At 42.0% G+C, this 58,793-nt stretch overlaps 1 protein-coding gene across 1 annotated transcript; it reads left to right on the forward strand.

Annotated features, from left to right (window-relative positions):
• The first annotated feature begins 39,018 nt into the window (after positions 1–39,018).
• bcl6aa (BCL6A transcription repressor a) lies at positions 39,019–58,498 on the forward strand. Its single transcript, XM_020474112.2, has 9 exons — positions 39,019–39,123; positions 42,051–42,222; positions 50,773–50,994; positions 51,338–52,324; positions 52,704–52,888; positions 55,537–55,704; positions 55,909–56,039; positions 56,305–56,442; positions 57,148–58,498. Exons 1-9 carry the CDS (start codon positions 39,093–39,095, stop codon positions 57,289–57,291), a joined length of 2,178 nt encoding a protein of 725 aa, XP_020329701.2. The 5' UTR covers positions 39,019–39,092; the 3' UTR covers positions 57,292–58,498.
• The last annotated feature ends 295 nt before the right edge of the window (positions 58,499–58,793 follow it).

Below are 58,793 nucleotides of genomic sequence, written 5' to 3' on the forward strand. Positions count from 1 at the left end.
ACATATTACATACAACATGTTACATACAACATATTACATACAACATGCTACATACAGCATATTACATACAACATGGTACATACAACATATTACATACAACATATTACATACAACATGTTACATACAACATGTTACATACAACATGTTACATACAACATATTACATACAACATGCTACATACAACATATTACATACAGCATGTTACATACAACATATTACATACAACATATTACATACAACATGTTACATACAACATATTACATACAACATGTTACATACAACATGTTACATGCAACATGCCCACTGCTGGCGAGCAACCCAGAGTGCATATGTCTTGGAATGTGTCCTAAACAGCACCCTAGTCCCTATGGGCCCTGGTCAAAATAACCCATCTGTGGGCTTGTCCATAACAGCACCCTAGTCCCTATGGGCCCTGGTCAAAATAACCCATCTGTGGGCTTGTCCATAACAGCACCCTAGTCCCTATGGGCCCTGGTCAAAATAACCAATCTGTGGGCTTGTCCTAAACAGCACCCTAGTCCCTATGGGCCCTGGTCAAAATAACCAATCTGTGGGCTCGTCCTAAACAGCACCCTAGTCCCTATGGGCCCTGGTCAAAATAACCAATCTGTGGGCTCGTCCTAAACAGCACCCGTAGTCATATCTTTTAGCGTAGTCGTGAGTCAATATAGAAAATAATTCCTTTGACTTGAAGTGTGGATGATAACGGTCTCAACGGTGACAGAGTGACTCGGGGGACCTGAGGGAGTAGCTTGTACGTAGGCTGAGTAAAGGTTAAGTTCAACCACAAGAGTTCGCAGCAGGCAGGCTTGCATCTGCTTTATATTCTGTGCCCGATTGTGAGGCCGAGATATCATGTTTTGAACTCAAAGACAAAATACATATTTTATTGAATGAGTCACACGTATTGTCAGAAGGTTTTATTTTTGTATTTTTGTGTGTTCTTAGAAATCTGATATAGAGTCCAAAACGTATTAAATAATTTTCATAGAAAATGCAATTCGAATGTTTTTTTGGGGGGAGACTTATGCTACTAGTTGAATTTAGTATTTATAATATAATATATATTTTCATAATTATTTTGGAATCCCTCCCCCCCCTCAAAAAAAAATTCATTGGTAAATCCGACCCCCCTCTATAAATCCTATGCAAATTGATGTGTTATCTAAATAAATAAGACCTTGAGTCAGTAGAATTGGTCAGAGTTGGAAAACATCCATATAAAAACACAGAAATGATTATTAAAGAGGGTTTTGATTTATTTGGGGGATGTGGAGGTTTGGTTTCATCCTGCTCTGCAAAACCCCTGCTCCCATGTTGCTGTGGATTCTACCAACAACTGGCCTTAATGGATGGATGCTGCCGCTCGGCTACACAGACATTTGGTGGCAGCTGGTGCTGATAGAGCTTTCCACTTTTCAGATATTAAAATATGTTTCATGTGCCAGATTTTACTTATTAAAAAACATGTAAGCCTTAAAACGTTTTTATGTCTTAAAGGGGTAGCTCACCGAAATGACATGACTATACAACGACAGAGAGAAGCTGAGCTGAATTAGGCATTGTAGTTTAGAGACATGCAGACAAGGTAGGTTCCACAACGCTCATTGTTTTTCCAGCAAGTAAACTAATCAGGATCAACACTTGCAGATTATTGTATAAAAACATTATACAATTTGTAATTTTTGGTGAATAATCCTTTTTTTAAATAAGTTAGCAGTTTGGTCTGTCTGGACACCGTAGAGGCATGTCGAGTCCTGTTCTGCTCTGCTCCACACCACAAATAAATTATTGGTTAGTTATGTAATTTAAAACACAGCAATATATTATCTGTTGGTCTCATCTACTGTAATCTATACATTAACAATATATGATTATAATATATTATACAATATGCTATATATCTTGTCTAAAGGGGAGCTTTTTGTTTCACATAAATATACTGTATAAGGACAGCAGCACCTAACACCAACAGCACCAAACATCAACACCAAACATCCACAGCACCAAATAATAACAGCACTAAACATCAACAGCACCAAACATTAACACCAAACACCAACAGCACCAAACATCAACACCAAACATCAACACCAAACATCAACACCACCAAACATCAACAGCACCAAACATCAACACCAAACATCAACACCAAACATCAATACCAAACATCCACAGTACCAAATAATAACAGCACTAAACATCAACAGCACCAAACACCAACAACACCAAACACCAACAGCACCAAACACCAACAACACCAAACATCCACAGCACCAAATAATAACAGCACCAAACATCAACACCAAACATCAACACCACCAAACATCAACACCAAACATCAACACCAAACATCAACAGCACCAAACATCAACAGCACCAAACATCAACACCAAACATCAACACCAAACATCAATACCAAACATCCACAGTACCAAATAATAACAGCACTAAACATCAACAGCACCAAACATCAACACCAAACACCAACAGCACCAAACATCAACACCACCAAACATCAACACCAAACATCAATACCAAACATCCACAGTACCAAATAATAACAGCACTAAACATCAACACCACCAAACATCAACAGCACCAAACATCAACACCAAACACCAACAGCACCAAACATCAACACCACCAAACATCAACACTAAACATCAATACCAAACATCCACAGTACCAAATAATAACAGCACTAAACATCAACGGCACCAAACATTAACACCAAACACCAACACCACCAAACATCAACAGCACCAAACATCAACAGCACCAAACATCAACACCAAACACCAACAGCACCAAACATCAACACCACCAAACATCAACACCACCAAACATCAACACCAAACATCAACACCAAACATCAACACCAAACATCCACAACACCAAATAATAACAGCACCAAACATCCACAGCACCAAACATCAACACCAAACATCAACAGCACCAAACATCATCAACACCAAACATCAACACCAAACATCCACAACACCAAATAATAACAGCACCAAACACCCACAGCACCAAACATCAACAGCACCAAACATCATCAACACCAAACATCAACACCAAACATCAACAGCACCAAACATCAACACCAAACATCAATACCAAACATCCACAGTACCAAATAATAACAGCACCAAACATCAACACCAAACATCAACAGCACCAAACATCATCAACACCAAACATCAACACCAAACATCCACAGCACCAAATAATAACAGCACCAAACCTCCACAGCACCAAACATCAACAGCACCAAACATCAACACCAAACATCCACAGCACCAAACAACCACAGCACCAAACACCCACAGCACCAAACCTCCACTGCACCAAACACCCATAGCACCAAATAAGAACAGCACCAAATAAGAACAGCACCAAACACCCACAGCACCAAACACCCACAGCACCAAACACCGACAGCACCAAACACCCACAGCACCAAACACCCACAGCACCAAACACGCACAGCACCAAACACCCACAGCACCAAATAAGAACAGCTCAAACCTGCTTTGACAAGGTACCTTTATTTACTTTCCAGTCTGTTGCTCCAGAGCAGTCTTCCACAACGAGTGGAAAAGTACTAGTCATTTGTTTGTTGGAAATAGCAACCAATTCCCCATTTAGTGCTCTGCTATTGACAAGGGCCCAAGTAGTAGTGTTCTATAAAGGGAATAGGGTGCCCATTTGTGACACAACCCAGTCCTCACGGTCACCAACAACATGCTCTAGAAATAGTTTCTAGTCAAATCTGATTGTTGATTTTGTTCTCCTGTAATTTTTTATTTTACCTTTATTTAACCAGGCAAGTCAGTTAAGAACACATTCTTATTTTCAATGACGGCCTGGGAACAGTGGGTTAACTGCCTGTTCAGGGGCAGAACGACTGATTTGTACCTTGTCAGCTCGGGGGTTTGAACTCACAACCTTCCGGTTACTAGTCCAACGCTCTAACCACTAGGCTACCCTGCCGCCCCATCAACACCAATGTCTGATGACCTCACAGTGTTCCTTGGAACTGACTCACAGTTACTTTGCCAACACCAATGTCTGATGACCTCACAGTGTTCCTTGGAACTGACTCACAGTTACTTTGCCTGTATCCTAGATGGCACCCTATTCCCTATGGGCCCTGACCATTTTACTCCTGAGGTGCTGACCTGTTGCACCCTTCTACAACCACTGTGATTATTATTATTTGACCATGCTGGTAATTTATGAACATTTGAACATGTTGGCTATGTTCTGTTATAATCTCCACCCGACACAGCCAGAAGAGGACTGGCCACCCCTCAGAGCCTGGTTCCTCTCTAGGTTTCTTCCTAGGTTCTGGCCTTTCTAGGGAGTTTTTCCTAGCCACCGTGCTTCTGCCTCTGGGTTTCTGTATAGCACTTTGTGCTTTGTGCTGATGTAAAAAGGGCTTTATCAATACATTTGATTGATTGATTGACACTGCATTTCCCAATCCTGTTCCTGGGGCCCCAAAGGGGGTTAATATTTTACCTTTATTTAACTAGGCAAGTCAGTTAAGAACAAATACTGATTTTCAATGACGGCCTATCGGAGAACTGGTCTAGGAACAGTGGGTTAACTGGTCTAGGAACAGTGGGTTAACTGGTCTAGGAGTAGTGGGTTAACTGGTCTAGGAACAGTGGGTTAACTGGTCTAGGAACAGTGGGTTAACTGGTCTAGGAACAGTGAGTTAACTGGTCTAGGAATAGTGGGTTAACTGGTCTAGGAACAGTGGGTTAACTGGTCTAGGAACAGTGAGCTAACTGGTCTAGGAACAGTGAGCTAACTGGTCTAGGAACAGTGGGGTTAACTGGTCTAGGAACAGTGGGTTAACTGGTCTAGGAACAGTGGGTTAACTGATCTAGGAACAGTGAGTTAACTGGTCTAGGAACAGTGGGTTAACTGGTCTAGGAACAGTGAGTTAACTGGTCTAGGAACAGTGAGTTAACTGGTCTAGGAGTAGTGGGTTAACTGGTCTAGGAACAGTGGGTTAACTGGTCTAGGAACAGTGAGCTAACTGGTCTAGGAACAGTGAGCTAACTGGTCTAGGAACAGTGGGGTTAACTGGTCTAGGAACAGTGGGTTAACTGGTCTAGGAACAGTGAGCTAACTGGTCTAGGAACAGTGAGCTAACTGGTCTAGGAACAGTGGGTTAACTGGTCTAGGAACAGTGAGTTAACTGGTCTAGGAACAGTGAGTTAACTGGTCTAGGAACAGTGAGTTAACTGGTCTAGGAATAGTGGGTTAACTGGTCTAGGAACAGTGAGTTAACTGGTCTAGGAACAGTGAGTTAACTGGTCTAGGAGTAGTGGGTTAACTGGTCTAGGAACAGTGGGTTAACTGGTCTAGGAACAGTGAGCTAACTGGTATAGGAACAGTGAGCTAACTGGTCTAGGAACAGTGGGGTTAACTGGTCTAGGAACAGTGAGTTAACTGGTCTAGGAACAGTGAGTTAACTGGTCTAGGAACAGTGAGTTAACTGGTCTAGGAATAGTGGGTTAACTGGTCTAGGAACAGTGGGTTAACTGGTCTAGGAACAGTGAGCTAACTGGTCTAGGAACAGTGAGCTAACTGGTCTAGGAACAGTGGGGTTAACTGGTCTAGGAACAGTGGGTTAACTGGTCTAGGAACAGTGGGTTAACTGATCTAGGAACAGTGAGTTAACTGGTCTAGGAACAGTGGGTTAACTGGTCTAGGAACAGTGAGTTAACTGGTCTAGGAACAGTGAGTTAACTGGTCTAGGAGTAGTGGGTTAAATGGTCTAGGAACAGTGGGTTAACTGGTCTAGGAACAGTGAGCTAACTGGTCTAGGAACAGTGAGCTAACTGGTCTAGGAACAGTGGGGTTAACTGGTCTAGGAACAGTGGGTTAACTGGTCTAGGAACAGTGGGTTAACTGATCTAGGAACAGTGAGTTAACTGGTCTAGGAACAGTGGGTTAACTGGCCTAGGAACAGTGGGTTAACTGGTCTAGGAACAGTGGGTTAACTGGTCTAGGAACAGTGGGTTAACTGGCCTAGGAACAGTGGGTTAACTGCCTCATTCAGGGGCAGAACAGCAGATATTTACCTTGTCAACTCTGGGATTTGATCTTACAACCTTTACGTTTACTAGTCCAATGCTTTAACCACTAGGCTACCTGCTGCCCGTGCCAACCCGAAGGGGGTTGACATTTTAATCCTGTTCCTGTGGACCCAAAGGGGGTTGACATTTTAATCCTGTTCCTGTGGACCCAAAGGGGGTTGACATTTTAATCCTGTTCCTGTGGACCCAAAGGGGGTTAACATTTTTGTTTTTGCCCTGGCACTAATGCACATGATTCAACTAAAGGCTTGATGTTTAATTGAATCACGTGTATTTATGCCAGAGCTTGTGAGTGGAGATGAACGGTAGGACAACCAGCTCATCAGTGGAGATGAACGGTAGGACAACCAGCTCATCAGTGGAGATGAACGGTAGGACATCCGGCTCATCAGTGGAGATGAACGGTAGGACATCCAGCTCATCAGTGGAGATGAACGGTAGGACATCAGGCTCATCAGTGGAGATGAACGGTAGGACATCAGGCTCATCAGTGGAGATGAACGGTAGGACATCAGGCTCATCAGTGGAGATGAACGGTAGGACATCCAGCTCATCAGTGGAGATGAACGGTAGGACATCAGGCTCATCAGTGGAGATGAACGGTAGGACATCCAGCTCATCAGTGGAGATGAACGGTAGGACATCCAGCTCATCAGTGGAGATGAACGGTAGGACATCAGGCTCATCAGTGGAGATGAACGGTAGGACATCCAGCTCACCAGTGGAGATGAACGGTAGGACATCCAGCTCATCAGTGGAGATGAACGGTAGGACATCCAGCTCATCAGTGGAGATGAACGGTAGGACATCCAGCTCATCAGTGGAGATGAACGGTAGGACATCCAGCTCATCAGTGGAGATGAACGGTAGGACATCAGGCTCATCAGTGGAGATGAACGGTAGGACATCCAGCTCATCAGTGGAGATGAACGGTAGGACATCAGGCTCATCAGTGGAGATGAACGGTAGGACATCCAGCTCATCAGTGGAGATGAACGGTAGGACATCCAGCTCATCAATGGAGATGAACGGTAGGGCATCCAGCTCATCAGTGGAGATGAACGGTAGGGCATCCAAGCTCATCTCTCATGGAGCAGTTGCTTCCCAACTGCTCCCTAAAAACAATCCCGAGCTCACAGGAAAATAAAACTAGAAATTCGCTCCATTCATTCAAATCACCATTTAACCAAAACCCATCTATTTTTGTGACTACCTGGACCTACCATTTGGTTTTGAAGTATTGAAACCGAACCAAATGGAGTTGAATGAAAAGTATTTGAATAAACATGAAACAGTGAATATAACCACTCTAAATAGACTACATGTCATATTAAATAGCATGTAACCACTCTAAATAGGCTACATGTCATATTAAACAGCGTATAACCACTCTAAATAGGCTACATGTCATATTAAACAGCATGTAACCACTCTAAATAGGCTACATGTCATATTAAACAGCATATAACCACTCTAAATAGGCGCTCAGAATTTAAACAACATTTAATTGTATTCATTCATTACAGTCTAAACATTGCAATTTAAGCTTAAAGAATAATTAAATACAAAATTTAACTAAAAATGACTTATTAGTGCCTTTTGAATTAATTTGAGCAAAAAAACGAGTTTGGCCAGTCTGCGACTTGAGGCTCCTACCTGAAGAACCGGTCCCTGGTAAACTTTCATTAGGCTTACTGATACAGGAAGGGTCCCTAACATGCTGACCACACAGCCTGCATCGCGTGCCAGAGTGTCGCAAAGAAATAAATGCACACATACGTACATGTTATTCAATAGTTGTGTCCAAACTGCTCACGAGCGTCTGCATGGCATACTTTTCCTGCTCTTTTGCACACCAGTATTTCTACTTGCACATCCTCATCTGCACATCTATCACCCCAGTGTTTAATTGGTTATATTGTAATTTCTTCGCTACTAATGGTCTATTTATTGCCTTACTTCCTTACTCCATTTGCACACACTGTATATAGATTTTTCTATTGTGTTATTGACTGTATGTTTGTTTATGTGTAACTCTGTGTTGTTGTTTGTGTCGCACTGCTTTGCTTTATCTTGGTCAGGGTCGCAGTTGTAAATGAGAACTTATTCTCTACTGGCCTACCTGGTTAAATAAAGGTGTTCTCAACTAGCCTACCTGGTTAAATAAAGGTGTTCTCAACTAGCCTACCTGGTTAAATAAAGGTGTTCTCAACTGGCCTACCTGGTTAAATAAAGGTGAAATAAAAATGTTTTGTTTAAATAGCTGGGCGCTAAAATAGAACTTGGTTCTATTTGTGACCCTTGATGCGCTGCAAGTCCCGCCTCTCTGGTTTTAAGGAGCATATACCCACGTGGTTGATTGAAAGATGAATTGAGGAGTAGGTCCATACTCCAGTTAAAGTTGGTTGCCAACCGTCAATAAAGTCCACAGAAGAAGAAGACAGAATGGGTTGAGATTCGTAGAAACTAACTAGATTTCCCCCTTTTATCTGTGGATTCATTGTTAGGAGCACACAATTTTGTGTGACTTAAAATATAATATATATATAAAATATACATAATATAAAAAATATGACAAAGATCCAGAAAATAACAACGCAATGTTTATATCCCAGGACAAATTAGCTAGCAACAGCAAGCTAGCTAAATAGGACAAATTAGCTAGCAACAGCAAGCTAGCTAAATAGGACAAGTTAGCTAGCAACAGCAAGCTAGCTAAATAGGACAAGTTAGCTAGCAACAGCAAGCTGGCTAAATAGGACAAATTAGCTAGCAACAGCAAGCTAGCTAAATAGGACAAGTTAGCTAGAAACAGCAAGCTAGCTAAATAGGACAAATTAGCTAGCAACAGCAAGCTAGCTAAATAGGACAAATTAGCTAGCAACAGCAAGCTAGCTAAATAGGACAAGTTAGCTAGAAACAGCAAGCTAGCTAAATAGGACAAATTAGCTAGCAACAGCAAGCTAGCTAAATAGGACAAATTAGCTAGCAACAGCAAGCTAGCTAAATAGGACAAGTTAGCTAGCAACAGCAAGCTAGCTAAATAGGACAAGTTAGCTAGCAACAGCAAGCTAGCTAAATAGGACAAATTAGCTAGCAACAGCAAGCTAGCTAAATAGGACAAGTTAGCTAGCAACAGCAAGCTAGCTAAATAGGACAAATTAGCTAGCAACAGCAAGCTAGCTAAATAGGACAAATTAGCTAGCAACAGCAAGCTAGCTAAATAGGACAAGTTAGCTAGCAACAGCAAGCTAGCTAAATAGGACAAGTTAGCTAGCAACAGCAAGCTAGCTAAATAGGACAAGTTAGCTAGAAACAGCAAGCTAGCTAAATAGGACAAATTAGCTAGCAACAGCAAGCTAGCTAAATAGGACAAGTTAGCTAGCAACAGCAAGCTAGCTAAATAGGACAAGTTAGCTAGAAACAGCAAGCTAGCTAAATAGGACAAATTAGCTAGCAACAGCAAGCTAGCTAAATAGGACAAATTAGCTAGCAACAGCAAGCTAGCTAAATAGGACAAATTAGCTAGCAACAGCAAGCTAGCTAAATAGGACAAATTAGCTAGCAACAGCAAGCTAGCTAGCTAAATGTCCACAAACATTCCCTGTGTTTTGACATGTCTCCAAATGAATATAATTGGTTCAGAGTTATGCGACATGGCGCACACGTGTGCCCGGTCTAGTCAGTGTGTAAGAGAGACTTCCTGTAGGACTGAAAGGAGAAAAAGGAGGTGAGAGAGGAGAGAGAGGAGGAGAAAAGGGGGGTGAGAGAGGAGGAGAGAGAGGGGAGAGAGGAGGAAAGAGAGGGGAGAGAGGATGAGAAAAGGTGGGGTGAGAGAGTAGGAGAGAGAGGGGAGAGAGGAGGAGAAAGAGGGGAGAGAGGATGAGAAAAGGTGGGGTGAGAGAGGAGGAGAGAGAGGGGAGAGAGGAGGAAAGAGAGGGCAGAGAGGAGGAGAAAAGGTGGGGTGAGAGAGGAGGAGAGAGGAGGAGAGAAAGGGGAGTTGAGAGAGGAGGAGAGAGAGGAGAGAGAGGAGAGGTGAGAGAGTTAGGGGAAAGAGGAGAGCTGAGAGAGGAGGAGAAAGAGGAGGAGAGAGAGGAGAAAAGGAGGGTGAGAGAGGAGAAGAAAGAGGAGGAGAGAGAGAAAGGAGAGAGAGAGGGGAGAAGAGAGAGGGGAGGAGAGAGAGGGGAGGAGAGAGAGAAGGAGGAGAGAGAGAGAGGAGAGAGAGGAGGAGAGAGAGAGAGAGAGAGAGAGAGAGAGAGAGAGAGAGGAGGAGAGAGCAAGGAGAGAGAAGAAGAGAGAGAAGCACAGCATTTTGTTGACAGTCTTCTTCAGCCTCTTGCACAACTTTCCTGTCTTACTGCCTTCCGTGGAATATATCCCATAATTAGGGCAAACCAAAACCACACTCGTATTTCAAAACAAACTGGGAATGATGTCTCTGTGTGAGAAAATATTATCAGATGTGCATATTCCTGAATTCTACTGAGTACTCAAACTGCGGACAATTTCTGTGAACAACTTCACAGAGATTTTTTATTTATTTTTTAGAGCCAACTACTTTTCCTCTGCCTCAAATAGCCCTATACCTCCGGCAGCCTACAGAACATGTCAGAGCACTTTTAAACAGAGCCGTCCTCCACCATCAGATGGAGCAGTATGAAGGAAAAAGTAGAAGCTTGTGTTCAGACTTGGAAAATTCCACCATGCATTCCTCACAACTCTCCTGGATACTGTCAGGTCTGCTTTCCCAAATGGACCCCCCTATTCCCTATATAGTGCACTACTTTTGACCAAGGCTGGGCTCTAGTGCACTACAAGGCCGGGCTCAAGATCACTACATAGGGAGTAGGGTTGCCATTTGGGGATGAACCCACAGCAGCCCTGAATCTGCTCTGATTCCTCTTAGCTTCTGTCCATTCCTCCACAGGGTCTTAAGCAGCACAGTGATTTGCCTCTACCCTACCTCTCTATCTCTCTACCTCTCCTCTCTACCTCTCTACCTCTAACTCTATGCCTCTATAAATGATCTCTCCGTAATCTAGCATGGGTAGGATGGTCATCTGAATCAGGGTTAGTTTGGCAGCTGGGGTGAAAGAGGAGTGATTACGATAGAAGAAACCCAGTCTAGATTTAACTTTAGCCTGCAGCTTTGATATGTGCTGAGAGAAGGACAGTGTACCGTCTAGTCATTATCCCAAGTACTTGTATGAGGTGACTACATCAAGCTCTAAACCCTCAGAGGTAGTAATAACACCTGTGGGGAGAGGGACATTCTTCTTACCAAACCACATTACCTTTGTTTTGGAGGTGTTCAGAACAAGGTTAAGGGTAGAGAAAGCTTGTTGGACACTAAGAAAGCTTTGTTGTAGAGCATTTAGCACAAAATCCGGGGAGGGGCCAGCTGACTGTATCATCTACATATAAATGGATGAGAGCTTCCTACTGCCTGAGCTATGTTGATGATGTTAATTGAGAAGAGCATGGGGCCTAGGATCAAACCTTGGGGTACTCCCTTGATGACAGGCAGTGGCTGAGACAGCAGATTTTCTGACTTTATACACTACACTCTTTGAGAGAGGTAGTTAGCGATCCAGGCCAAAGACCCCTCAGAGACACCAATACTCCTTATTCGGCCCACAAGAATGGAATGGTCTACCGTATCAAAAGCTTTGGCCAAGTCAATAAAAATAGCAGCACAACATCGCTTAGAATCAAGGGCAATGCTGACCTCATTGAGAACCTTTGAAGTTGCAGTGACACATTCATAACCTGAGCGGATACCAGATTGCACACCAGAGAGAATACTATAGACATCAAGAAAGCCAGTCGGTTGATTACTGACAAGTTTTTCCAACACTTAGAAATGGACCTATAACAGTTAGGATCGGCTTGATCTCCCCCTCTAAATACAGGATGAACCGTGGCTGCCTTCCAAGCACTGGGAACCTCCCCAGAAAGGGGAGACAGGTTAAAAAGGTCAGAGATAGACGTTGCGATGATAGGGGCAGCAACCTTAAAGAAGAAAGGGTCTAAACCATCTGACCCAGATGGTTTTTTGGGGTCAAGTTTAAGGAGCTCCTTTAGCACCTCGGACTCAGTGACTGCCTGCAGGGAGAAACTTTGTAGCAGGGCAGTGGGGAAAAGAGGGAGGAGCCTAGGGGATAGTCGCATTAGAAGGGGTGGGAGATTAGGAAATGTTGAACGGACAAGGAGGCATGGCTGAGTCAAATAGGAATCCTGACTTAATGAAGTGGTGATTAAAGAGCTCAGCCATGTGCTCCTTGTCAGTAACAACCACATCATCATTAAGGGACATGTGCTCCTTGTCAGTAACAACCACATCATCATCATTAAGGGACATGGGCTCCTTGTCAGTAACAACCACATCATCAACATTAAGGGACATGGGCTCCTTGTCAGTAACAACCACATCATCAACATTAAGGGACATGTGCTTCTTGTCAGTAACAACCACGTCAACATTAAGGGACATGGGCTCCTTGTCAGTAACAACCACATCATCAACATTAAGGGACATGTGCTTCTTGTCAGTAACAACCACATCAACATTAAGGGACATGGGCTCCTTGTCAGTAACAACCACATCATCATCATTAAGGGACATGTGCCCCTTGTCAGTAACAACCACATCAACATCATTAAGGGACATGGGCTCCTTGTCAGTAACAACCACATCAACATTAAGGGACATGTGATCCTTGTCAGTAACAACCACATCATCATCATTAAGGGACATGGGCAGCTGTGAGGAGGAGGGTTTATTCTCCAGGTCTTTAACTGTTTTTCCAGAACGTCTTGGGGTTCGACCCACAGAGAGAGAACTGAGCCTTAAAGTAACTAACTTTGGCCTTCCAGACATTCTGAGTGCACTTTTCTAATTTGCCTGAACGAGAGCCAGTCAGCCTGAGTATACGTGTGCCGAGCCTTTCACCAAATGGAATTCTTGAGGTGGAGTAGCCCTGCCAGATCACGGTTGAACCAGGAGCTGAACCTGTTTTTAACTGTCATTTTCTTTATTAGGGCGTGTTTGTTGACAATACCACTGTAAATATCAAAAAAGAAGGTCCAAGCGTCTTCGACAGAGGGGATCACGCTGATTCTATACCATTTTACAGAGGCCAGGTCATGAAGGAAGGCTTGCTTATTAAAGCGTCTATGACACTGAGCAGCCATTATGAACACAGGCTGTAAAACAGTGATCACTAAGATCATTACAGAAAACACCAGACTGATACCTATCAGGATTATTTGTGAGGATAACATAGAGGAGAGAGGCCTTTTCTGGGTGTTTGTAGTCATACCTTGTGGGATTGGTGATAATCTGAGAAAGGTTTAGGGAGTCCCATTGGTTTAGGACTTGGTCAAGTGGTTTAAAGTGTCTGGATCTGTCTCACCTGTGGAAATATTCTGGATCTGTCTCAGCTGTGGAAATATTCTGGATCTGTCTCAGCTGTGGAAATAGTCTAGATCTGTCTCACCTGTGGAAATAGTCTGGATCTGTCTCGCCTGTGGAAAAAGTCTGGATCTGTCTCAGCTGTGGAAATAGTCTGGATCTGTCTCGCCTGTGGAAATAGTCTGGATCTGTCTCAGCTGTGGAAATAGTCTGGATTTGTCTCAGCTGTGGAAATAGTCTGGATCTGTCTCAGCTGTGGAAATAGTCTGGATCTGTCACACCTGTGGAAATACATCGGCCCGTCTTCCCAAAGGTTCCCTCCAGGGGATCCCAGGGAGGGTAGGAGATCCAGGGGATCCCAGGGAGGGAATTCCAGGCCGGTACTCCAAAACCAGAGAAGGGCTTCTTCCCACGCTGGAGTTCCTACCCTCCTACCCTCCCTGGATCTCCTACCCTCCCTGGGGCTCCTACCCTCCCTGGATCTCCTACCCTCCCTGGATCTCCTACCCTTCCTGGAGCTCCTACCCTCCCTGGAGCTCCTACCCTCCTACCCTCCCTGGAGCTCCTACCCTCCCTGGAGCTCCTACCCTCCCTGGAGCTCCTACCCTCCTACCCTCCCTGGAGCTCCTACCCTCCCTGGATCTCCTACCCTCCCTGGATCTCCTACCCTCCTACCCTCCCTGGATCTCCTACCCTCCCTGGAGCTCCTATCCTCCTACCCTCCCTGGAGCTCCTACCCTCCCTGGATCTCCTACCCTCCCTGGATCTCCTACCCTCCCTGGAGCTCCTACCCTCCTACCCTTCCTGGAGCTCCTACCCTCCCTGGATCTCCTACCCTCCCTGCATCTCCTACCCTCCCTGGATCTCCTACCCTCCCTGGATCTGGGCTTGACATTACGTCGGGGGGCCTGGTCGTTGTCCTGGTCAAAATAGTGCACTAGGTGCATATAGGAAGTAGGGAACTATTTGGGATGAAAGTCTGAGCTTTGAACCCACACATGATGTCAGGGGATAGGTCCCTACTGCCTCTGGTCTGGAGGACTCACTAAACAGAGAACATCCCTGGTCATCCCTACTGCCTCTGATCTGGAGGACTCACTAAACAGAGAAAATCTCTGGTCATCCCTACTGCCTCTGATCTGGAGGACTCACTAAACAGAGAAAATCTCTGGTCATCCCTACTGGATCTGATCTGGAGGACTCACTAAACAGAGAACATCTCTGGTCATCCCTACTGCCTCTGATCTGGAGGACTCACTAAACAGAGAACATACCTGGTCATCCCTACTGCCTCTGATCTGGAGGACTCACTAAACAGAGAAAATCTCTGGTCATCCCTACTGGATCTGATCTGGAGGACTCACTAAACAGAGAACATCTCTGGTCATCCCTACTGCCTCTGATCTGGAGGACTCACTAAACAGAGAACATCCCTGGTCATCCCTACTGCCTCTGATCTGGAGGACTCACTAAACACAAATGCTTCATTTGTAAATGATATCTGAGTGTTGGAGCGTTCCCCTGGCTATCTGTGAATTAAAACATACAAGAAAATGGTGCCGTCTGGTTTGCTTAATATAAGTAACGTTACATTATTTATACTTTTACTTTTGAAACTTAAGTATATGTAAAATCAAATACTTTTAGACTTTTACTCAAGTGATATTTTACTGGGTGACTTTCACTTTAACTTGAGTAATTTACAAATAAGATATCTTTACTTTTTACACCACCGCTGTCCACATAGCAGTATCCACATTGCACCTGTTTGACTGTCCACATAGCAGCAGGTCATGTAGGTAAACACACAGTGCCTCGTACGAATCAGACCACTAGAAAAAGGAGTGTCATCACACACCACAAACCATACAGCATCACACACCACGTACCATACAGCATCACACACTACATAACATACAGCATCACACACCACATACCATACAGCATCACACACTACATACCATACAGCATCACACACTACGTACCATACAGCATCACACACTACGTACCATACAGCATCACACACCACGTACCATACAGCATCACACACCACAAACCATACAGCATCACACACCACGTACCATACAGCATCACACACTACATAACATACAGCATCACACACCACATACCATACAGCATCACACACTACATACCATACAGCATCACACACTACGTACCATACAGCATCACACACTACGTACCATACAGCATCACACACCACGTACCATACAGCATCACACACCACAAACCATACAGCATCACACACCACAAACCATACAGCATCCCACACTACGTTCCATACAGCATCACACACCACATACCATGCAGCATCACACACTACATACCATACAGCATCACACACAACATACCATACAGCATCACACATTAAATACCATACAGCATCCCACACTACGTACCATGCAGCATCTCACACCACAAACCATACAGCATCACACACTACGTACCATACAGCATCACACATTACATACCATACAGCATCACACACCACATACCATACAGCATCACACACCACATACCATACAGCATCACACACTACGTACCATACAGCATCACACATTACATACCATACAGCATCACACACTACGTACCATACAGCATCACACACCACATACCATACAGCATCACACACCACAAACCATACAGCATCCCACACTACGTACCATACAGCATCACACACCACATACCATGCAGCATCACACACTACATACCATACAGCATCACACACCACATACCATACAGCATCACACATTACATACCATACAGCATCACACACTACATACCATACAGCATCACAAATTACATACCATACAGCATCACACACCACAAACCATACAGCATCCCACACTACGTGCCATACAGCATCACACACCACAAACCATACAGCATCACACACTACGTACCATACAGCATCACACACCACATACCATACAGCATCACACATTACATACCATACAGCATCACACACTATGTACCATACATCATCGCACACTACATACCACACAGCATCACACACCACATACCATACAGCATCACACACTACGTACCATACAGCATCACACATTACATACCATACAGCATCACACACCACATACCATACAGCATCACACACCACATACCATACAGCATCACACACTACGTACCATACAGCATCACACATTACGTACCATACAGCATCACACACTACGTACCATACAGCATCACACATTACATACCATGCAGCATCACACACTACATACCATACAGCATCACACACCACATACCATACAGCATCACACATTACATACCATACAGCATCACACACTACATACCATACAGCATCACAAATTACATACCATACAGCATCACACACCACAAACCATACAGCATCCCACACTACGTGCCATACAGCATCACACACCACAAACCATACAGCATCACACACTACGTACCATACAGCATCACACACCACATACCATACAGCATCACACATTACATACCATACAGCATCACACACTATGTACCATACATCATCGCACACTACATACCACACAGCATCACACACCACATACCATACAGCATCACACACCACATACCATACAGCATCACACACCACATACCATACAGCATCACACACTACGTACCATACAGCATCACACATTACGTACCATACAGCATCACACACTACGTACCATACAGCATCACACATTACATACCATGCAGCATCACACACTACATACCATACAGCATCACACACCACATACCATACAGCATCACACACTACATACCATACATCATCACACACCACATACCATACAGCATCACACACTACATACCATACAGCATCACACATTACATACCATACAGCATCACACACTACGTACCATACAGCATCACACACTACATACCATACAGCACCCCACTTTACCATCTTACTCTCTCTTTGTGTGTGAATGACCTATGCTTAATTTACCCAGAGATGTGCACGTTAAACAAGTGAGTGTGACAGCTGAAACCACTACAAAGATTTCCTGTTCTTCCTCGTGTGTTTGGGCTGCGTGCCTCTGTGCCCTGAGTGCGGAGAAACAATGCCTTCTCCTTTTTACCACGGCCCCTCCCCCCGCCCTCTGACCTATATCTGGCCATAAAACTCATTCTTGGGACTCACGTCAGTCGTGCATCCTTCTGTACATGCCTGTTCATGTGTTCAAACAAGGAATCTGTCTTAGAGAAAATAAAAAATAAAAAACAATTAAAGGGGAGAATGTTTTTTACACTGCCTTTTGCAGTGTATCCTGGGTCATATCCTGGGTCATATCCTGGGTCATATCCTGGGTCATATCCTGGGTCATATCCTGGGTCATATCCTGGGTCATATCCTGGGTCATATCCTGGGTCATATCCTGGGTCATATCCTGGGTCATATCCTGGGTGGTCATATCCTGGGTCATATCCTGGGTCATGATATTGTGCAAAGGGTTCAAGTGGGTTAACCTCGGGCAGTCACTCGACCCTTCACCTGGCAACAGGCAGTGATTGCGAGTGTCAAATAGCACTCTATTCCCTATGTAGTGCACGATTTCTACATGCTACTTATTCACTATCAAGGGCACATCAACAGATTTTTTTTTCCCTCTAAGGGATTCAACCAACCCCTCTTTTTTACGCTGCTGCTACTCTCTGTTCATCATATCTGCACAGTCACTTTAACCATATCTACATGTACATACTACCTCAATCAGCCTGACGAACCGGTGTCTGGATGTAGCCTCGCTACTTTTATAGCCTCTCTACTGTATATAGCCTCTCTACTTTTATAGCCTCTCTACTGTATATAGCCTCTCTACTGTATATAACCTCTACTGTATATAGCCTCTCTACTGTTTATAGCCTCACTACTGTATATAGCCTCTCTACTGTATATAGCCTCACTACTGTATATAGCCTCTCTACTGTATATAGCCTCTCTACTGTATATAGCCTCACTACTGAATATAGCCTCTCTACTGTATATAACCTCTCTACTGTATATAGCCTCTCTACTGTATATAGCCTCTCTACTGTATATAGCCTCACTACTGTATATAGCCTCTACTGTATATAGCCTCTACTGTTTATAGCCTCTACTGTATATAGCCTCTACTGTTTATAGCCTCTACTGTATATAGCCTCTACTGTATCTCTAGTGTTTATAGCCGTTCTACTGTATATAGCCTCTCTACTGTATATAGCCTCTCTAAAGTATATAGCCTCTACTGTATATAACCTCTCTACTGTATATAGCCTCTCTACTGTATATAACCTCTCTACTGTATATAGCCTCTCTACTGTATATAGCCTCTCTATTGTATATAACCTCTCTACTGTATATAGCCTCTACTGTATATAACCTCTCTACTGTATATAGCCTCTCTACTGTATATAGCCTCTCTACTGTATATAGCCTCTCTATTGTATATAACCTCTCTACTGTATATAGCCTCTCTACTGTATATAGCCTCTCTACTGTATATAGCCTATCTACTGTATATAACCTCTCTACTGTATATAACCTCTCTACTGTATATAGCCTCGCTACTGTATATAGCCTCTCTACTGTATATAGCCTCTCTACTGTATATAGCCTCTACTGTATATAACCTATCTACTGTATATAGCCTCTCTACTGTATATAGCCCCTCTACTGTATATAGCCTCTACTGTCTATATCCTCTCTACTGTATATATCCTCTCTCCTGTATGTAGCCTCTCTACTGTATATAGCCTCTAATGTCTATATCCTCTCTACTGTATATAGCCTCTCTACTGTATATAACCTCTCTACTGTATATAGCCTCTACTGTCTATATCCTCTCTACTGTATATAGCCTCTCTACTGTATATAGCCTCTCTACTGTATATAGCCCCTCTACTGTATATAGCCTCTACTGTCTATATCCTCTCTACTGTATATAGCCCCTCTACTGTATATAGCCCCTCTACTGTATATAGCCTCTCTCCTGTATATAGCCTCTCTACTGTATATATCCTCTCTACTGTATATATCCTCTCTCCTGTATATAGCCTCTCTACTGTATATATCCTCACTACTGTATATAGCCTCTCTACTGTATATAGCCTCTCTACTGTATATAGCCTCTCTACTGTATATAGCCTCTCTACTGTATATAGCCTCTCTACTGTATATAGCCTCTCTACTGTATATAGTCTCTCTACTGTATATAGCCTCTCTACTGTATATAGCCTCTCTACTGTATGTAGCCTGTCTTTTTACTGTTGTTTTATTTCTTTACCTACTTATTGTTCACCTAATACATTTTTTTTGCACTATTGGTTAGAGCCTGTAAGTAAGCATTTCACTAAGGTCTACTACACCTGTTGTATTCAGCATTTCACTGTAAGGTCTACTACACCTGTTGTATTCAGCATTTCACTAAGGTCTACTACACCTGTTGTATTCAGCATTTCACTGTAAGGTCTACTACACCTGTTGTATTCAGCATTTCACTGTAAGGTCTACTACACCTGTTGTATTCAGCATTTCACTGTAAGGTCTACTACACCTGTTGTATTCAGCATTTCACTGTAAGGTCTACTACACCTGTTGTATTCAGTATTTCACTGTAAGGTCTATTACACCTATTGTATTCAGCATTTCACTGTAAGGTCTACTACACCTGTTGTATTCAGCATTTCACTGTGAGGTCTACTACACCTGTTGTATTCAGCATTTCACTGTAAGGTCTACTACACCTGTTGTATTCAGCATTTCACTGTGAGGTCTACTACACCTGTTGTATTCAGCATTTCACTGTAAGGTCTACTACACCTGTTGTATTCAGCATTTCACTGTAAGGTCTACTACACCTGTTGTATTCAGCATTTCACTGTAAGGTCTACTACACCTGTTGTATTCAGCATTTCACTGTAAGGTCTACTACACCTGTTGTATTCAGCATTTCACTGTGAGGTCTACTACACCTGTTGTATTCGGCACCTGTGACAAATAAACTTTGATGTGATTTGACCTTTCGGTTACCAACGCTCTCTGCGGCCCTACACTTTTGACCAGGACTGCACTTTATAGGGAATAGGGTGTATATAGGGAATAGGGTGTATATAGGGTGTATATAGGGAATAGGGTGTATATAGGGAATAGGGTGTATATAGGGTATATATAGGGAATAGGTTGTATATAGGGAATAGGGTGTATATAGGGTGTATATAGGGAATAGGGTGTATATAGGGTGTATATAGGGAATAGGGTGTATATAGGGAATAGGGTGTATATAGGGAATAGGGTATATATAGGGAATAGGGTGTATATAGGGTGTATATAGGGAATAGGGTGTATATAGGGAATAGGTTGTATATAGGGAATAGGGTGTATAAAGGGAATAGGGTGTATATAGGGAATTCAATTTATATAGGGAATAGGGTGTATATAGGGAATAGGGTGTATATAGGGAATAGGGTGTATATAGGGAATAGGGTGTATATAGGGAATAGGGTGTATATAGGGTGTATATAGGGAATAGGTTGTATATAGGGAATAGGGTGTATATAGGGTGTATATAGGGAATGGGGTGTATATAGGGAATAGGGTGTATAAAGGGAATAGGGTGTATATAGGGAATAGAGTGTATATAAGGAATAGGGTGTATATAGGGAATAGGGTGTGTATAGGGTGTATATAGGGAATAGGGTGTATATAGGGAATAGGGTGTATATAGGGTGTATATAGGGAATAGGGTGTATATAGGGTGTATATAGGGAATAGGGTGTATATAGGGAATAGGGTGTATATAGGGTGTATTTAGGGATTAGGGTGTATATAGGGAATAGGGTGTATATAGGGTGTATATAGGGAATAGGGTGTATATAGGGAATAGGGTGTATAAAGGGAATAGGGTGTATATAGGGAATAGAGTGTATATAGGGAATGAATGTTTATTTAAATCAAATCAAATCAAATCAAATCCCTATATATAGGGTGTATATAGGGAATAGAGTGTATATAGGGAATAGGGTGTATATAGGGCATAGGATGTATATAGGGAATAGGGTGTATATAGGGTGTATATAGGGAATAGGGTGTATATAGGGAATAGGGTGTATATAGGGTGTATGTAGGGAATAGGGTGTATAAAGGGAATAGGGTGTATAAAGGGAATAGGGTGTATATAGGAAATAGGGTGTATATAGGGTGTATATAGGGAATAGGGTGTATACAGGGAATAGGGTGTATATAGGGAATAGGGTGTATATAGGGAATAGGGTGTATATAGCGTGTATATCGGGAATAGGGTGTATATAGGGTGTATATAGGGAATAGGTTGTATAAAGGGAATAGGGTTTATTTTGAAACGCTGCCTGGGACATCCATCCATGACTCAGAGACACGCAGTCTCGACCCCCCACACACCTTTCCTTTCCACCACAACAGAAAAACACACACACACACACACACACACACACACACACACACACACACACACACACACACACACACACACACACACACACACACACACACACACAATGTTCTCAGTGAAGAAGTCAGAATGTCACTGTAAAAAAACACTAGAGGTCTCAGATAAAAAGAGGATGAATTTTTAGCAAAAGGAACTTCAATATTCAACATTTTTCTTGAGGAAAATGATTGTTTTGTAGTTTAATTTCTTGCAGACAGAGCGATCACAACAACACTTCTAGATGGTCAGGAGGAAACACAACATGGATCACTGTTGTAGTGGGGGAAGGGGTTCAATTACAGAACTGTACTCCACATCAACAACAGAATGAAAACCACACACACACACACACACACACACACACACACACACACACATATACGCACACACACACACATACGCAGGTACATTACTCTCTCTCTCTCTCTCTCTCACACACACACACACACACACATACGCACACACACACACACACACACACACACACACACATACGCACACACACACACACACACATACACACACACAAACACACACAGTGAACGAGAATGAACTGAATGCTAACACTGTGTTATCGAACGGTTGTCCATATGACAATCCTTCAGGCCCACAACGAGAAACGACAAAATATATATTTTTTAAAATAAAGAAACATCCTGAACAACAGAAAAAAGAACAAGTATTTACTTAGAAGTGAGGCAGGAACTGAGAAGACCTCTGTGTTCGTTCCAAACAGCACCCTATTCCCTATACAGTGCACTACTTTAGACCAGAGCCAATAAGGTGTGAATAGTGAATAGGGTATCATTTGGGATACCGCCCTCTGTAGTCGCTAGCAGCAGATCTGTGGTGTTGCAGCCTGGTTGCATCATAGCAGCCTCACAGAACAGAGGCAGAAGCTCTTCACACTCACATCTTTGCTGACAATGAACACTGAAGTTGGCAGAAATGTGCTGTGAAACGAAAGCAAAGTGTGTGTGAGGCAACCTCCGGGCCTCCGGCTGTCGACACTGGGCACCGCTCTCCAATGACCTCCTCTGATATTCTGTAACAGCTATCCTATCATCTCAAACCATCACTCTGATACCCTATCACACCATCACTCTGCTATCCTATCATCTCAAACCATCACTCTGCTATCCTATCATCTCAAACCATCACTCTGCTATCCTATCATCTCACACCATCACTCTGCTATCGTATCATCTCACACCATCACTCTTATCCTATCACACCATCACTTTGCTATCCTATCATCTCAAACCATCACTCTGCTATCCTATCATCTCAAACCATCACTCAGCTATCCTATCATCTCACACCATCACTCTGCTATCCCATCATCTCACACCATCACTCTGCTATCCTATCATCTCAAACCATCACTCTGCTATCCTATCATCTCAAACCATCACTCTGCTATCCTATCATCTCACACCATCACTCTGCTATCCTATCATCTCAAACCACCACTCTGCTATCCTATCATCTCAAACCATCACTCAGCTATCCTTTCATCTCACACCATCACTCTGCTATCCTATCATCTCAAACCATCACTCTGCTATCCTATCATCTCACACCATCACTCTGCTATCCTATCATCTCAAACCATCACACTGCTATCCTATCATCTCACACCATCACTCTGCTATCCTATCATCTCAAACCACCACTCTGCTATCCTATCATCTCAAACCATCACTCAGCTATCCTTTCATCTCACACCATCACTCTGCTATCCTATCATCTCAAACCATCACTCTGCTATCCTATCATCTCACACCATCACTCTGCTATCCTATCATCTCAAACCATCACTCTGCTATCCTATCATCTCACACCATCACTCTGCTATCCTATCATCTCAAACCATCACTCTGCTATCCTATCATCTCAAACCATCACTCTGCTATCCTATCATCTCACACCATCACTCTGATATCCTATCACACCATCACTCTGCTATCCTATCATCTCAAACCATCACTCTGCTATCCTATCATCTCACACCATCACTCTGCTATCCTATCATCTCACACCATCACTCTGCTATCCTATCATCTCAAACCATCACTCTGCTATCCTATCATCTCAAACCATCACTCTGCTATCCTATCATTTCACACCAACACTTTGCTATCCTATCACACCATCACTCTGCTATCCTATCACACCATCACTCTGCTATCGTATCATCTCAAACCATCACTCTGCTATCCTATCATCTCAAACCATCACTCTGCTATCCTATCATCTCAAACCATCACTCTGCTATCCTATCATCTCAAACTATCCCAACATTCTTAGCTATCAGAAATAGTTTCATGCTGTTTTGGGATGTCTCAGAGAGAGAGGAGTTTGTACATGTGAGGAATAGGCCGACAGTATCGCTGGGCCGTGTCCGCTTGCTTCCCTTTCATGGTTATGTGGCTCTAAAAGAGCATCAGTGAAACACAAAGTACACATACCTGTGGAAGGTGGAAGGACAATCAGAGAAATAGCACTTTTCTCCTAGCAGAGGATTACGTTGTGTGACCTGTAACATAAGCAACCCATAAGGCAGTGGTTCCCAACCAGGAGTACTAGGAACCCTGGGGGTACCTGCCCTATCCACAGGGGACACTTAATGGGTCCTCCAGACAGAGGGTACCTGCCCTATCCACAGGGGACACTTTATGGGTCCTCCAGACAGAGGGTACCTGCCCTATCCACAGGGGACACTTTATGGGTTCTCCAGACAGAGGGTACCTGCCCTATCCACAGGGGACACTTAATGGGTCCTCCAGACAGAGGGTACCTGCCCTATCCACAAGGGGACACTTAATGGGTCCTCCAGACAGAGGGTACCTGCCCTATCCACAGGGGACACTTAATGGGTCCTCCAGACAGAGGGTACCTGCCCTATCCACAGGGGACACTTAATGGGTCCTCCAGACAGAGGGTACCTGCCCTATCCACAGGGGACACTTAATGGGTCCTCCAGACAGAGGGTACCTGCCCTATCCACAAGGGGACACTTAATGGGTCCTCCAGACAGAGGGTACCTGCCCTATCCACAGGGGACACTTAATGGGTCCTCCAGACAGAGGGTACCTGCCCTATCCACAGGGGACACTTAATGGGTCCTCCAGACAGAGTCAAATTCAGTTGATGGTACAGTAACCGAAAAAGGTTGGGAACCACTACCATAAGGTTACAATGAGTTATGTCAACCCACACCAAATCCCCTGCCGTCCCCCCACACCAAACCCCCTACCGTCCCCCCACACCAAATTCCCTGCCATCCCCCCACACCAAACCCCCTGCCATCCCCCACACCAAACCCCCTGCCGTCCCCCCACACCAAACCCCCTGCCGTCCCCCCACACCAAACCCCCTGCCGTCCCCCCACACCAAACCCCCTACCGTCCCCCCACACCAAACCCCCTGCTGTCTCCCCACACCAAACCCCCTACCGTCCCCCCACACCAAGCCCCCTTTCGTCCCCCACACCAAACTCCCTGCTGTCCCCCCACACCAAACCCCCTTTCGTCCCCCACACCAAACCCCCTACCGTCCCCCCACACCAAGCCCCCTTTCATCCCCCACACCAAACTCCCTGCCGTCCCCCCACACCAAACCCCCTACCGTCCCCCCACACCAAACCCCCTGCCGTCCCCAGAGGAGGGTGCAGTAGGTATTGATTATGAGAGGAGGGTGCAGTAGGTATTGATTAGGAGAGGAGGGTGCAGTAGGTATTGATTAGGAGAGGAGGGTGCAGTAGGTATTGATTAGGAGAGGAGGGTGTAGTAAGTATTGATTAGGAGAGGAGGGTGTAGTAAGTATTGATTAGGAGAGGAGGGTGCAGTAGGTATTGATTAGGAGAGGAGGGTGCAGTAGGTATTGATTAAGAGAGGAGGGTGCAGTAGGTATTGATTAGGAGAGGAGGGTGCAGTAGGTATTGATTAGGAGAGGAGGGTGTAGTAGGTATTGATTAAGAGAGGAGGGTGCAGTAGGTATTGATTAGGTAGTCCCCCCCATCACCTTCCTCCATCTCCATCTTATCTAAGTGGGTCATTTATTTTCGTGTAGAATTGGTTGAGTAAAAGTTTGCCAAGGTCTAGCAGTAATTATCTCCATGGCTGTATCGTTATACCCAGCAGGGGGGCCTTCTTGTATTCTCTCTATAATGCATCAGCCCCGTGTTGGAGGGAGCGCCTTAAACATCCCCCCAGTGGATTGGAATAAAGTTGACACTGCTCTTTGTTTGGAGCAGAGACATATTAGTGTCTTTATTTGGCAGTGCGGAATCGGAGATTGTTGTAATTATTTTGTAGCGGTTGGTTTTCTCCCTGTTGGATTGGGAACACCTGGGATGCTTTTAGTGGGAAACCGCGGCGGCATGCCCGGATAGATGGCCGGATGGAGGAGAAGAACTCCACAGGGAGAAAGAGGTATTTTAAAACGGAGTACATACCGTCACATAAAGGTTGAGAAAAACAGCAATATCTTTCAATAGAATGAAAGTCAAAGAATTCACCATTGGATTCACTTACTGCTTCCCAAACAAAAGCTCTGGGGGCTTGGAATGACGGTATAAACACGATGGCATTATTATCTTGGATTATAAAGTTAACATGATGTCATTATTATCTTTGATTATAAAGTTAACACGATTAACATGATTATTATCTTTGATTATAAAGTTAACACGATGTCATTATTATCTTTGATTATAAAGTTAACACGATTAACATGATTATTATCTTTGATTATAAAGTTAACACGATGTCATTATTATCTCTGATTATAAAGTTAACATGATGTCATTATTATCTCTGATTATGAAGTTAACATGATTATTATCTCTGATTATAAAGTTAACACGATGTCATTATTATCTCTGATTATAAAGTTAACATGATTATTATCTCTGATTATAAAGTTAACACGATTATTATCTTTGATTATAAAGTTAACATGATGTCATTATTATCTCTGATTATGAAGTTAACATGATTATTATCTTTGATTATAAAGTTAACATGATTATTATCTTTGATTATGAAGTTAACACGATGTCATTATTATCTCTGATTATAAAGTTAACACGATGTCATTATTATCTCTGATTATAAAGTTAACACGATGTCATTATTATCTCTGATTATAAAGTTAACACGATTATTATCTTTGATTATAAAGTTAACACGATGTCATTATTATCTTTGACTTTAAAGTTAACACGATGTCATTATTATCTCTGATTATAAAGTTAACACGATGTCATTATTATCTCTGATTATAAAGTTAACATGATTATTATCTTTGATTATAAAGTTAACACGATGTCATTATTATCTCTGATTATAAAGTTAACACGATTAACATGATTATTATCTTTGACTTTAAAGTTAACACGATGTCATTATTATCTCTGATTATAAAGTTAACATGATTATTATCTTTGATTATAAAGTTAACACGATGTCATTATTATCTCTGATTATAAAGTTAACACGATTATTATCTTTGATTATAAAGTTAACACGATTAACATGATTATTATCTCTGATTATAAAGTTAACACGATGTCATTATTATCTTTGACTTTAAAGTTAACACGATATCATTATTATCTTTGATTATGAAGTTAACATGATTATTATCTTGGATTATAAAGTTAACATGATGTCATTATTATCTTGGATTATAAAGTTAACATGATGTCATTATTATCTTTGATTATAAAGTTAACATGACCACATTCTCTAAATCTAACTGAAAGTTTTGAAGCCCTGGCCCGGATGAGTGTTGATGTCCACGAAGTAGAGTGTGTTTCAAATGGCCACCTATTCCCTACATAGTGCACTACTGGTCATAGGCTCTGGTCTAAAGTAGTGCACTACTGGTCATAGGCTCTGGTCTAAAGTAGTGCACTACTGGTCATAGGGCTCTGGTCTAAAGTAGTGCACTACTGGTCATAGGCTCTGGTCTAAAGTAGTGCACTACTGGTCATAGGGCTCTGGTCTAAAGTAGTGCACTACTGGTCATAGGGCTCTGGTCTAAAGTAGTGCACTACTGGTCATAGGCTCTGGTCTAAAGTAGTGCACTACTGGTCATAGGGCTCTGGTCTAAAGTAGTGCACTACTGGTCATAGGCTCTGGTCTAAAGTAGTGCACTACTGGTCATAGGGCTCTGGTCTAAAGTAGTGCACTACTGGTCATAGGCTCTGGTCTAAAGTAGTGCACTACTGGTCATAGGGCTCTGGTCTAAAGTAGTGCACTACTGGGCATAGGGCTCTGGTCTAAAGTAGTGCACTACTGGTCATAGGCTCTGGTCTAAAGTAGTGCACTACTGGTCATAGGGCTCTGGTCTAAAGTAGTGCACTACTGGTCATAGGGCTCTGGTCTAAAGTAGTGCACTACTGGTCATAGGCTCTGGTCTAAAGTAGTGCACTACTGGTCATAGGCTCTGGTCTAAAGTAGTGCACTACTGGTCATAGGGCTCTGGTCTAAAGTAGTGCACTACTGGTCATAGGCTCTGGTCTAAAGTAGTGCACTACTGGTCATAGGCTCTGGTCTAAAGTAGTGCACTACTGGTCATAGGCTCTGGTCTAAAGTAGTGCACTACTGGTCATAGGCTCTGGTCTAAAGTAGTGCACTACTGGTCATAGGACTCTGGTCTAAAGTAGTGCACTACTGGTCATAGGGCTCTGGTCTAAAGTAGTGCACTACTGGTCATAGAGCTCTGGTCTAAAGTAGTGCACTACTGGTCATAGGCTCTAGTCTAAAGTAGTGCACTACTGGTCATAGGCTCTAGTCTAAAGTAGTGCACTACTGGTCATAGGCTCTGGTCTAAAGTAGTGCACTACTGGTCATAGGGCTCTGGTCTAAAGTAGTGCACTACTGGGCATAGGGCTCTGGTCTAAAGTAGTGCACTACTGGTCATAGGCTCTGGTCTAAAGTAGTGCACTACTGGTCATAGGGCTCTGGTCTAAAGTAGTGCACTACTGGTCATAGGGCTCTGGTCTAAAGTAGTGCACTACTGGTCATAGGCTCTGGTCTAAAGTAGTGCACTACTGGTCATAGGCTCTGGTCTAAAGTAGTGCACTACTGGTCATAGGGCTCTGGTCTAAAGTAGTGCACTACTGGTCATAGGCTCTGGTCTAAAGTAGTGCACTACTGGTCATAGGCTCTGGTCTAAAGTAGTGCACTACTGGTCATAGGCTCTGGTCTAAAGTAGTGCACTACTGGTCATAGGACTCTGGTCTAAAGTAGTGCACTACTGGTCATAGGGCTCTGGTCTAAAGTAGTGCACTACTGGTCATAGGGCTCTGGTCTAAAGTAGTGCACTACTGGGCATAGGGCTCTGGTCTAAAGTAGTGCACTACTAGTCATAGGCTCTGGTCTAAAGTAGTGCACTACTGGTCATAGGGCTCTGGTCTAAAGTAGTGCACTACTGGTCATAGGGCTCTGGTCTAAAGTAGTGCACTACTGGTCATAGGCTCTGGTCTAAAGTAGTGCACTACTGGTCATAGGGCTCTGGTCTAAAGTAGTGCACTACTAGTCATAGGCTCTGGTCTAAAGTAGTGCACTACTGGTCATAGGGCTCTGGTCTAAAGTAGTGCACTACTGGTCATAGGGCTCTGGTCTAAAGTAGTGCACTACTGGTCATAGGCTCTGGTCTAAAGTAGTGCACTACTGGTCATAGGCTCTAGTCTAAAGTAGTGCACTACTGGTCATAGGCTCTAGTCTAAAGTAGTGCACTACTGGTCATAGGCTCTGGTCTAAAGTAGTGCACTACTGGTCATAGGCTCTGGTCTAAAGTAGTGCACTACTGGTCATAGGGCTCTGGTCTAAAGTAGTGCACTACTGGGCATAGGGCTCTGGTCTAAAGTAGTGCACTACTGGTCATAGGCTCTGGTCTAAAGTAGTGCACTACTGGTCATAGGCTCTGGTCTAAAGTAGTGCACTACTGGTCATAGGGCTCTGGTCTAAAGTAGTGCACTACTGGTCATAGGCTCTGGTCTAAAGTAGTGCACTACTGGTCATAGGCTCTGGTCTAAAGTAGTGCACTACTGGTCATAGGCTCTAGTCTAAAGTAGTGCACTACTGGTCATAGGCTCTAGTCTAAAGTAGTGCACTACTGGTCATAGGCTCTGGTCTAAAGTAGTGCACTACTGGTCATAGGGCTCTGGTCTAAAGTAGTGCACTACTGGGCATAGGGCTCTGGTCTAAAGTAGTGCACTACTGGTCATAGGCTCTGGTCTAAAGTAGTGCACTACTGGTCATAGGGCTCTGGTCTAAAGTAGTGCACTACTGGTCATAGGGCTCTGGTCTAAAGTAGTGCACTACTGGTCATAGGCTCTGGTCTAAAGTAGTGCACTACTGGTCATAGGCTCTGGTCTAAAGTAGTGCACTACTGGTCATAGGGCTCTGGTCTAAAGTAGTGCACTACTGGTCATAGGCTCTGGTCTAAAGTAGTGCACTACTGGTCATAGGCTCTGGTCTAAAGTAGTGCACTACTGGTCATAGGCTCTGGTCTAAAGTAGTGCACTACTGGTCATAGGCTCTGGTCTAAAGTAGTGCACTACTGGTCATAGGACTCTGGTCTAAAGTAGTGCACTACTGGTCATAGGGCTCTGGTCTAAAGTAGTGCACTACTGGTCATAGGGCTCTGGTCTAAAGTAGTGCACTACTGGGCATAGGGCTCTGGTCTAAAGTAGTGCACTACTAGTCATAGGCTCTGGTCTAAAGTAGTGCACTACTGGTCATAGGGCTCTGGTCTAAAGTAGTGCACTACTGGTCATAGGGCTCTGGTCTAAAGTAGTGCACTACTGGTCATAGGCTCTGGTCTAAAGTAGTGCACTACTGGTCATAGGGCTCTGGTCTAAAGTAGTGCACTACTGGTCATAGGCTCTGGTCTAAAGTAGTGCACTACTGGTCATAGGCTCTGGTCTAAAGTAGTGCACTACTGGTCATAGGCTCTAGTCTAAAGTAGTGCACTACTGGTCATAGGCTCTAGTCTAAAGTAGTGCACTACTGGTCATAGGCTCTGGTCTAAAGTAGTGCACTACTGGTCATAGGGCTCTGGTCTAAAGTAGTGCACTACTGGTCATAGGTTCTGGTCTAAAGTAGTGCACTACTGGTCATAGGGCTCTGGTCTAAAGTAGTGCACTACTGGTCATAGGGCTCTGGTCTAAAGTAGTGCACTACTGGTCATAGGGCTCTGGTCTAAAGTAGTGCACTACATAGGGAATAGGGTGCCATTTGGAAAGTACAGATACAGTAATGACCTCAAGAGAGCACATCTTGTTCCGCACCACGGGCCCAATCATAAATTCATTTAGTCAACAGTAACATAACTTGGTTAACCCAGAACTAAAATCTTGCAATATTTAGTCAGATGCCTGATGTTTATGTAGTCTATCCACGAGATTTTTCAAGTTACACAAACGGGTCATTCCACTGATTCAGTGCCTTTTGAGAAGAAGTGTATCTTTCACATCATTTTAACACATTCATAAAGAGCACATGTTCAACTTGATCAACAAACATGTTTTCAATCTGAAGGTCAAATAAAACATGACTACAATAGGTGCCAAATCAAGTAACAAGTTGAATGTAACAGAGTTGATGACAGGATAGATGACAGGGTTGATGACAGGATAGATGAAAGGATAGATGACAGGGTTGATGACAGGATAGATGACAGCGTGGTGACAGGGTTGATGACAGGATAGATGACAGGATAGATGACAGGGTTGATGACAGGATAGATGACAGGGTTGATGACAGGGTTGATGACAGGATAGATGACAGGGTTGATGACAGGGTTGATGACAGGGTTGATGACAGAATAGATGACTGGGTTGATGACAGGATAGATGACAGGATAGATGACAGAGTTGATGACAGGATAGATGACAGGGTTGATGACAGGGTTGATGACAGGATAGATGACAGGATAGATGACAGGGTTGATGACAGGATAGATGACAGAGTTGATGACAGAGTTGATGACAGGATAGATGACAGGATAGATGACAGGATAGATGACAGGGTTGATGACAGGGTTGATGACTGGGTTGATGACAGAGTTGATGACAGAGTTGATGACAGGATAGATGACAGGATAGATGACAGGATAGATGACAGGGTTGATGACAGAGTTGATGACAGAGTTGATGACAGGATAGATGACAGAGTTGATGACAGAGTTGATGACAGGATAGATGACAGGGTTGATGACAGGATAGATGACAGGGTTGATGACAGGGTTGATGACTGGGTTGATGACAGGATAGATGACAGAGTTGATGACAGAGTTGATGACAGGATAGATGACAGAGTTGATGACAGGATAGATGACAGGATAGATGACAGGATAGATGACAGGATAGATGACAGGATAGATGACAGGGTTGATGACAGGAATGATGACAGGATAGATGACAGAGTTTATGACAGGATAGATGACAGGGTTGATGACAGGGTTGAAGACAGGATAGATGACAGGGTTGAAGACAGGAATGATGACAGGAATTGATGATTTCTTCTTAAATCAGCCATTAATCCCCTTGTGACAGGAGGACTCGAAGCTTGTATTTAAAGTAATAGGTTCACCACATTAAAACTAGAGGTCAGTTCTAGTAACAGAGGTTGACCTTAAAATGAGGGACAGACGTAAATGAATCACATTAAATAATATTCTTCAGAAATGACTTTGTCAAAGCAACAAAATAAGTAGGGCTTTACAACGATAGTGAAATTTTGAGAAATGATGGGATTAAGAACTATAAAATCTTCCTAGAAGTGACACAGGGTTGAGGGTCTTTAGTAATTATTATGATTGATTTGTCCATGTGGTTTATATTGAAGTAAACATCATTCAATAGAACGAAGCTTTTACATTTAATATTGGTGCACAATAAAAGGCACTTTACTTTTTTTTACCCAGGAATGTAATTATTTACAAAAAATAAAGTTTAGGTAACCTATAATTAATATCCAAATAAGTCTCAAGTATTTTATCAACTTATTTTTCAGTACTTAGTACTCTTGTGAATAGTTTCTGACATTAACGTTGACCTAAATAATAATTAATAATAATTTGTCAGTTAAATATTATTAGTTGTGTGTGTGTGTGTGTGTGTGGGGTGGGGAATTGGAGTCAGGGGATTCTATAGATACAGCCTTCAAGATTTTGTTTGTAAAATTATTTAAAAATATATATATTTACACGACAGTAGGTACAAGATTTGTCACCGTTGATAATTTCTGTAGGCAGATTGTGTGTGTGTAGTTTACTAAAGGTTATAACCTCTCTGGCTCATGTATCAACTCCGCTCTACATCTACACAATGAACCGATACTGAGAGAGAGAGAGAGAGAGAGAGAGAGAGGCTGAAGCGGAGCAGAGATACACACTATTTATAGAACCAACTCTTTTCCTGTCTTCACTTTCTCATCTACCTCTTGGGCCCGCTTGTTACAAAGAGAAAGTATCAAAACGTCTCCATCTTGTTTTGGGTGTGTGGGATTTACTGTAGAATGATACATAGTGATATCTGTGTTACTTTTAGTTTCATTGTGTTACTTTTAATTTATACAACTGTGTCAAACACTACATTGTAGAATAGATTATAGACATTGTGTAAATATATCACATATTTCATGAGATTGTGTTGGGAGTATAAGACCTTTCTGAAATGATAGGGGAGTGATACGTCTACTGGTCCTCTGGTCTTTCTCAAGGTTACTTCCTGCCCTGGATCTTGCTATTGTCATTTGAAAGAAAATGTACAACCATATCCCTTTAAATGTTACGCATTTGGCACTATCACGACCCTTGACCAAAAGCTAACAACGATGTCCTAGTTTTCAGAACAACATTTATCCTCACCTTGGTGGTCTATGCACCACACACGTTTTGTTTAGAGATGAGATTCCAGATGTTTACATATGTCACCTTGTCTCCCCAGCCCAGCAGATGCTCCTCCTATGGCAGGGAGTGAACCGGATGAGAGAGGAGGCAGCAGGACAGTCCATGATGTGGAGCCACCACAGACACAGCTACCCAGGTGAACTAAAGAGTCATAGCCTGGTCCCAGGCCCGGTTTGTGCTATCATGTTTGGTATGACAAGGACAGGCAAGGAGTGACATGATAACACAAAACAGATTGGTATCCAGGCTAATAGAGTCCTCCTTACAGCCCTCATTAAAACTCAGGTCCCAAAACTACATTCAGAAATATGTAAATAAGACACTTCATATAGCGACCAGACACTGAGACACTTCATATAGCGACCAGACACTAAGACACTTCATATAGCGACCAGACACTAAGACACTTCATATAGCAACCAGACACTAAGACACTTCATATAGTGACCAGACACTAAGACACTTCATATAGCGACCAGACACTAAGACACTTCATATAGCGACCAGACACTAAGACACTTCATATAGTGACCAGACACTAAGACACTTCATATAGCGACCAGACACTAAGACACTTCATATAGCGACCAGACACTAAGACACTTCATATAGCGACCAGACACTAAGACACTTCATATAGCGACCAGACACTAAGACACTTCATATAGCGACCAGACACTAAGACACTTCATATAGCGACCAGACACTAAGACACTTCATATAGCGACCAGACACTAAGACACTTCATATAGCGACCAGACACTAAGACACTTCATATAGCGACCAGACACTAAGACATTTCATATAGCGACCAGACACTAAGACACTTCATATAGCGACCAGACACTGAGACACTTCATATAGCGACCAGACACTAAGACACTTCATATAGCGACCAGACACCAAAAGTAGATACTTAGAGTAAATAGAGGATATACAGTAATAAATAGAGGATATACAGTAATAAATAGAGGATATACAGTAATAAATAGAGGATATACAGTAATAAATAGAGGATATACAGTAATAAATAGAGGATATACAGTAATAAATAGAGGATATACGGTAATAAATAGAGGATATACAGTAATAAATAGAGGATATACAGTAATAAATAGAGGATATACAGTAATAAATAGAGGATATACAGTAATAAATAGAGGATATACAGTAATAAATAGAGGATATACAGTAATAAATAGAGGATATACAGTAATAAATAGAGGATATACAGTAATAAATAGGGGATATACGGTAATAAATAGAGGATATACGGTAATAAATAGAGGATATACAGTAATAAATAGAGGATATACAGTAATAAATAGAGGATATACGGTAATAAATAGAGGATATACAGTAATAAATAGAGGATATACAGTAATAAATAGAGGATATACAGTAATAAATAGGGGATATACGGTAATAAATAGAGGATATACGGTAATAAATAGAGGATATACAGTAATAAATAGAGGATATACAGTAATAAATAGAGGATATACGGTAATAAATAGAGGATATACAGTAATAAATAGAGGATATACAGTAATAAATAGAGGATATACAGTAATAAATAGAGGATATACGGTAATAAATAGAGGATATACAGTAATAAATAGAGGATATACAGTAATAAATAGAGGATATACGGTAATAAATAGAGGATATACAGTAATAAATATATTATATAATGTGGGAAATAGAGGATATACAGTAATAAATATATTATATAATGTGGGAAATAGAGTGTCATCACAGTCTTGGATGGACTGTGACCAGAAATCAGACCAATTTCTTTCTTGACTATCCAATTATTAGCCAAATGGGCCCAGGTGCACTATATAGTGAATAGGGTGCACTATATAGTGAATAGGGTACCATTTGAGTCACTAAAATAATAGAGTATGATCACTGTGCTGCGGGGCTGCATACCAAACAACCAATGAATGCTGCTGCCAATACATGCTCCACTCCCATCCCCAAAAAAACACACACAACACATTCGTTTAATTAATTTAATTTCAGTTGCCTGCTGGTACAGCAACTCTCTCTGTTTGCTTTAGAGGATGTTGTGTTGTCCACTCCACACACTAAGACAAAAACCAAGAAAGAAAGGCGAGGCTGAAGAAGATGCAGAATCTCTTTAGTTGTCACTCAGTATTAACACTTATTCTATATGCCACATGGCTGGAACTACAAATAAACATCAGAAGGAACACATTTATTAAAGTTCTGTTTCTTTTTACTAATTTGGTTTTCATTCCAAACATACATTTTCCAATTCTAAGATTGTGTAAAGAAAAAAAAAAAAAAAAAATTATATATATAATTGGTTAAATAACCTACATAAATAAATATTACCCTTAAACTGTCCTCCATACATTGGCATACACCTTACAGGCTACTTTTAATTAGTACTTTTAATCACTTTAAAAGTACTTTCTCAAAATAAATGTTTTAACGCTATATCAATTGCACAAAAAAGAGTGAACGGGTTAAGGTTACAAACGTACAAACCTCCCTCTATTTGCTCATAGTTCAGACAGACAGGTAGACAGACAGGCAGACAGACAGGTAACTAGGAGTGGGAGTGGCTGGCTGAAAAGATCCTCAAGGAAATAGTTCAAAACATTACAAGTTTATTACGGAAATGGCAACGCGATGAATGCCCTTCGCGCAAAGTTAGTTATAGTTTAGGTTATTATCTTCAAGCACCGGGTTACTTGCTGTATAGCACGTTGTGACCACGGCTAATGTCAAAAAGGAGTTTATAAAATAAATTGTTATTTCGAAGGTATGTCTATTTGAAAATGAATACCAAGTGACCTAAATTAGACTTAAGGGAGATGATTTTTTAAATAAAAAACGGATTATTAGATTTGATATCATGAGGCATAATGTTCTGTGCAAATGGGCCCATATGTATTTTATTTAGGCCTAACGTCAATAACCTCATACTCATCATTCAATGGGAGTTAAAACAAATAGACACACATTGTTTACTTGTTTACTTTTATGCACCATGACGCAGTAGCCTGTATTTGTGGAAAGCTGCACGTCTTTTCAACAACAACAAAAAAACAGATCTTATTTCGATAGGTATTGAGCCAGGCGCATTTCATGTTAATATGCACTTACGCGTTGCACACTTGATTTAATTTGGGGGGCTATAGCCGGGCTACTGTCAGTTTGACATGTAGGCCACAATTCATCGCACAGTGTGACTTAATGGCAAATTGATACAATGATGATTCTCGATCCATTGTAAAGCTTAGGCCCTTTCACTTCACTTCAACCGTAAATTATTTGCAGTGTTAGATCCGCATCAAAATATTATTTAAATTCCACGAGTAGGCTATTAGAGTTGCCTAAAAAAAAAAGAAGTCCCCTTCTGAGAGAGCCTTGCATTGCACTTATTTAGGAGCGCTTATAGTGTTCATTGCATTAAGGGGTTTGAAATTCAGGGTTAGCCTCGACCTTGACAAAACGACCTGAGTGGTTCACACTTCAAACAGTATGCTAACTGGTTAAAATATCTCTGATTTGGAGTAAGAACAAGGGCCAATGAAATATTTGTCCTGTTAGAATAACTACTATTAGGCAAACAGTAGTCGATAAACGTTCTGCGCTGTGCGGGGTTAAGAATGTTGGCCCCATGGCCTTTACATTTGGAAAGCCGCAGGTAGGCGATGTGTCTGTTTATTAGTCATTAACAAAAACAAATATATAAGCGATCCTAATTGCAGTCTATTTGTCTTTATTCATTTGAAGGCTAATGAGAGTCGTAAAGGGCATGTAGACTACTTTTGTGTGGCATTAAATAATAGCTTATACCAATGTTATTCCAATACTATGGTCTAGTGTTTTTCATTCGTAATTTGAACATTTTTGGGGGGTAAGATTACGTAATTGAATTTGGGAAGTTTGCTGTAGGGTATATTGCCCAACATTGGCTGCTGACGGATGTCAGAGAGAGAGAGAGAGAGCGTAAATAGTTAATGCATTGCATAGCAGCGGACGGCAGCGATTATATAGGACAAACTGCATAGCGTTAAACCAGTTGTTAGCCTATAGAGGTTATGGTCAAAATGACCGCAATAACCAAAATTACTAAACAAATGTAACCGATTATAAAACGGCCAGCATACCAAAGCTTTTCCGATGTCAAAGGGATCTTTTTTTTGTTTTTATCACCAAAAAGAAGAAGTCCGATTACAATGATTATTTTCTATTGATTAAATGACATTATAGATGACTTATTGCACCCACAACAGAATGCATTATGTTCTCTATGGTGCGCAAATAGCCCGTTTCTAGTAGATTCAAGCTAATTATCACAGCAAATAGGCTAACATCACAGCTTCCTTTCTCACACTGTAGGCTACCACTATGCCAAACATATAGTCAGATAAACCTGGCAACAAAAAGGCTACAGCAATGGAGAATCGCAGTGATTAAAAGAGAGTTTTCAAGCAAAATGTCTTTGATTCACAAATATAATCTAATCCTAAACAAACCCTTGTGATGATTTGCCAGCAGTCCAGAGCAATGAAGGTGGAAACAGGGATGGGATGGGGGGTGGGGGGTTAAAAATGAATATTCTCTGCAGGAGAAGCAAAAAAAAATGTAAATACTATCACAACAAATAGGCCTGTACAACGCGTGTCCGTGTGAATAAGCAGTCCAGTTCGGTTCTGTGTAGGTAATGTCTGTGGGTTTCATAAAGGGAAAGGCGACGAATGGACAACTTCGCTTATGTCACGGAATAGCAAATTAGTTCTGTGAATTTAGGGGCTGGACTAAGAGGCAGGGGTTTTACGTAGGCAACTCTTCTGCCCATGTGACCGTCTAGGTCTGGGAGAATCCAAAAGTAGGGGGTATAAAAATAAAATAGTCAATTTCTTTTAAAATATAGAAAAATAGTATAAAATGTACAATCTTTTGTAATACACTTTGTTCCATAAGTCATGTTGTATAATACGCACGGAAATCAAAATCTCAGAAAGATGATTTCTCAGCCAGCATTAAAACCTGACTCTCCCCTTCCCTCGGAAAGTGGTATCGCCACAAGCTCAAATTCTGAGAATTGAGCTCCTCTGATTCTTAGAACTGGGGTTCTTAGAAGTGGTGATGCAAGAAGTTTCTAGGAAAGCAATATCAGGTGATATTTTTTAAACAATTATTTTTTTTCCCTATGTAATTTGGCGCGAAGTTGTACTCTTCGTTGCAGGTGATGGCGTAGTGCTGGCTGTGTTTCTGAATGTGTTTTATAATGTAAATCTAGGTGATTTGAAGGTGTTTTTGGTGGACTGTTTAGAGCGCACGGTTTTTGCCGGGTGACAGTGCTCTTGACATGTCTGTTTCTATAATAATATTCCGCTGTCTTCACTTCACTATATACGGCTCTCGGTTCGCCTTCTGTCGGTTTTGACAGTGGAGGCGTTTTGATACTGTACTGTGCTGATCGCGAAACAGACATGAGATGACGTGGTTATTCTGTTAGATCTGACTTTACTGCTAATAATGAACAAGGGAGTTCAGTTTAACTAAATGCTGCCTTCTTTATTTTGGTTTAGATCTGACCTGGCTGGATTTTGTGTGTTTTATATTTACTATCAACGGCGTTGCACAGAAAGGATTTCAGTGGTTAATATAACGTGATTCCCATCCGCATAACTAAGTAACTTGCACAGTGTGTTTGGGCTTGTGGCAGATGGGCAGGGGTAGGTGTGTCAGTGTTGTTATACTACATTGTTTTAGATATCCTGACAGTCTTGGAGAAAATAATCACATCTAACATCGGGATCTGGTTGCACGAGATATTGATTGTCTTGTTTCGCAGTGTTCCTGCCCCCCACCGCACACACACACACACACACACCTCACGGAAATATGGTTTTTAGTTTGTAGCTTTCCACAGCCTAGTTTACGAGTGCAAGTTTGTACCTGCGTGCTATCTGTCTGGAGCCAGGGATGGATGATTTTAGGCAACATGACAGGAAAACGGAACAATGTCGTAGTTATAGTATTTTGAATGGTTAACATATACAATGTTGTAGCATTAGGATGTATTTGTTTGTTAAGCTTCCATGCAAGAAGTCAGATTAAAAAAAATAAAAAAAGTAGATGTGAAGTGTAGTTAAGTGTCTGAAAGTAGTACCTTTTGAATCTCTTCATCTGCCAATTTGATTTGAAAAGTGAATAACCGAGAGAAAAAAAAATCATTTTTAACAATTGGAAAATACTAAAGCAATAGTCGTAGGTGGGTTGTAGCCTCTGTTGACCGCTGAGAAGAAGCCTGTTTACTTGTGTACATGATTCATTTCGGGTGGTATCGAGTGTCAGCCTGAGACTCGGCATCGAGTCAGAGTGATAGTACTTGTTCCAATGTGTTATTGAACGGGCTCAACATGCTATTCCACGGGAAGAAACTGTCCTTTTAAAAACATTTATTACAATGGGTTGGACGGGTTGGACGGGGGGGGGGGACATGACGTGGTAGTAAGTTAGGATACCCGTTAAAAAAGCAGACTGTAGCCTAAACAAACCAACTTTGACAAGTGTTCTCAAAATATGCTCAAGTCTTGTTGTGCGTTGCAATGACATGATGTTATTGCCAGAACACAGCGTTTCCTAACCTCGGTCCTGGGGACATCCCTTGTGTGCACGTTTTTATCTTTGCCCTAAAAATAATAAAAACATGATGATTCATGAGATTTGAATAAACTGAGTAGTGCTAGGAAAAACCCCAAACTTGCACCCATTGGGGTCCCCAGGACCGAGTTTGGGAAACACTGCCATAACGCGTCCTCTTGCGCCTGACTAACCGCTATTTATATTGCGGACGAGCACGCGCATACATTTCTAGGCTAGTTTAATATATTGATGACATCTTGTGGTGAATCATATTTAAATATTCATGGAGCAGTTTGCCCTGTAATCTACTTTTTGATTGCATTAAATATTTAAGTGTAGTTGTGTTATTATTGTTAATAATAGTCAATCATTCTGTCTTCTGTCAGTGCACAGTAAAGTTAAATCTGGCAACTTTTGTCTGTCGCATTCATACATACTTGACATGCAAAAAAAAAAAAAAAAAGTTTCTCTCCATCTCAGATTATGTGAATAAATAGTGGTACGGTAGTTCTTTTCTTAATTAACGATATCGCCGGGAAAATGTAACTCTGGAGTGTGTCGTTGATTCGGATGGAAAATGACTTCGAATCCCGATACAGAATGTTCAATACGTCAGAAGTGCCCCGATGATGGCACACACGTTATCATTTAAAAGACGCACCGCTTTATCATTTGCCGTAGCCGGTGTGTCAACCAGACAGGTGTATGGGGTAGTATACTGTACTCTTGGGAAGAAGTTTCCAACACCTGGCGTCTTGTATTTCTCTACTTTATCATGTCCTGTTTCCATGCTGAATGTGACAGTGTTGCTATGTGACATTAAATGATAAGCTGCCACCTAACCACAGGCGTTGACTGCCTAACGCAGGGCTAGACTTTCTGAATAAGGGTGCCGGGGCTGTCATTCATCCTCGAACATTCACGTTTATGTCAACAATACAGAAATCAAGTGTTCTCCGACTTGATGAACAGAAAATGTTACTTGAATGCTCCATACTTTATGCTGTTCAATGGCGCTGCCTGTTGGCTGCAAACCTCTACTGCAATCAGGGATATGATGAGAAGCGACGAGGGCAATTTCCTATATTAAAATAACCAATATTTTTAAAAGAGCCCGATGCACCCAGCCTTCCTGCCATGCTTTCTCTGGTATATCTTAATGTCTCATTAAACTACTGCCTCGGGACCAGGGCTCTCCATACCCTGTAGATGTTGGCTCCAACCCCAGTTGTAACTAACCTGATTAAATTTGATCAATCAGATGTGCTAGATTAGGGTTTGTGCAATAACCTACAGGAGGGTAACTCTCCAGGAACAGGGTTGGAGAGTCCTCCAGGTTGAACCACGTACCACCGGTTCTCTCCTTCAAAATAGCAGGTATTTGATGAATAACCAGTATATAACCTTATGTATATCCACTGACCATGGGGAATTTATTTTGTATTTTTCCAGAGCTTGACAAGATGACTTGCGCAGCAGACAGCTGTATCCAATTCACCCGTCACGCCAGCGACGTGCTGCTGAACCTCAACCGGCTACGGAGCCGGGACATCCTCACAGATGTCACCATCCTGGTCAACAGACAGCAGTTCCGCGCTCACAAGACTGTCCTCATGGCCTGCAGGTGTGTTGACTCCCCAAGTCCCAGTATGTGTCCCAGTCTGTGTCATCATGCCTTGTCCTTGTCATGCCAGAACACTGTTTCTGTTGTTGACATACTAGCACAAACAGATCTAGCACCAGGCTCTGTCCCACTTTTGCCCCCCCCCCCCCCCCCCCCCCACACACACACTTTCTGTCACGCTTGAACCCAGTTTTGCATGTTGCTGTTCTGTACTGTATGATATTTAAAGTCCCTTTCCTGTCTCTGTTTCTCTCACACACTGTTCTGGGCCCGGGTTCGCGATCTCATGGAAGTTATGCTTACTAGTGTTTTCACGATGCAGCTTTCCTACAACGGCCCGAAGACTTAACATCAAATCAAATCTATTTATAAAGCCCTTCTTACATCAGCTGAAATCTCAATGTGTTGTACAGAAACCCAGACCTAAATTTTTTTTTAAAACACCAAGCAATGCAGGTGTAGAAACATGCGTTTCTTTTCCAAAACACAACGCAAGAGAACGTTCACTAAGTGTGTCGTTGAGGCATAGTGTTAATGTTGATAGGATGGAAAGGAAGCACTGCTCTCGGATCAGAGTTCTCCCTTTCCAGTCTTACCTTAACCTTGAGAATGATTCCACAATACTGACGATGGATCAGCTCCTAGAGAAAGATTACCACCTATGGCTGAAAAGATTGAGACGATTTATTCCAATACTCTATAATAATGCACTGAATCAAGACTTAGCACAGACATTTGCTGGTTCTACTTTATTTTACTCTTATCTATCCTGATGTTTAGTCACTTTACCCTGCCTTCATGTACATATCTACCTCAAATACCTTATTATTATCTATCCTGATGTCTAGTCACTTTACCCTGCCTTCATGTACATATCTACCTCAAATACCTTATTATTATCTATCCTGATGTCTAGTCACTTTACCTTGCCTTCATGTACATATCTACCTCACATACCTTATTATTATCTATCCTGATGTCTAGTCACTTTACCCTGCCTTCATGTACATATCTACCTCAAATACCTTATTATTATCTATCCTGATGTCTAGTCACTTTACCTTGCCTTCATGTACATATCTACCTCAAATACCTTATTATTATCTATCCTGATGTCTAGTCACTTTACCCTGCCTTCATGTACATATCTACCTCAAATACCTTATTATTATCTATCCTGATGTCTAGTCACTTTACCCTGCCTTCATGTACATATCTACCTCAAATACCTTATTATTATCTATCCTGATGTCTAGTCACTTTACCCTGCCTTCATGTACATATCTACCTCAAATACCTTATTATTATCTATCCTGATGTCTAGTCACTTTACCCTGCCTTCATGTACATATCTACCTCAAATACCTTATTATTATCTATCCTGATGTCACTTTACCCTGCCTTCATGTACATATCTACCTCAAATACCTTATTATTATCTATCCTGATGTCTAGTCACTTTACCCTGCCTTCATGTACATATCTACCTCAAATACCTTATTATTATCTATCCTGATGTCTAGTCACTTTACCCTGCCTTCATGTACATATCTACCTCAAATACCTTATTATTATCTATCCTGATGCCTAGTCACTTTACCCTGCCTTCATGTACATATCTACCTCAAATACCTTATTATTATCTATCCTGATGCCTAGTCACTTTACCCTGCCTTCATGTACATATCTACCTCAAATACCTTATTATTATCTATCCTGATGCCTAGTCACTTTACCTTGCCTTCATGTACATATCTACCTCAAATACCTTATTATTATCTATCCTGATGCCTAGTCACTTTACCTTGCCTTCATGTACATATCTACCTCAAATACCTTATTATTATCTATCCTGATGCCTAGTCACTTTACCCTGCCTTCATGTACATATCTACCTCAAATACCTTATTATTATATATCCTGATGCCTAGTCACTTTACCCTGCCTTCATGTACATATCTACCTCAAATACCTTATTATTATCTATCCTGATGCCTAGTCACTTTACCTTGCCTTCATGTACATATCTACCTCAAATACCTTATTATTATCTATCCTGATGCCTAGTCACTTTACCTTGCCTTCATGTACATATCTACCTCAAATACCTTATTATTATCTATCCTGATGCCTAGTCACTTTACCCTGCCTTCATGTACATATCTACCTCAAATACCTTATTATTATCTATCCTGATGCCTAGTCACTTTACCCTGCCTTCATGTACATAACTACCTCAAATACCTTATTATTATCTATCCTGATGTCTAGTCTCTTTACCCTGCCTTCATGTACATATCTACCTCAAATACCTTATTATTATCTATCCTGATGTCTAGTCACTTTACCCTGCCTTCATGTACATATCTACCTCAAATACCTTATTATTATCTATCCTGATGTCTAGTCACTTTACCCTGCCTTCATGTACATATCTACCTCAAATACCTTATTATTATCTATCCTGATGTTTAGTCACTTTACCCTGCCTTCATGTACATATCTACCTCAAATACCTTATTATTATCTATCCCGATGTCTAGTCACTTTACCCTGCCTTCATGTACATATCTACCTCAAATACCTTATTATTATCTATCCTGATGTCTAGTCACTTTACCCTGCCTTCATGTACATATCTACCTCAAATACCTTATTATTATCTATCCTGATGTCTAGTCACTTTACCCTGCCTTCATGTACATATCTACCTCAAATACCTTATTATTATCTATCCTGATGTCTAGTCACTTTACCCTGCCTTCATGTACATATCTACCTCAAATACCTTATTATTATCTATCCTGATGCCTAGTCACTTTACCTTGCCTTCATGTACATATCTACCTCAAATACCTTATTATTATCTATCCCGATGTCTAGTCACTTTACCCTGCCTTCATGTACATATCTACCTCAAATACCTTATTATTATCTATCCTGATGCCTAGTCACTTTACCCTGCCTTCATGTACATATCTACCTCAAATACCTTATTATTATCTATCCTGATGTCTAGTCACTTTACCTTGCCTTCATGTACATATCTACCTCAAATACCTTATTATGATCTATCCTGATGCCTAGTCACTTTACCCTGCCTTCATGTACATATCTACCTCAAATACCTTATTATTATCTATCCTGATGCCTAGTCACTTTACCCTGCCTTCATGTACATATCTACCTCAAATACCTTATTATTATCTATCCTGATGCCTAGTCACTTTACCCTGCCTTCATGTACATATCTACCTCAAATACCTTATTATTATCTATCCTGATGCCTAGTCACTTTACCTTGCCTTCATGTACATATCTACCTCAAATACCTTATTATTATCTATCCTGATGCCTAGTCACTTTACCTTGCCTTCATGTACATATCTACCTCAAATACCTTATTATTATCTATCCTGATGCCTAGTCACTTTACCCTGCCTTCATGTACATATCTACCTCAAATACCTTATTATTATATATCCTGATGCCTAGTCACTTTACCCTGCCTTCATGTACATATCTACCTCAAATACCTTATTATTATCTATCCTGATGCCTAGTCACTTTACCTTGCCTTCATGTACATATCTACCTCAAATACCTTATTATTATCTATCCTGATGCCTAGTCACTTTACCTTGCCTTCATGTACATATCTACCTCAAATACCTTATTATTATCTATCCTGATGCCTAGTCACTTTACCCTGCCTTCATGTACATATCTACCTCAAATACCTTATTATTATCTATCCTGATGTCTAGTCACTTTACCCTGCCTTCATGTACATATCTACCTCAAATACCTTATTATTATCTATCCTGATGCCTAGTCACTTTACCCTGCCTTCATGTACATATCTACCTCAAATACCTTATTATTATCTATCCTGATGTCTAGTCACTTTACCCTGCCTTCATGTACATATCTACCTCAAATACCTTATTATTATCTATCCTGATGTCACTTTACCCTGCCTTCATGTACATATCTACCTCACATACCTTATTATTATCTATCCTGATGTCTAGTCACTTTACCCTGCCTTCATGTACATATCTACCTCAAATACCTTATTATTATCTATCCTGATGTCTAGTCACTTTACCTTGCCTTCATGTACATATCTACCTCAAATACCTTATTATTATCTATCCTGATGTCACTTTACCCTGCCTTCATGTACATATCTACCTCAAATACCTCATTAAAAATATAAAAGCAACAAGCAACAATTTCAACAATGTTACTGAGTTCCAGTTCATATCAGGAAATCAGTCAATTGAAATAAATTCATTAGGCCCTGATCTATGGATTTCACATGACTTGGTAGGAGTGCAGCCATGGCTGGTCCTTGGTGGGCACTGGGGAGCCAGTCCCAGCCAATCAATGAGGTTTCCCCCCCCCACAAAATGGCTTTTTTACCCGACAGAAATACTCTGTGTATGGCGTCGTGTGAGCGAGCGGCCATCACCTCATGTTTCAGCATGATAATGCACGGCCCCATGTCATAAGGCTCTGTACACAATTCCTGGAAGCTTAAAATGTCCCAGTTCTTCCATGGCCTGCATACTCACCAGACATGTCACCCATTGAGCATGTTTGGGATGCTCTGGATCAACGTGTACGACAGAGTGTTCCAGTTCCCTCCAATATCCACCAACTTCTCACAGCCATTGAAGAGGAGTGGGAACAACATTCCACAGGACGCAATTAACAGCTTGATCAACTCTATGTGAAGGAGATGTGTCACGCTGCATGAGCCAAATGGTGGTCACACCAGATACTGACTGGTTTTCTGATCCACACCCCTACCTTTTTCTAAGGTATCTGTGACCAACAGATGCATATCTGTATTCCCAGTCATGTGAAATCCATAGATTTGTTCCGTAAAAGTTGGTGCTATTGCCATATACACCTGTTAAATCCACTCCGATCCCCACATACACACTTCCAGGATGATTGATTTCTAACTGCCTAGGTTACTCTGAGGCAAAGGGGAAGGAATTCAATGATGCAGAGTGATCATAGTGACCTTCATATATGAATTGATTTAAAATGTGGAGAAAAAAAGTGTGAAGATGCAACAAAACAATTAGATCATAATTTGAAAAGAAAAGATGCAGCACATTTAAAAATAAAAATAATATATTTTTTAAAATGTTAAACTTGACGTTTTTGGCCTTTGTCAATGGCTTTTCGTCAAAACAATGACCAACTGAATGAGACAACTACATAGGCCACATGGATAAGGGAAGACAATTAGCGTTGGACATTAGTCACCTGGCGGTGTCAATGAGATGTGTCTATTAAGTAAGTACAAGTACAAGTAAGAGCCACAGGGTTAAGAGGTACTGTGGTCAATGGCGCCACCTAGTGGACAACAATTATAGAAGACAAATCACAAGAGAACGATCGAATGGAGACCTAGGTGGGAAATTTGTGATTTAAAAAAAAATCATGACGGCCAACTCACATGGAAACCGTTGTATCCTGATAAAATGATCATACCGATGATAGTTACACACCTAGCTACGTACATTCCTACTGAAACGCAAAACCAAAAACATTTTAAGTGTTTTATAACTTATCTCGTCGCTTCTTCCAAGCTTTGGAAATAACATTTGCATACCAGGAACACGTATTTTCTGAATAGCCATTCAAGTTTTTCAAAAGTACTACTACAGAATAGTTCCGTTTTTTTTTTTTGCATTTTTTTTTTAAACAAGGTTTCTCTTAAATCACAAAGTGCAGTTCATTCTTGATCTCCCCTAAATCAGACACACTTGTTTATCTATGGTGTTGAACCTCCCTATTTATATTGCCAGAGGCAGTATCCCGGTTCTCATCACAAGGATATTTGAATTATTGTTAGGTGACGGGTGTCAGGGGTTCGAGATGTGATTTGAAAATAGTTTTTCAAATCTGGTTAGAAGTTTGAGTTCACAGTTCTTTTGTCGCTAAAGCGTTAACTTGTGTTTGATCATGTTGACGTCGCATCATAACTTGATTCTAAATGTGTTGTAGAGCAAATTCCTTTGTCCAAAAGGGTAATTGTATGTTCTATCCCCGTTGAAAACCTCTATGTCATTAAGACTGTTCCAGAACCTTATTTCACTCCTCTGCCTTACTTTCACTGGGCTCCCAACCCATGTCTCCTTGAATAGCAAGGTTTGGGGAAAGATTATTTACACTCCAAGGAAACATCTTGTAGCTCTGTTTTGAATTGTTAGCCTTATTTCACAAAAATAAAATAAGTCTATTCTCCCAATTTCACATTTCCAACATGTATATATTTTCACATTTTATACTTGACAAGCATCTCCCTCATTCCAGCTCTTGGCACTGTGCATACAGATGGTCACGGCTCTGTGTCAATTTCCGTGCGTACTCAAAGCAAACGTTCATATTGATTAAATCTCACATTTTTGAGTGGAAATGATCCCACACATGATTGACGACTACACGCGATTGATAAATCAGTCCCCAAGTGTGTAAAGCTCTTAGACTTACCCAAAGGTGATTGTTACAAGCACTCCGCGTCGTGTCATGCCTAAGAACAGCCCTTAGCCGTGATATATTGGCCATATACCACACCGCCCTCGTGCCTTACAGCTTAATTGACAGGGGTGTGAAATACTTATGCAAAATGTGATTTTTTTATCTATTTAATTTTCAAGAAATGAATTACATTTCTAAACCATCTTTTGACTTTGTCATTATGAGGTATTGTGTTTTTTAGATGGGTGAGAATCCCATCTTGAATTCAGGCTGTGGACTAAGTCGAGGGGTGTGAATACTCTCTGTGACGGTTCTGTAGATCTGAACTGGGGTTTTGCTGGAAGCACATTCATCTCCTTCTCTTGTAATGGAAAGAAATGGGCCGCTTTGTGCTCGTAGTCTTTTGCACACCAGTATCTCTACCTGCACATGAGCATCTGATCATTTATCACTCCAGTTCACACCAGTATCTCTACCTGCACATGAGCATCTGATCATTTATCACTCCAGTTCACACCAGTATCTCTACCTGCACATGAGCATCTGATCATTTATCACTCCAGTTCACACCAGTATCTCTACCTGCACATGAGCATCTGATCATTTATCACTCCAGTTCACACCAGTATCTCTACCTGCACATGAGCATCTGATCATTTATCACTCCAGTTCACACCAGTATCTCTACCTGCACATGAGCATCTGATCATTTATCACTCCAGTTCACACCAGTATCTCTACCTGCACATGAGCATCTGATCATTTATCACTCCAGTTCACACCAGTATCTCTACCTGCACATGAGCATCTGATCATTTATCACTCCAGTTCACACCAGTATCTCTACCTGCACATGAGCATCTGATCATTTATCACTCCAGTTCACACCAGTATCTCTACCTGCACATGAGCATCTGATCATTTATCACTCCAGTGTTAATCTACAAAAATTGTAATTATTCGCCTACCTCCTACATCGCACACAATATATATAGACTCTTTAAAAAAAAAATTATACTGTGTTATTGACTTGTTTATTGTGTTATTGACTTGTTAATTGTTTACTCCATGTGTAACTCTGTGTTGTCTGTGTCACACTGCTTTGCTTTATCTTGGCCAGGTCGCAGTTGTAAATGAGAACGTGTTCTCAACTAGCCTACCTGGTTAAATGAAGGTGTTCTCAACTGGCCTACCTGGTTAAATGAAGGTTAAATAAAAATTTAAAAAGTCACTCACAATCGTTCTGAAGTTATCGGCAGAGATAAAACATCTTTATTTAAAAAATCTTTTTTTTGCATTTAGCTGAGATCTCCTGTGTGACGAGGAAGGGCGACATGGCATCTATCGGTGTACTGTTCTACAAGTGGTCTGAGGCAGATGTTAAAGTGTTTTCAGGAGCAACTTTAGGTTTGGTTTAGGGAAACCGCTCTGATGCTCCTACGAACGTTCTAATGCTGAATGTAGCCTTAAGATGCTTTTAGGAAGCAGCTCGGAGAGCTAACGATCGGTTCCCCCTGTGTGTCTGTCTCCCATGTCCCCCCTGTGTGTCTGTCTCCCATGTCCCCCCTGTGTGTCTGTCTCTCATGTCCCCCCCCTGTGTGTCTGTCTCCCATGTCCCCCCCCTGTGTGTCTGTCTCCCATGTCCCCCCCTGTGTGTCTGTCTCCCATGTCCACCCCCCCTGTGTGTCTGTCTCCCATGTCCCCCCCCTGTGTGTCTGTCTCCCATGTCCCCCCCCCCCTGTGTGTCTGTCTCCCATGTCCCTCCCCCCTGTGTGTCTGTCTCCCATGTCCCCCCCCCCCTGTGTGTCTGTCTCCCATGTCCCCCCCCCCTGTGTGTCTGTCTCCCATGTCCCCCCCCCTGTGTGTCTGTCTCCCATGTCCCCCCCCCCGTGTGTCTGTCTCCCACCCCCCCCTGTGTGTCTGTTTCCCATGTCTCCCCCCCCCCCCCCCTGTGCGTCTGTCTCCCATGTCCCCCCCAGTGTCAGTTTCCATGTTGCTGTTATGTACAGCACATTGTATTATATCTTTGTCCTCTCCTCTCTCTAGTGGGTTGTTCTACACTATATTTACGGACTCTCTGAAGTGTAACCTGAATGCCATCAGTCTGGACCCCAAGGTGGACCCCGAGGGGTTTGCCATCCTCCTGGAGTTCATGTACACCTCTAGACTGACGCTGAAGGAGAGTCTGATCATGGCGATCATGAACACAGCCATCTACCTACAGATGGATCATGTTGTGGACACCTGCCACAGATTCATCAAATCCAGGTACATGGACAGGGAATGGATGTAAAACAATCTATTTTTTTAATTGAAAGGGTGGGGTGGGGGTGTAGAGGTGGGGGGTTAATCAGAAAGAAGAGGGTCTAAATGTGGTGGAGTCAGATGACTAACCTGTACGCCAGACTCCGGTACAGTTAACAACTGTCTTATTTGCATATTACGACCTGTGAAGAGGCGTGCACAGCGACAATTAGAAAGTGTGGAATATATATATATTTTTTATAAACAATGTATCACAAAGTTTGTGTAATGTAAACTCTGGTGTCCGGTGTCTGCCGTGTTCAGGTTCCGTTGTCTCATCTTTCCTCTTCATCTATCCTCCTCACAGCGACCCTGGCCAGGCCAACAAGCTGCCCAGAGATGAGTTCTTGGTCAGCCCCTTACTTTTACCTCAGGGCGTCCATGCATACCGGCCCCACGATGTGGTCGACAACCTGCCCGGCCGAGTCGGCCCCTTCAGAGACGGGAGGCCCTACGCCTCCAGCATGTTCAACGGGGTCAATTCCCCCAGCAACTACCACCTCTACGGTCAGTTCCCCGTCCAGGGGTTCCCTTTCCCTCTCTGCAAGCTGACAGACGCCAAAAACACATTCGCTGACTTCTCTAAAGGTGGGATCCACCACAAGCACTGTTCCCCCCCGGACATGGGCAGCACCATGAGGGTTGATTACAGCCGAGCGGTGAGCGGGGGCTCGGCCAGCATCCACCATACAGCCAGCTACGTCTCCTCCAGGGAGGAGGAGATGAGGAAGGAGAGCCATGAGGGAGGGGTCAGCCAGACTGGTGGGGTGGGAGGCTCCAGGAAGAGAGGGTTCGCCGCAGCGGCCCACGAGCAGCAGAAGGTGGTTCTGGGTAAGGAGCACGGTCCTCAGACAACAGAGGAAGACATGAGCCAGCAGCACTACCCTCTGGGGATCTCCTCAGCTGGACGGAAGGGCCTGATGAGCAGTCCTCAGAGCCCGCTCAAATCGGACTGCCAGCCTAACTCCCCCACCGAGTCCAGCAGCAGTAAGAACGCAGGCCTCTCCCTCTCCCTGGCCGGCCGGTGTGGTGCCCTGCCCCTACAGGGCAGCCAAGATCCCAAGGCACGCAACTGGAAGAAATACAAGTTTATCGTGCTCAATCAGAGAGCCACCAAGGAGGAGGATGTTGGGCTTCAGGAGCCGGTGGTCTGCTCCCCCCAGCGCCTGGGTCTGCCCCCCTACCTCCACCCCTCAGACTCAGAGCACCTGGACCCGCAGGCCAACACCAAGATCAGTGAGCACGGAGAGGACCTGCCGGTTCCACAGGCCTCCCGACTCCACAACATCAACAGGTGAGCCCTACAGTCATATCGATGGTAAAACTAAAGCGTAACGGTAGCTCGAATGTTTGCTTGTTCCCAATTTGATGTGAGCAATGTCTAGGCCTTTACGGCCTTTTGTCTCTTTGCAATCTCCACATGAAATGAACAGGAAGTGATAATTTTTGTTGTTGCCAGTATCACTTAATAAAATTCTCCAGTTAAGCTGTTTTATCCGTCAAACCCAATTCACAACATTTAAGAGCAAATATAAGTGATAATTCACACTACCGTAGTTAACGGCTTTCCACTGGGTCGCCTGTCCGTAGCGTTTCTCTCTCTCCTCGTCTCTTATGGGCTGTGTTGTCGTGTGGAGGAATGATGTCTGACACGCAGCCGTTTGTGTCTCCAGAGCTCTGGAGGGATCACAGAGGAGCGCTGACAGCCACTCCTCTGTCTACATCAGCCACTTAAAGTGCACCTCCTGTGGTGCTCCGCCCCCGCAGCACTCTGAAGTCTGTCCCAACACCCCGGCTTCCTGTTTAGCGGAGGACATGATGTCAGAGTTACACTCGGAGTACTCCGACTCCAGCTGTGGTGAGCACACGCTGCTTTTTAAACATGGGCTGTGTTCCAAATGACTGCTTGTATAGTGCACTATATAGGGGATATAAGGAAGGTAGTGCACTATATAGGGGATATAAGGAAGGTAGTGCACTATATAGGGGATATAAGGAAAGTAGTGCACTATATAGGGGATATGAGGAAAGTAGTGCACTATATAGGGGATATGAGGAAAGTAGTGCACTATATGAGGAAAGTAGTGCACTATAAAGGGGATATGAGGAAAGTAGTGCACTATATGAGGAAAGTAGTGCACTATATAAGGAAAGTAGTGCACTATATAGGGGATATGAGGAAAGTAGTGCACTATATAGGAGATATAAGGAAAGTAGTGCACTATATAAGGAAAGTAGTGCACTATATAGGGGATATGAGGAAAGTAGTGCACTATATAGGGGATATAAGGAAAGTAGTGCACTATATAGGAGATATAAGGAAGGTAGTGCACTATATAGGGGATATAAGGAAAGTAGTGCACTATATAGGAGATATAAGGAAAGTAGTGCACTATATGAGGAAGGTAGTGCACTATATGAGGAAGGTAGTGCACTATATAGGGGATATAAGGAAAGTAGTGCACTATATAGGAGATATAAGGAAAGTAGTGCTCTATATAGGGGATATAAGGAAAGTAGTGCACTATATAGGAGATATAAGGAAGGTAGTGCACTATATAGGAGATATAAGGAAGGTAGTGCACTATATAGGAGATATAAGGAAGGTAGTGCACTATATAGGGGATATGAGGAAAGTAGTGCACTATATAGGAGATATAAGGAAAGTAGTGCACTATATAGGAGATATAAGGAAAGTAGTGCACTATATAGGGGATATAAGGAAAGTAGTGCACTATATAGGGGATATGAGGAAAGTAGTGCACTATATAGGGGATATGAGGAAAGTAGTGCACTATAAAGGGGATATGAGGAAAGTAGTGCACTATATGAGGAAAGTAGTGCACTATAAAGGGGATATAAGGAAAGTATGTCTCTATATAGGGGATATAAGGAAGGTAGTGCACTATATAGGAGATATAAGGAAAGTAGTGCACTATATAAGGAAAGTAGTGCACTATATAGGGGATATGAGGAAAGTAGTGCACTATATAGGAGATATAAGGAAAGTAGTGCACTATATGAGGAAAGTAGTGCACTATATAGGGGATATAAGGAAAGTAGTGCACTATATAGGAGATATAAGGAAAGTAGTGCACTATATAGGAGATATGAGGAAAGTAGTGCACTATATAGGGGATATAAGGAAAGTAGTGCACTATATAGGGGATATAAGGAAAGTAGTGCACTATATAGGGGATATGAGGAAAGTAGTGCACTATATAGGGGATATGAGGAAAGTAGTGCACTATATAAGGAAAGTAGTGCACTATATAGGGGATATGAGGAAAGTAGTGCACTATATAGGAGATATAAGGAAAGTAGTGCACTATATAGGGGATATAAGGAAAGTAGTGCACTATATGAGGAAAGTAGTGCACTATATAGGGGATATAAGGAAAGTAGTGCACTATATAGGAGATATAAGGAAAGTAGTGCACTATATAGGAGATATGAGGAAAGTAGTGCACTATATAGGGGATATAAGGAAAGTAGTGCACTATATAGGGGATATAAGGAAAGTAGTGCACTATATAGGGGATATGAGGAAAGTAGTGCACTATATAGGGGATATGAGGAAAGTAGTGCACTATATAAGGAAAGTAGTGCACTATATAGGGGATATGAGGAAAGTAGTGCACTATATAGGGGATATAAGGAAAGTAGTGCACTATATAGGGGATATAAGGAAAGTAGTTCACTATATAGGAGATATAAGGAAAGTAGTGCACTATATGAGGAAAGTAGTGCACTATATGAGGAAAGTAGTGCACTATATAGGGGATATAAGGAAAGTAGTGCACTATATAGGAGATATAAGGAAAGTAGTGCACTATATGAGGAAAGTAGTGCACTATATGAGGAAAGTAGTGCACTATATAGGAGTTATAAGGAAAGTAGTCCACTATATGGGGGATATGAGGAAAGTAGTGCACTATATAGGGGATATAAGGAAAGTAGTGCACTATATAGGAGATATAAGGAAAGTAGTGCACTATATAAGGAAAGTAGTGCACTATATAGGAGATATAAGGAAAGTAGTGCACTATATAGGAGATATAAGGAAAGTAGTGCACTATATATATATATATATATATATACATACAGTGGGGCAAAAAATGTATTTAGTCAGCCACCAATTGTGCAAGTTCTCCCACTTAAAATATGAGAGAGGCCTGTAATGTTCATCATAGGTACACTTCAACTATGACAGCCAAAATGAGGAAAAAAATCCAGAAAATCGCATTGTAGGATTTTTTATGAATTTATTTGCAAATTTTGGTGGAAAATAAGTATTTGGTCAGTAACAAAAGTTTATCTCAATACTTTGTTATATACCCTTTGTTGGCAATGACAGAGGTCAAACGTTTTCTGTAAGTCTTCACAAGATTTTGTCCTAACAGTCCTAATGGCCAGTCTAGCTGCTTATAAAACAGACCTAATGGCCAGTCTCTCTAGCTGCTTATAAAACAGTCCTAATCCTGATTGATTGTTTCTATCTTACAGAAAATGGTACGTTCTTTTGTAACGAATGTGACTCCAAGTTTGCGGAAGACGAAACCCTGAAGCGCCACGTGCTGCAGGCCCACAGTGACAAGCCATACAAGTGCGACCGTTGTCAGGCTGCTTTTCGCTACAAAGGAAACCTCGCCAGCCACAAGACTGTCCATACAGGTTCATACAGGCTTTCAAGATGGTTTTCTCAATCACTGTGCTTAGTTTATTTAGCTTATTTTGCTTTCAGCCCCCTGGCCACAGATGCTAAATTTGCCAGCTTGCTAAATCCATCACGTAATTTTGATCTGTCAAAGAACCCATAAGTCCATTTCAGTAAAGTTTGGTAGCTAACAGTTGGTTTTGTATGTTGTTGCGTTGCAGGAGAGAAGCCGTATCGCTGCAACATCTGTGGTGCTCAGTTCAACAGACCAGCTAACCTCAAGACCCACACTCGTATCCACTCAGGAGAAAAGCCATACAAATGTGAGACGTGCGGAGCTCGATTCGTGCAGGTGAGCCGAGTCTTTCTGTCAGGTTTCAACAAGTTACAGAGGGAATCGATGCAGTTTTTTTGTTTGTTACTGCCTGAGGCTGTGTGGGTACAACCCCCCCCCCCTACGCTACATTACCCTCTTTCTCAGTTTCCCCCCATTATTCTCATACTATTCCTGAAAATACAATTTAACCCCCCCCCCCCCAAAATGGCTTGGGATAGATGCTGTGATCTTTCACCACCACACCGACCCAGTTGTCTCATAATGTTGTTGTCATGGTCAGGTTGCCCATCTCCGTGCCCATGTGCTGATCCACACCGGGGAGAAGCCATACCCGTGTGAGATCTGTGGAACGCGCTTCCGTCACCTGCAGACGCTGAAGAGTCACCTGCGCATACACACAGGAGAAAAGCCCTATCATGTAAGTACACCGTGTGTGTGTGTTGTACGTGTGTGTGTGTTGTACGTGTGTGTGTGTTGTACGTGTGTGTGTTGTACGTGTGTGTGTTGTACGTGTGTGTGTTGTACGTGTGTGTGTTGTACGTGTGTGTGTTGTACGTGTGTGTGTGTGTGTGTGTTGTACGTGTGTTTGTACGTGTTGTACGTGTGTTTGTACGTGTTGTACGTGTGTTTGTACGTGTTGTACGTGTGTTGTACGTGTGTTGTACGTGTGTTGTACGTGTGTTGTACGTGTGTTGTACGTGTGTGTGTGTGTGTTGTACGTGTGTGTGTGTGTGTTGTACGTGTGTGTGTGTGTGTTGTACGTGTGTGTGTGTGATGTACCTGTGTGTGTGTGTGATGTACCTGTGTGTGTGTGTGTGTGTGTGTGTGAGGGTAATGTACCTGTGTGTGTGTGTGTGAGGGTAATGTACCTGTGTGTGTGTGTGTGAGGGTAATGTACCTGTGTGTGTGTGTGTGTGAGAGTAATATACCTGTGTCTGTGTGTGAGAGTAATATACCTGTGTGTGAGAGTAATATACCTGTGTGTGTGTGTGAGAGTAATATACCTGAGAGAGTAGTGTGTGTGTGTTGAAATCCATATGTGTCTGCTATTAAACCAGAGAACATTTTATAGACACAGGACAGAAAACGGAGCAAATAATTTGTCTTATATATTTTTTTTCAGTGCGAGAAATGCAACTTGCACTTTCGCCACAAGAGTCAGCTTCGATTGCACCTCAGACAGAAACACGGAGCGATTACCAACACCAAGATCCAGTACCGCACGTCCACCACAGAGCTGCCAACAGACCCGACCAAGGCGTGCTGAACCCGAGCAGGCAGATAGTCTAACAGACGGGCCAATCTTGACCACGGCATTCAATGACCCCCCCCCCCCCCCCCCCCCCAACGCGTACAATCATCCCAAAATTGTAGTGCCACACTGTGTCGAGCGGGTGATGGTTCAGTTACATGGCAGTGTATGTGCCAATCGAAACGGGTGTCCTCTAACATGTGAACGTAGTACCAGCTATGGTATCTTAGTCAATTTGATTGTTTCTATATTAAAAACGTATAGATATATAATTGTGCTGGGAGTGTTGTTGTTTATATAAGCTTCTAAGGGTCTAAATCTTTATTTTGTTAAGAGAGAGAAAAAGGAGTGCTACATAAATCCAGTTAGAGGCTACAGTATTTTATATTAAATCACTTTTCTGAAACGTATTGACATTTTCGATTGGATGGGTGGTAGTATATTTTTTACGGTAAATGGTATTTCTGGCTGTAATAAAAGATCGACAATTTTTCTATACATTTTTCTAATTTAGATGTTTACATGTTAGTCCATGGTATATTTGACCTCTTTTCATGTCACAACAACAACAAAAACTGGTGATCTAAGTGGACAGAATGACGCATAATGACATAGTTACTACTCTTACCATTAGTTACCAATCAAATGAAGTGGGAAGTAGTGGAATAAATTTGAACTCTATCCACTGGGTTGACCTCTGCTGGCAGAGTCAATCTAGAATTAACATTTTAAAAACATTTCGAGGTACTGCTTTGAGTTTGGACCAAGAAGATATTTTTGCTTCAACATGTATTTGTATAGATCTGATGTGTGTGTGTAAGTGAACGTTCCCAGTTGTCATTGTACTAGAAGCTACAGTAAAACAGGTGTATCAGATGTTGTTTGTACATACACTGTGTACTGAAGGTGCCTTCTCTATGGTGACTGAATTCATTTCTATTCAGCCCAGTTTCTGTTTATGAAAAGGTACAACTCAAGAACAGCACTAGTAGTCCTAGTTTTTATTTTGTGTGTGTTTAAAAAAAAAAAAGATTTTAAAAAAAGATTAGAAAATAATAATAAACTTTTCACCTTCTGACATAAATTCATCATTTTGCTCGAGCTGTAAATCTTCAGGACTTGTTTTGGGCTTTTTTTCTAGTTTTAAAACTGCATTCAACTTGTTGTACAGTTATAGATGTATGCATGTAAAATAAAGGTATTGCATTTCTATGTATTTAAATAACGAGTGAATTGTATTCATTTTAATATAGAAGACTAGCCATGTTTATGTTACCAGAAACATAGAATGAACATTTTTATTTGTCCTACGCAAAGACTATTCTTCAAATGTTACCTAATGTGGTAGACAAATTCTTATTTTACAAGTAGCAGATCACAAGGCATCTTGTCAATCGCCAGACATATTCCTTCAGTGGTTTTCAGATCAGGGTACCGTATTGAACCAACACCATGGAAATTGAATTGTATTTCATGTGAAAACCCCCTTAACTGCTGATGTTTCATGAGTTGAATTG

This window comes from Oncorhynchus kisutch, linkage group LG4 (assembly GCF_002021735.2).
Source record: "Oncorhynchus kisutch isolate 150728-3 linkage group LG4, Okis_V2, whole genome shotgun sequence".
In the NCBI taxonomy this organism is placed as follows: Eukaryota; Metazoa; Chordata; class Actinopteri; order Salmoniformes; family Salmonidae; genus Oncorhynchus; species Oncorhynchus kisutch.

Bases quoted from the DNA above. Each gene is read 5' to 3' on its own strand.
- bcl6aa (XM_020474112.2), top strand. From the start codon at position 39,093: ATGCAAGAAGTTTCTAGGAAAGCAATATCAG. The intron at 52,889-55,536 runs GTGAGCACACGC...TCTATCTTACAG, and splicing joins GTACTCCGACTCCAGCTGTG to AAAATGGTACGTTCTTTTGT. The intron at 56,040-56,304 runs GTGAGCCGAGTC...TGTCATGGTCAG, and splicing joins GCGGAGCTCGATTCGTGCAG to GTTGCCCATCTCCGTGCCCA.